General features: G+C 49.9%; 1 pseudogene across 1 annotated transcript; it reads left to right on the forward strand.

The window, feature by feature from the left end:
• Window positions 1-1,722: 1,722 nt before the first annotated feature.
• LOC309806035 lies at window positions 1,723-17,085 on the forward strand (annotated as a pseudogene). The gene is made up of 4 exons: window positions 1,723-1,794; window positions 8,195-8,698; window positions 16,726-16,780; window positions 16,975-17,085. The product of its transcript is annotated as an uncharacterized misc_RNA (transcript).
• The last annotated feature ends 55,004 nt before the right edge of the window (window positions 17,086-72,089 follow it).

Genomic DNA, 72,089 nt, shown 5'->3' on the forward strand with positions numbered 1-72,089 from the left:
ACCACCGGGCAGAGATTCCAGTTTCCTCCCTTACCCACTGGGGCAGGCACCATTCGCTGCCAACCCAATATCCATTTCCCCACATCCTAACCAACAGGACCCCAATTATGCCCAGGCAGCTAACATGCCCAGCTAAAGGTACTCGCCTCTTCAGACTCATTTGAAGCTAAGGATGGCCACATGACAGTTCTGGTGAATAAGACAGAGACAGAAATCTGCTGGGGCTTCTGAGGCATTTTTCCTTCCCTGAAACAGGGACCACCCTTCCTTCTCCCATTCCTTCCTCCTCCTTGAACCATAGATGCAATGCCTGGAGCTGCAGCAGCCATCTTGCAATCATGAAGCCATGATCTGGGAATGAAAGCCAGCATGAAGGGTGGTAGAGCAGAGACAGAAAGAGCCAGTGTCCCTGATGGCACTGTTGGGCCACTGCACAAATGCGGGGCCTACCATGTGACTTCTTCTAATGCGAGACAAAAGCATTATTCAACCTGGGTTATTTGTGGGGAGACCGTTATGTCCAGGTGAACGCTCTTAGAATGTACCTGAGTTTATACGGGAGGCTTGGTAATGCGACCAGAATTGACCTGGGTTGAAGTCAGGAGGGCAATCTGGCCAGTCACAGGTGTATTGTTGCTGATACAGACACAGCAGGCAACCACGGACAGGCTTCCTGGATAAAGGTCCACTACTGAGGCCACGTGGCCACATTCTGCCTGTCCCCAGAGCCCTACACGGTGACTGTATGGCCTGGGGTGGTCTTGGAGGCCTGTGGGATCTGCTAATGAGTCGAGCAACACAGAGGCAGAATCTCTGCTTCTCTGGACCTCAGTTTTTGTTGGTTGATTGATTGTCTTTTGTTTTTACTGTACATTAGGGTTCCTTCCTGATCCATCCTTCTCTACACCTGGCTGAGGCTGGCAAGATGGCCAGTAAATGGAGGCGGAAAGGGCAGGGAGAGATTTCACTGGAAAACCTTTTCTGACTCTGGTAAGATAACCATGTATTGTTAGAGGTGTGGGTGGAGAGGTGTTTCCACATAAAACAGAACTGCTTTTATCAGAGAAGCGTTTTGGTTTTCTTCCTGTTTGACAAGAATGCACACCAAGTATCACGGGTGTTGGTATGAACTCAGCATCCTGAACTCAAATATTTACATTCCAGGTGAATTAGTCTTGCTCCCATGTCTGCTGGGTCAGTTTGCGTACCAGCCTGCACACAGGAAAGAATGCCCTGCCCGGGATCCAGAAGGCTCGGGGCCCCAGAGGGAGGTCACATGAAGCCTCTGACCTTACTTGCTCAGCGAGAGTCCTGAGAAATCAGAGTGATCCCGTGGCCCTTGCTCTGCAAATACGCAGCTGCAGCCACAGCCAGACCCACCCGGCTGCATTCCGAGAACTGACCGCACAGCCGGATGCGGGTCTCAGGTCACATGGTGAAGCCCCCCTGGCCCCACGGCTGCATCCTTCAAGGCCGGCTGCCCAGAGAAATCCAAGCCACGTCACCAGTTCTGTAAGGCAGGGCTCTGGGGCTTCAGGGGGTGCAGCAGACACCTTTGCTGGATCCCCTGCTCTGTCTTTCCCGCCCCCCCAACCCTGGCATCCCAAATTCAGCAATGGGGGGCATGCCCATCCACCCCTCATACGTGTCATCAATAGGATTCGTGTTTCTATTACTCCTGCAGAAAATCCTGACGGCTCTCAGGACACTTGGGGGCCGGAGATGGAGGAGAGAGGCTGGGACTTACACCTCTCCAACAACAGAAACTACACTGACTCTCCCACCCTGATCCAGGTGAGCCCAGGGAAGCCAGGGCCAGGCTGTTAATTTTGTATCTCTGGCTCCAGACATGGGGCTTGCATACAGTAGGTGCTCAACGCTTGTTCCATTGAGCTATTCCTTTTTTACTTGAAATAAGGGCATGCATTTGGCTTTGAAGAAAAAGCTCTTATTTTGCTTTTGAAACTCAAAAAGAGATCTATAAGGCTATAATAATTTAGGCATCTTCATTTAGCTTGAGGCTTTCAGATAATTTCACATCACAAGGTGTTTGATGTTCACAGTGGGCCCATGTGGGGCAAAGTACTAAAGAACACACACACACACACACACACACACACATCCTAGACAGGCCATATTTTCTCAAGATGTCATCCATATAAGATGCTCCATTATTTTATGTACGTCTAAGCAAAAATAGCGGCTACCATATAAACTATGATATGCCATCATTTGGAAGATGTCTCCCCATTTCAGAGATGTTAAAATGTGGCCTTGAGTCAAGGAAGTATAGTTATTTATCTTGACTTAATGTGTGTCATCATATATATACCTGAAATAAATTTAAAAACTGAGACTGTAATTACGAGCTATGCTGTTTGGTATAGGTGACACACACCACGGGAATTCAGAGGGGAGAAGTGCCAGCTGGTGCTGAGTCAGATCGAGGAAGGATTTGAAAAGAAGGTGACGTTATCTGGGCCCTGAAGAGTGAAGCTCTAGCTGCAAGGAGAGACCAGGAAGTGACATCATGGAAAATCCTCAGAGCAAAGGCACAGGGAGAGGGTCAGGGTGGGACGGGCATAGGCAGGGGCAACGGATGCCAGGGAGCCAGTCAGACTGACTGCAGCTCAGGTGTGATGGTGAGGATGACCACGCACCTGTGCGTCGGGCTCTTCACACACCATCACATCTCACACATCATGCGCCACAGGTGAGGCAGTTTCCCTGGGAGCACACGTCGTGTTCCCAGGAAGAACTCCCAGGAGAGCCTGGTAAAGGGCTGGGACAACCAGATCAGGGACCAGAAGAAGGTCAAGCCCCAGCCTGATCTCACAGGGGCACTGAGCGTACGACACATCTCAGAGAAAGAAGCTGGGTGCGCCCCTGTCAGCCTGGTCTGGGAGCCTGGGTGGATGCAAATCCCCAGGCACTGCGGACTCACTAAGATGTGTGGCAAAGTGGCTCTTTTCAGGCAATCCTCCAAGGAGACCTGCGGATGACGGCTGTTCCAAGCAAACCCATAAGGAAGCCAGGAGGTTCGCAGGTGTGGGGAATGGGGTTGGAGAGCACCTGGGCACAGCTCCAGTGGGGTCGGCCCAGCAGACATCACTCCCCTTGTACAGGTGAGGATGACTGAGGTCTCTAAGCCGACACTACTGGGGGCTAGAAACAGGCTCTCTGACTCTGAAAAAAGCACTTATCCTTTCAAAGAGCAATTTATTTTTCACATTTTTTTTTTTTTTTTTTGCTACAGCCAACTGCTAAGCAAAGGATTTGATTGCACAGTAAAGAAACTTGAATTAGGGCTTCCCTGGTGGCGCAGTAGTTGGGAACCCGCCTGCCAATGCAGGGGACACAGGTTCAAGCCCTGGTCCGGGAAGATCCCACATGCCATGGAGCAACTAAGCCCGTGTGCCACAACTACTGAGCCTGCGCTCTAGAGCCCGTGAGCCACAACTAGTGAGCCCACGTGCCGCAACTACTGAAGCCTGCATGCCTAGAGCCCGTGCTCTGCAACAAGAGAGGCCACTGCAATGAGAAGCCCACGCACCACAACGAAGAGTAGCCCCTGCTTGCTGCAAATAGAGAAAGCCCGCGCGCAACAAGGAAGACCAAACACAGCCAATTTAATCAATAAATTTATTTAAAAAAAAAAGAAACTTGAATTAAAATGGGAAAACCAGGACCATCAGTGAGCTGTGGAATTTTTCAGCTATCTTTTTTTCCCTTTGTTCTACTTTAAAATAGAAAGATATAGATAGATGATAAATAGATAGATGCATAGAAGATAAATAGATAGATGGTAGAGTGATAAAATAATACCATAAGGAAAGTATAAGACAAAAAACAAGTCAGAAAAAATATTCACAACTTGTACCACAGGAAAGTGCTATATCACTAATATAAGAGCTGCCAAAAATCAGGGAAGAAAAAGACCAACACATCAATATTTTAAATGCGCTGGAGATATGAACAGCACCTCACAGAAAATGAAATGCAAATGGGCTTGAAAAAGATGCTCAAACTCATATTAAGAGAAAGGTAATATTTTAAAAACCACAAAAGATACTATTTCCTAGCTATCGGAATGACAACAAGTCAAAAGCCTGATGACACATGCAGTTGGAAAAACTGTACAAGATAGGCATTCTCACATCCTACTTGTGGGGGTGCAAAATGGAACTACCCAATACAGAGGGCAATTTGACAGGGTCTACCAAAATTTCATGTTGATCCAGTGATAAACAATAAATAATAAAATGCTAGAAATGTATCCCAAAGATACACTGGCAAAATTAGTAAATGATATCTATTCATGGCGGTGTTACTCAGAATAGCAAAATACAAGAGGGAAAACAATTCTCCATCAATAAACTGTGTTACTTTCATATATGGAGTGCTAGGCAGCTGTAAAGAAGAGTAAGGAAGGTCTTGAAACCCTGCTATAGAGCGCTCTCCAGGATGTATCAGTAAGAGAAAAATCAAAGTGCAGACCAGGGTGTATAACATGCTACGTTTTTGTAAGAAAGGAGAATAAACAAACAGATTGTTGGTTACATTTTTTTAAATGGAAAAATAAATCAAAACTCAATAAACCATTACCCATAGGGGGAATTCAAAAAACAGGTGGAAGGGACTGGAATGAAAGCCAGACCTCTGTGAAGGCATCTTGCAGGGAGTTATTGAAGGTGGTTCTTAGAACACAGATTCCCACGGGGAACGTGATGGCAGCCAATCAGCTTAGCGGCAGCAATCATGCTGGAGCCGTCCAGAGCTGACTTGTACCAAGTTGCAAGAGGCAAGTATTAAATATTCAGGAATTTTGCAAGCTGGTTGTTAAACTACTGATAACGTTGTACCGGACATGATCAAGGTGTGCCTGTCCGAGGACTGGCTCAGATCCAGGAGCTGGGAGAGGGACCAAACTTTCTACTGGGGTGATGGTCCTCCCGTTCCTGATCAACCAGCTTAGATTTCTGTTATTGGGGGGGTGGGGGGTATTTTGTTTTGTTTTTACAGGTTTTTGAAGAGTAGGCGAGTGATATGTTGGGAAACTAGCCTTCCAAAAAAAGGTCGTGATTTGCAGTGTTTCCCAAGTTCCTTGATGTAAATCCTCCCACTCCAGAAAGAATCTTTCGATCAAGACAAGTGCATGTAGGAATAATTATCCCAGTCCTCCCCCCACACCAGCATTTTCTCATGCAGCAATACTGGGGAAGGGGAAGGATGGTTGAGCGCAGAGTTCACTCCTGAAACATCATTATGGGCTGTCGACATGAGAAAGAGGGAAGGGAGGTCCTTAGTGGAGTCCTGGCAACATCCAGCTCAGAGCGGCTCCACTGGGCCCACAGACCAACCCGTAGGTCATTCCTGTGTCCCTGGAGGTATAATTGGAATGGATGTCCTTGGTGTTTAAAACAATTCCAACATTCATTGCCAGGCTTTGGAAGGAATTATCATATTAAGAAAGGTAAGCTTCTGAAACTGCTTTCCCCTACCCTCCCCCACCCCAAGTCAGGATAGTGATTCAAAGTCAGCATTGCAACCTGGGAGCAGTGGCAGAAGTTAGTGCTGCTTTAAAGACTAAAGGATGTGGGGGCGGTTCCTGTAATATCTCCATTCGCCAGTCGAGACCCTGCAAAAACCAACTGGATCCTGGGAAATGACAGTGGACGACTGCAAGCTCAACCAGTCGAGACCCTGCAGAAACCAGTCGGATCCTGGGAAATGACAGTGGACGACTGCAAGCTCAACCAGTCGAGACCCTGCAAAAACCAACTGGATCCTGGGAAATGACAGTGGATGACTGCAGGCTCAACCAGTCGAGACCCTGCAAAAACCAACTGGATCCTGGGAAATGACAGTGGACGACTGCAAGCTCAACCAGTCGAGACCCTGCAAAAACCAACTGGATCCTGGGAAATGACAGTGGACGACTGCAGGCTCAACCAGTCGAGACCCGGCAGAAACCAGTCGGATCCTGGGAAATGACAGTGGACGACTGCAAGCTCAACCAGTCGAGACCCTGCAAAAACCAGTCGGATCCTGGGAAATGACAGTGGACGACTGCAAGCTCAACCAGTCGAGACCCTGCAGAAACCAGTCGGATCCTGGGAAATGACAGTGGATGACTGCAAGCTCAACCAGTCGAGACCCTGCAAAAACCAACTGGATCCTGGGAAATGACAGTGGACGACTGCAGGCTCAACCAGTCGAGACCCTGCAAAAACCAACTGGATCCTGGGAAATGACAGTGGACGACTGCAGGCTCAACCAGTCGAGACCCGGCAGAAACCAGTCGGATCCTGGGAAATGACAGTGGACGACTGCAGGCTCAACCAGTCGAGACCCTGCAAAAACCAACTGGATCCTGGGAAATGACAGTGGACGACTGCAGGCTCAACCAGTCGAGACCCTGCAGAAACCAGTCGGATCCTGGGAAATGACAGTGGACGACTGCAAGCTCAACCAGTCGAGACCCTGCAGAAACCAGTCGGATCCTGGGAAATGACAGTGGACGACTGCAAGCTCAACCAGTCGAGACCCTGCAGAAACCAGTCGGATCCTGGGAAGTGACAGTGGACAACTGCAGACTCAACCAGTCGAGACCCTGCAAAAACCAACTGGATCCTGGGAAATGACAGTGGACGACTGCAGACTCAACCAGGGAGCAGCCCCAGGTGCGGCTGCTGTGACAGATGTGCTACGTTTGCTGAAGCAGCTTAACCGAGCATTCAACCTATGGATGTCATAAAATTTAAATAGATTGGATTTCATTAAAATTTAAAAAGTCTAGGGGACTTCCCTGGCGATCCAGTGGTTAGGACTCCACACTTCCAATGCAGGGGGTGTGGGTTCGAGCCCCGTTCAGGGAACTAAGACCTCACCTGCCGCGGGGCACAGCCAAAAAATATCGGGCTGGCCAAAAAGTTTTATTATGCCATCTTACAGAAAAACCTGAACAAACCTTTTGGCCAACCCCCCCCCCTCAATAAATAAATAAATTTTGAAAATACTGCTAATAAAAAGTCCATGTATCAAAGGACACTATCAAGAGAGTGAAAAGACAGCCCATAGAATGAGGGGAAATATTTGCAAATCATAGTTCTGATAAGGGCCTAGTAACCAGAATACATTAAAAACTCCTATAACTCGACAACAGAAAGACAAACAATCCAATTTAGAATGGGCAAAGCACTTTGACTGACATGTCTCGAAAGAGGATATACCAACAAGCACAAGAAAGGAAGCCCAGTATCACTGGTCATTAGGGAAATGCAAATCAAAACCACAAGGAGATGCGACTTCATGTCCACTAGGGTGGCTATAATTTAAAACAAACGAGTAACAAACCAACAGAAAAGAAATATCAATGAGCATGTGAAGACATTGGAATCCTTGTACATTACCAGTAGAAATGTAAAATGGTACAGCTGCTATGGAAAATAGTCTAGCAGTTCCTCAAAAGTTTAACACAACATTACCATAGAGCCATCAAATCTACTTCTGTTTTATTTGTAAAGACTTTAAAATTTTATATTGCAAGTATTTTCTGGTGGTTCAATATCTTCACTTGGTACACCAAAAAGATTCCTTTTGGGTTCTGATTGAAATTACATCAGCGATGGATCCATCCAGGGAGAGTGGAGATTCTACAGCCTCAAGTTTCTTGCCCACAACTCTCTCGGGTCCCGGCGGACACAGGATGTGTGTGTTCTTCGGTGAAGTTTACTATTTTGTTCACAACTTGATTTCCTAACATTCCTCTTCGGCGCTTTATAGTTTGGGCATCTTTCCCTGTCGCGTTCTCACACTGGCACAGCGGGTGTGAGGGAGGGACTACCAGTGGCTGGGAGTTTATCTCACGCCCAGCCCGTGCCTGGATGTGACTTAAGAACCGTGGCAGTCACTCAGTAGAAACTTGCGTCATATACTCCCTACAAGTTTTCTGGAGCCAAAGAACAGATGAGAAAGCAGATTCTTGCAACATACTCACAAGTTTAATGAGTGAAAGCTGACTGTAGAAAACACAGCAGCCCTAACGAGGGGCTCATGCAACCAGCTCCGAACATCAGCAAGGAAGGTCAGGCGTGGGAGCCTCCTGCTGGGGCCACACGCGCACCCTGGGGTGGGGGGTATAAAAGCGGATATCCCCAGCACCTCACACACACTCACACTCACACTCCTCCAGCCCCCCTGCCCCACTGCGGCCACGTCCACCCTGTCCGTCTGCTCCAGCGCCCTGAGCTACGGCAGCGGCTCTGCCTGCCCAGTTCCTGCACCGGCTCCTGCTGGCAGGTGGACGACTGCCCGGAGAGCTGCTGCGAGCCCCCTGTCGCGCCCCCAGTGGCTGCACCCCGGCCCCCTGCCTGACCCTTGTCTGCGCCCCAGTGAGCTGGGTGTCCAACCCCTGCTGCCAACCAGCCGGCACCAGCCCCTGCACGGCTTCGTGCTGCCAGCAGTCTAGCTGCCAGCCCCCCTGCTGCACCTGTTCCCCCTGCCAGCAGGCCTTCTGTGTGCCCGTCTGCTGCACACCTGTGTGCCGCGAGCCCGTGTGCTGTGAGGCCGCCCCCTGCTCAGCCCCCTCGTGCTGCCAGCCCACCCCCTGCCCGTCGTCCTGCCGCAGACCCTCCTCCTCCGTGTCCCTGCTCTGCCGTCCCGCGTGCTCCCGCCCCGCCTGCTGTGTCCCCACCTTGGGCACATCCTGCTGCTGACCGGCTGGATCGTCTGCCCCCAACAAGCCGCTGTCTCTCGGGAGCCCCTGCCCCTCTGCTGGTGCCGGGACCTCCCCTCTCCCCGTCGCTTGACACTCAGTGGCTGCCCAGAGGCAACCCCAGAGGGGGCTTGAACACGCCGTCCATCCCACAGACCCCTCGACCAGGGTGGACTGCGGGCCCCGGGCGCCTCCTCTGTGGGTTGGCAGCTTGAATCCCATGTGACAAAGGTCAGCTGCTGTCATCAATAAAACACTGTGTCCTCCTCAAAGACATAGTCTCGAATCCGAGTTCAAGCAGCTGAGAGACCACAGGATCTGAAAGTGGGTGCCATCTGCACGCTCTGTGTCCCTTCCTACCCCAGGACCCACCCTCCCCAAAGCCGGCAAGGGGAGGCGGGCGTGGGGGCCGAAGGCTGGGACCCTGAGCGGGCCCTGGGCTCCTCCCATGCCCACCCCCCTGCCTGTGCAGGTTAAAGGTACGTGGGGAGCAGCAGAAACCCTGTCGGGTCGGGATCTGAGAGTCCAGGACCAGCGCCGTTGGAGGGAGGTGCCCACCCAGAGGAGGCCTGCCTGCATGCTGGTCTGCACACGAGTCCCTGTGGGCCCCGAGGGCGGTGCAGGGTCGGTTCAGACATCACACGTTCTACTCAAGATGTCAAGGCCTGAGTGAGGAGGCACAGAGCAAAAAAGACACCTTGTGAGCAAACCCTCAGGACAGTCGGGGAGGACGAGCCTGTGGTCTCAGTGGACCACTAGCTCTAGAGTCAAGTGGGCAGCAGCCAGACTGATGATGTCAGCATCCGGCACCCTACTTATCCCCCAGTCACGAACAGGCTGAGGAGGTCCGGAGCAGCAGAACAGTGGAGGCCAGGCAGGAGGGACCAGGAATTGACGGCACCTCCCAAGGGGCTCCGCCCCCACCCCAGCTCAGCTCCATCCAGGGAAGAGGGAACGGAGCAAAACCCGAAGAGGATCTTTAAACAGGAAACGGCCGGATGGCAAACCTGCCGCAGTGCTTAAATCTCTTGCCCGAGTTTCTTCAAGACCTGTACCCTTTACCTGTTCATTCAAGTTTTAAGAAAATATAACCATCTCCATATGGACAATGGACAAAGGCCTTGATGGACTCTGCATAGCACAAAGAGTTAAAAAGACATAGAGAAGGTTCCACGTCACCCCAGCCCGAGAAAAGTGAAGTACAGAGGCTTTGACACACGTGGAAACCAGAACCTACAACCCACGGGGACACCAAGCCATCCATCAGCAGGATGAGCAGGGCGTCCTCGGGGTTCCTGACAGGACAGCAGTGTCGCCATGGGCAACACGAGCAGGCACACGTGGCTGCATGTGCACCAAGTGACACCAAGCAGAAAACGGGCTGACTGCTGGCGCTGTGGGTGTCCACGCCGGTCAGGCCACAGCGCAGACCCGGAAGGACAGAATCGGTTAGAGACATCCAGGTCTTTGGAGAGCTTGTTTAGAACATGTTTGTAACAAAACGACAATTCTAAATCCTCCGAGAGCCTCCAGATCTCAGGCGAGAGCCTCTGTCACCGTGACGCATCTATCGTCCATGGGACGAAGACACGGACAGTCACCACCCTCAAAGGCATCTCATGAAACAAGAGCAACCTGCAAAGCCTTTCTCCCCTGTCTGGTGGACAGCGCAGGTGACACCCTGGGGGTGTCTGGGAGGGGGTCGGAAAGGCCAGGAGGTGACATCAAATGGCCTGGCTTGGATACAGGTGAAAATAAACAGGCCTGGCAGGAAGGTTTGGTTTGAAAGCAAGGATGGTGAGAAAGTGCCGGAGTAGTGGGTGCCCTAAGAATTCCTTCTGCACTTCACACCCTCATGATCATGGGACATCACAGTGATGGAAGTTTCTAGATATGTGCCTTCCAACAGGAAGGATGCCCTGATGGCACTCCTTGGGCTATTTCTTGGTTTCCAAAGAGCTCCCCGCTGGCACCCTGCTGTGGCAACAGCTTCCTTCTCTTGGGGATGGTGCCTTCTCTGGGCATCCCCTCAACCCCCTCCCCAGGATGGCCCTTGCTCCTGAGGGGCCCGCGTTCACACCACAGGGGCTGAGCCGGCACTTTCTGGGCCATCCCACACGCAGGCCTTCACCTTCCTCCTATAATCGCCATGATTCCGGACACGAGTGGGGCCTTTGTGCACAGTGAGCTTGTCAAGTGTCAAGTGAGGCGGGATTCTCAAATTGGACTCTCCTGGTTCCTCAGGAACCAAGAGGTCAGATGCCACAGGACAAGGGAAACGGCGGCACAGCCACACGGGTGCACGAAGGAGGGGCCGGACTCGTCTTGCAGCTTTGAGCTGCCCCTCTGGTGGGTTGAATTGTGTCCCCACCCAAAGATACGTTGAAGTCCTAACTCCCAATACCTCTGAATGTGACCTTAGTTGGAAATGATGTCCTTACAGATGCGAGCATGTTAAAATGAAGCCAGTGGGGTGCTCCCTAATCCAAAGATATATGGCGGCGACTTTATCAAAAAAAAAAAAAAAGGAAACTCTGGACACAAAGGCACGAGCAGAGGGAAGATGTTATGAAGATGAAGGCAGAGATCGGGGTGATGCCTGTACGAGTCGAGGAACCCCAGAGATGCCAGCAAACAAACGCCAGGAGCCGGAAGAGGGGATGGATTCTCCCTCAACGCCCTGGGAAGGGACCAGCCCTGCCCACAACCTGATCTCCAATTCTGGCCTCCACACCAGCAGACCATACATGTGTGCTGTTTAAGCCAGTACCCTGGGGCTTCCCTGGTGGCGCAGTGGCTGAGAGTCCGCCTGCCGATGCAGGGGACACGGGTTCGTGCCCCGGTCCGGGAAGATCCCACATGCCGCGGAGCGGCTGGGCCCTTGAGCCATGGCCGCTGAGCCTGCGCGTCTGGAGGCTGTGCTCTGCAATGGGAGAGGCCACAGCAGTGAGAGGCCCACGTACCACAAAACAAACAAACAAACAAAAACAAAACAAAAAAAATTGAAGCTAAATGAAGTAAACAATCTCAAATTTTTGTCTTCATAATAAAACAAAATATGAAGCTGAGAACTGGACCACTTGGCCTTTCTCTTCTTATCTCTTCCCAGTTCAAAATGCCTGCCTCTCTTAAGAGCCAGCCTTCTCTTAGATCTGCAGTCGGGCTCAACACATTCAGGCCTCAGCACCATCTTCTTTGTAGTTTTAGCCTTTTTCCAGAAAATCGGCTTAGTGTGCCCACCTTACTCACTCTGCTTCCTGTCAGAGCGCCGCTGTCCCTGGGCATACGGAGAAGCCTGGCCCTTGTACTGCGTCTCTTTGTGGGGCTGGCGCTTGCCACTCTGACAGAAAGTCCGGTGGGTTTTAGGAACGCTCACCATGTCTGAGAGAGCACTGTCGGCACGGAAGGGAGGTAAATGTCTTTTTTTAATAGGTGAAATCACTTGCTGTTTATTTTTTGGTACAATGAGAAAATAGTGGGATATTGAATATGGGAGGTTCTGATTGTCTTGGGTGTCAGCTTAACATTCCACAGATGGGGGGTAGCTTTTATATCCTATAATACAAAGCATACTACATGGCAATTTGGAGTCAGTGGTGCATTTAAGGTCTTGAACACTTTAAATTTTGTTGTTGGTAGAATTTGTTGTTCTTGGTAGAATTGTTTCCTAAAGCAAACCACTCACCCCTTGATCTTGGCTCTCCTGGGCAGAATTTTGCACACTCTGTAACAACTTTGGTCATGGCAGTCCAGTTCTTCTAGTAACTTTGTTAATGTGCTGTGAACGATTGACAATTTGAGTGTGTAGTGTATGTGATATTAAATTGTGAAATAGTGGACCAAACGTAAAATAGGTAGCTAGTGGGAAGCAGCCACATAGCACAGGGAGATCAGCTCGGTGCTTTGTGACCACCTAGAGGGGTGGGATAAGGAGGGTGGGAGGGAGGGAGATGCAAGAGGGAAGGGATATGGGAACACATGTATATGTATAACTGATTCACTTTGTTATAAAGCAGAAACTAACAAAAATAAAAAGATAAAAAATAAATTGTGAAATAGTGGGACTTATGATGTAACGGCATATCAATATTTGAAGATATCGGTACTTGATATCCCGTCAAGGAAAATTGCCTCCAAATTTTAAGCTGGAAAGTCACTGGAATAACTTTTCAGAAAAGAATCACAGCTACATGACTTTTTAGATTTTTGGTACATACGTTAAGAACTGTCTACAAATTGAAATGTCTGTGTACTGATCCTCAAAGCAACCAGCAAAATTTAAATTATGAAAGAAAAAAAATTAAAAAAGACAGTACCCAATCTGTGTACTTTGCAGCCCTGGACGTTACCCCAGCCCCTCCCCAACTCCAGTCCCCTAGAGAGGGTGGACAAGCCAGGAGGGGGTCTGTGTGTCAGGAGTCCAGGCCTGTGCCTGCCGGGGTCAAGAGCCGTCCCTGGAGAAAGCTGTGCCATGTCCCCTCACCCTCCTGAGGAGGAGAGACTGGGAAAGTTATGTCTTCTGCAGGCAAAGGAGGGGCTCCCAGTGGGTCACCAGGAGTGTGATAGAGTCCCCTGCAGGGAGACCCACCACTGCCAAGGTGCCAAGGTGCCCAGAATCTATGCTGGATGCTCAGGGGCAGGGTGGCCTGAGAGTCCCCACATGTGGGAGAGAGGACAGGGCTGACTCAGGCCAGGGGAGACAGCCTGGAGCGGGACAGACCGGGGCAGAAACATCATCAGCTACAGCGAGAGCCAGAGAAGGGCAAGGACGCGCTGGAGGGGCTTCCTCCCCCCGGCTGGGGGCTGAGGGTCCTATTGCCCAGCAGGTAGGGTCCTATCGCCCCCGAAGAAGAATGGGCTCCAAGACCGCACAGCAGGGCGAGGGGAACTGGCTCCACAGCCCCGAGTGGTTCCCCGTCCGTCCCCGAACTCTGCCCACGGCACTGATGGTCACGGTGCAGCTGGCAGGACCGTGGAGGGAGGGTGGAAGTCCGAGGCTGTGCCGTCAAGAAGCTGGACTGTCCTGCGGCTGCCCTAACAAGTGCCAGGGACACGTGGCTGAAACAACACAAAGTGTCACCTCACAGCTGTGGAGGCCAAATCGGGAGTGAGTCTCACGGGCCACAGTCACGATGTGGGCTGCCCGCTTCTCGCCACAGGCTCCGGGCAGGGTCTGATCCTCGTGTCTTTCAGCCGGATACACCGCATCCTCGGCTCGTGGCCTAGCGTCTGGCGTCCCTCTTCCCGCGGCCTCCCTTTCTGTGGCCGAGTCTCCCCAGCCCCTCTCCCAAGTCCCACCCGGATGACTCAGGACCATCCCCTATCACAAGACCCTTACTTTACTCCCGTTGGCAAAATCGCTTTGCCGTGTGAGGGGACGCATCACAGTCCTGGGGGCGGGCCGTGGGCATCTCTGGGGGACCACGGAAGGCCCCCACGAGGCTCTTTCCCACCCATCGGGAGGCAGAGGAGCCCTGCTTGCCAGTGGAGCATCTCGTTTCCATTTAGACTCGGGGTGGCGGGACACGGGGTACCACGTATCAGCTGCTGAGCAGAAGACCTTTTCACCTAAAAGGGGTCAGTGCAGGAAGTTAGTGACTTGCCCTCAATCCACGCAGAGCAGGGTGAGGACTGACCTCATACATTTGGGGCACAGAGTGGGGTCCCTCGGGCTGAGCGTGGGGAGCTCGCCCCTCGGCCAAGAGGCCGCCTTCCCACGCTTGGTCACCCAGGGCAGGGCAGGAGGGCTGGCAGCACCCGGAGGGCTGGCAGGAGGGGGCCACACACACAACGGGCTTGCAGCTCATGGGCACACACACAGCAGGCTTGTGGCTCAAAGGCACACGGCCAGAGCCTGACAGAAGCTGGGCACACAGGAGGCCGGCTGGCAGCCCTCAGAGCAGCTGGCGTGGCACACGGTGGCACAGGGCTGGGTGCGGTCAGGGCAGAGGGCAGGGCTGGTCCGGAGGCTCCTTCCCCGGGGCAGCCTTCATACCCGGGCTGTGGCGTCCTGGCCACGCGGCACCCGGATGTCTTCCTCGAGGCGGCCAGTTGTCCTTCCTCCTCGTCCCCCTCTTGGGTCTCTTCCTGGGGTTTCCAGTGGCAGGGACTCAGTTCAGGAAGCTCCTTCTCAGCTGGAGGCGGACGGTGACCCAGTGGCCCTGTCATTTCTGGAATCGGAGCCTGGGTTGGATGGGGAAGGGCCATCAGTTGGGGACGGGGGCCCCACTTCACGATTTTTAAGGCCCTCCCCAGGTTAAACACCCTGTCCTTTGTCCACAGAAGCAGAGTCACACTCACCGCACCGGCGTCCCCCATTGCGATTTGGAAACTCAGAGATCCAGAAGGTTCTCCCTCAGGGTCGGGCGCCTCACTGGGGGCTGTGGCCATGTTATGGCCATAATCATAACGGTGGGTGATGATTCCAGCTTTGTGCCGGGGCTGAGCTAAGCATTTCACGTGGACCCTCTCGGAACTGATCCATTATCAATCCTGCCAGCATTCAAGGGGCAGGTGATACCCCATGTGCACAGATGCTCAATCAGGAAGATCTGGAAGGATTCCAGGATGTGTGCACGTCCTCACCACTGCGAACAGAGAAGCAAGCACTGAGGCGGCCCAGCCTCACTCTGGAATCCACGGTCTTCCCATTGTGCCTAACGGCGCTGGGACCTTAGGGGTGGTCTGAGATTCTTGGATCTGTAAACTGGAATATTTTAAAATCAGATTTGGGGATTTTGTCCCGTATTTCTTCAAAATATTCTTAGGCTTCAGTGTCATTCTCTTCTCCTTCTTGGGTAGAAGTTACTTGCATGTTAGCCCTTCGGATGTGGTCTCATCGGCCCTCGTCATTATTTGGTCTCATCGGCCCTCGTCATTTTTCTTAACTCTTTGCGCCTCTTCATCAGATTGGATTCTTTCTACCGATGTGTCTTCAACTCACCGAATCTTTCGTCTTCCATCCATGACCTGAGTCACCCCCTCTGCACCTGTTCCCTAGCCCCCCTTGCTGCTCCTGGAACACGCTGGTTTCTGCAGCAGCGTCCTCACAGCCCCCTGACTGCCTCTGCCTGGAGCACCGCCCCTGACCTTTCACTGCACCCAGTGCCGGCTCAGCATCACCACCTCCCCGAGGCCCCCAGACCACCCACCAGCACCCACTTCTCTCTGTCTGCTGAACCTGCTTTCCTTTCTAGGCCTCAGCACCCCATGGAATGATTCCGTGCATTCATTTTCCATTTATTCGTTGCCCTGGAAGGCTCATGAGGCCGGGCGTCTCTGTTGCCAGCCCAGAGCATAATCTGTTGCATGAACAAATCAGTTCTTGTACGATTACGTAAGGTAGAGCTGGCAAACTTTCTGTAAAGAGCAGAGGCTTTGCAGCCACACGGTCTCACTCACAACGACTCAGCGTTGTCGGGGAAAAGCAGCCTTAGACACACTAAACGCACGGACGTGTCTGTGCCCCAGAGAACTTCACACACAAGTAGCAGGACAGACTTGTCTCACAGAAGGCAGTTTGCAGTCTCCTGCTTCAATGTTTTCCTGTGCGAAATAAAAACTCAAAATACATGACGGCCTCAAAGTCTTCATTGACGGAATGAGAAAAAAAGGAGTAAAAGGGTACGGCACTCTGAGTGGATCCTGGGGTGCCCTGTGCACAGCGATGGCCTGGAGAAACACCACGAACCCCACGGGAAGGCAAACAAGAACATCCTGTTTGCAAAAGGAGGAACTGGCCTCAAAGCCAAACTAATTTATGGCAGAGAACAGCACAGGAAGGTGCGTCCCAGGATAATAAGCTGCTGGGGAAGCACGACGGCAGCAGCCACGAGGAAGTCACCAGCTGTGCTTCTGTGTCGCCGGGACGCCCACGGCCCGGGTATAAAGGCCCCAGGGAGGCAGCCTGCAGACATCACCACCCTCCTCCCAACACCAGCCCAGCCCCACGCCCCCGTGTGCCACACCAGCTGCCCCTAGGGCTGCCCGGCTGCCTGCCGCGTGCCCAGCTCCTGCCAGCCGTCCTGCTGCACGTCCAGCCCCTGCCAGGCGACCGGCATGCCCGTGAGTGCAAGCCAGTTGTGTACATGCCCGTGAGCCGCAAGCCTGCCATGTGCCTGCCCGCGAGCTACAAGCCTGTGTGCGTGGCCTCCTTCTGCCATTCCTCTGTGGTGCTGCCAGCCCTCCCGCCCCACCCTGCTCTGCAGACCCGTACCCGTAGCATCCCTTCCGGCTTCTGATCATGAGCCTCCTCCCAGCTGCTCCCAGTGCAGATGGGGTCATACCTGTACCCGTCCCAGCATGAGTCCGTGGTGGGCCTCCAGGTTCTGCACGTGGCAGATGACAAGCACACTCAGCCAACCCTCTGAACTCGGGCGAGGAGGTGGCAGGATGGTCTGGACCCTTCCGTGAGCTGACACATCCCCCTTGGGAAGCCCTGGTCCCCAGGGTCCTCCTCTGTCTCCAGCAGCAAACCACGTCCCATGTGAGCCAAATAAATCATGCTTTCTCAACGCAGCCTGTCCCCCTGGTTTAGCTTCACATATTTTTGGAGTTTCCTTCCTGAAAGTATATACAAATCACAAGCACGGAAGACCCTCCCCAAAGAGCCCTCTTCCCGATGGCTCAGCTGAAGGTGGAGGGTCCTTGGTGGGTGGAGGGTGGGGGAAGGTGTGTCCTCACGTCCACCACTCGAGACTCACATTGTGGATGGGGAAGGACTTCCCCTCCCTCTGAGTGGGGCACAGGAAACAGGCCTGTGTCCAGGGTCCCACCTGGTGCCTAAAGGAGGTCTATACAGGGAGGGCTGGAAACACACAAACCCACCACACACACAAAAGGGGGTCCGGCCACCCCAGGGAGAAGAGGAAGAAGTCTGAGAAAGCCTCACCCCCAAGCCCCAGGCACACAGGGCCTGCCAAGGCTGACCCTGGGCCAGGACCAGAGACCCTCCCCTGCCCCCTGGCTCCAGCCTGGCCAGCACAGATGCCTGAGCAGCATCGTTCTCCACCAGGGAAAGGCAGATGCGTGTAGAGGTCGCTTCTGTGCACCAGGCATGCAGGACAGCTGAAAATATAGGACAGAGTGAAACCATTCTGCTCCCCAACCCTTATCCTAAGCACAAGGCACAGGTCCCCACAAGGAATCTGAAGTTGCTGGTACCCTGAAGGTCCTCAAATAATAATAAAACCCAAACCAAGGTCAAAGCAAGTTGATTCAAACCTCCCCTCACACTGACAGAAGAAGAGACGAGACATACCCATTCCCAGAAGGAAAAATTGTTTATGTCCATTTAAATTAACACATGATATCTGATATTCAACAAAACTAATAGATATACAAAAAAGCAGGGAAAAATCAATCCATTGTCAACAGACAAAGCAGACCCAGATGTTGGAGCTGTCGGAATGAAACTTTAAAATAACTATGAGTAGTGAACTAAGTGAGACAAAGAAAGACAAATACTGTATGATCTCACTTGTATGTGGAATCTAAGGAAAAAACAAAACTCATAGATACAGAGAAGAGATTGGTGATTGTCAGAGGTGGGGAGACGGGTGGGCAAAATGGGTAAAGGGGATCAAAAGGTAAGAACGTCCAGTTATAAAACAAATAAGTCCTGGGGATGCAATGTACAGCCTGGTGACTATAAGAGGAAAAACATTTAGTTTTAATTAATTACTTTTATTTAAAGAAATAAAAGAGAGAATTATGAAAGCAGAGTGATAGTCTTAAAATAGAAGAAAGAAACAGACTTCAGGAGAAACAAATAGAACTTCTAGAAATAAAAAGTCAAGTCATGGAAATTAAAAACTCAGTTAAACAAAATATTAGACATGGCTGAAGAGAGAATTAGAAAAATTAGAAGGCAGTTGTTTGATATCGCTTATCACTTTCTGGGAGTTGCTTCAGCTGAAGGCGATAGTCTTGACCATGGTCAGACTGCCTTTTCAGGGAAACTCACATCTAATAACTGGTCCAAGATAATAAAGACCTGGGCTGGCGCCCCAGCTCAGGACAGCTCCAAAAGACCCTCCCCTCCACAGATGTTGATCCTGAGAGAGCTCCCTAATAAACCTAATATCTGGGCACCTATGTCTGCAGCAAAGGACCTGGAAGCAATGGCAGCCCTGTAGCAATGAGTGCCCCAGGATCTCAGATGTGGTTGCTAAATCTCATTTCCCACTAAAAAGGACCAGATGCTCCCTGAAAGAAAGGTAGGCTACTGGGGCAGGAAATGAGCTTAACGAGTCTGGGACACCTTGAGCCCCAAAGCAAGAAAGCTCTCAAAGACTACTGAGATTATATCAACAGGACACAGGAGCCAACCTGAAGGGGCTCCCACTGATGCCCACTGAAGAAGGAGTAATTTCATCCTCCAAAAGAATAACTCCTGGTGTAGAGTGAAACACACCAATTATATAAAAATCCTTAAGTGCATAAAATACACAAGATTTTATGCATATAAATATATACATATACATATATATATATATGAGTATATATAACATTTATAAGCATGTATGTATATAATTAGAGATCTATAGAGGTTACTAGGAAACCAAAAATTATTCTGAAAATTGATTAAAAGGACAGAATAAATCATGTATCTGGACTTTCCTGGAAAAAGAGTATTTTAGGGTAGCCAAATAGGTGTGGAAGGAAAGTTCTTTTTTTTTTTTTTTTTTTTTTGTGGTACGCGGGCCTCTCACAGTTGTGGCCTCTCCCTTTGCGGAGCACAGGCTCCGGATGCGCAGGCTCAGCGGCCATGGCTCACAGGCCCAGCCGCTCCATGGCATGTGGGATCTTCCCGGACCGGGGCACGAACCCGTGTCCCCTGCATCAGCAGGCGGACTCTCAACCACTGCGCCACCAGGGAAGCCCGGAAAGTTCTTTATAGAAGAATTCCAGGTTATAAATGTCGAAGGGGTGATAAACTTAGATAACCGCCACCTTGCAATGCCCAGTGACATGATAGATCTAAGCCCAGAGTCTCAGTGGCTGCTGAAACCGAGCTGAAAGGCTGGTGGGGAACAGGTTGACAGCAGCCATCCCAGGGATGACAGCCGCCCCCAATCCGAGGCACCCAGGCATCATCTGCCTTTTGATGTCATACACGTGGAAGCACACAACTCCTGTGAAGTATTCTCACCAAAGGAGTTGAACCTGCATTTCAGCCTACCCACAGATCTCCCATTCTACAAGAAATATAGGAGATGGAGGATTATTTTAAAGAACATCTAAAGACACAAACAACCTAATCCAGAATGTGGAAAACTCTTCAGGACAAATAACTGAGTTTCTTTAACAAACACACGTTGTAAGAATTGCTGTCAATCAGAAGGGACTTAAGAGAAGGAACACCCACGTGTTTTGTGTGAGCCTTGTTTGGATTCTGATCTGAACAAACCAGCACTTTAAATGTCTTTTTTTTTTTAGACAATCAGAATAAATTGAACAGAATAGGTATTAGTTAACCACTGTTTACAACTCAGTATTTCAAACTTATATAAATGCTCATAGTATATATATTACATAAGTCTAATAGTGTTGACTGGAAAAAATGCACAACTTGAAAGTCAAGAATTATGTTTTATTTGGTGGACATGCTGCATACTTCAAGCCTGGGACACAGCATCTCAGATCACGCTGAGGGACAGCTCCAAAGAGGCAAGGGGGGAGCCAGGATATGTAGGAGTTTTTGCAGCAAAGACCAGGTAGTTGGAACATCAAAAGATTACCATTAATTAAAGAAAATCAGACATCCCAAGTTAAGGAATTTAGCGCTTTTCTATGTATGGGGAGATGCAAGAGTCTGGGCTCACTGAATTCATTCCTTTGATCTGCACCTCAGCTCTCTGGGACCCGTCTCCTGCTTTTCTCCATCCCAAATCTCCACAGGGTGCACAGCTATGGGTGGCTTCCCTGGCTGAGAGGTGGGCAGTGGGCAACACTTTGGTCTCCATCCCGAGTTCCCTCAGGGCTCACCATCCCAGCTGCTGTAATGTGATGGCTTGATGGCTGCAACATCCTTTGTTTACTGATATGGCAGGCAAGATGATTCATTCACAGTAGACACATGTCTATCCATATACACACAGCATTTTGTAATGTACTTATACTTAATCAATTTGCTCCTCTTGGTAACATATCAAGGGCTTCTTCCCACCTCCACACACATAGATCTACCTCGTTCTTCTTAATGCCTGAGCAGTATTTCATTACACAGACACGCAGAAATAACAGCTTTCCTCTATTAATCACCTTCATCTAGTCTCCTTTTTTTGCTGTTCTTGCTATTACAGGGTGGTCATAAACACCTTCACGCATATCTCTGTGCAAGCATTTCTGTTGGGCTGATTCCTAGGAGAAAATATCCACTTTTCAAAGGAAGTGGAGAGGACCTGGAGAGACCCCTGCCCCAGGCTGCAGTCAGTGTATGCACAGCAGAGCTTGATGGAGTCCAAAACCTGGTCTGTGTCTGTCTGTCCAAAAGCGGATCACATCTTCCATCTCCTGCCCTGCCTCCTGCTCTGGGGACTCTTTTAGACGGTGCAATGAACTGACTGTAAAAACCTGGGAAGGGGGTTGCAGCAGCGTCCCACCTGGTTGACAGCCACTGCAAACGTCTGCAACCTGCAGTCAGTGAATCGGGAGATCGCCAACCTCCCCATGGCTGAGCGACATTTCTCCGTCGGAATCCAGTAAACTGATGGAGCCCGTCGCCGCCCACTCGGGCCGTCCCGGCAGTAACCAGGTGATGGCGGAGGATGAGACAGCGGGCATGGAAGAATTCCCCTCGGGATTACACTTGGTAACACACACCGGCCGCACCCAGGGGCTTCAAGTTCTCTTCCATTGAATTGAGGACGCAGGGGAAGAGGGGACAACGATGCCTCTTGAGTGGGTGGCCCCGAGAGAGGCTCCCCTGTCTTGTCCCCTTCCAGGGGGCAGTGGGGCTGACCTGGAATAAGAAGGCTTCTTTTCTGGTATCTCCCCCAACCTGTTTTGTCCATCTCCGGCGAAGGAGACGTTGCCTAGCAACTGGAGAGGGGCAATGACGTCCTTGGACTATTCTGTTCCGCTCCTGTGACACTTAACTCTGGTTGATTATTAGCACTGGGGAGGCGACAACCAGCCTTAAAGAAAAACGAGTTCTATAAAGTCACCAAGGGGCAGAAAAGGGACTTCTAGCCTGGCTTTGGGATGGGGTCTGGCCCATACGAGATTTTTCAGTTCTCAGAAAGAATCTTTCTTCCTAAACCTACAAGATTCCTTGGGCAAGAGGACAATAGGTGCTGAGAAAACTCTTTGAAATATGAGCCATTCCATTTACTTTCTAATCTGCAAAGCTGCACGGCAAATGCGATCTTTGCTGGCCTCTCTCCCTTGACAGTTATAGCCTTTATGCTTTGTAAGTATATTAAGCAACTGGAAAATAATATCGTGTAGGTAACTATGATATACCATTAATGGGCTTTCTGTGTCTTTTTGTATAAGAATGTGTTAATAATTTACATTTTAACTCAGTACTGTTGACACAGTGGTAGAAAGACTTTTCAAAGAGCCGTTTCTATCACCAGGTAAATAATCCTAGATAAGCTTTGCTTACCCTGAGACTCAGGTATCTTGGAAACTTTAAGGTATGCCCTTTGGCTGCTGTCCTCCTATAGTAAATTGGCACAAGAAAAAAAAAAAAGCCACCCACTTGTTCACACAGAGGAGATGTCAGGCGCTTTCACATAACTCATGGTTCTGGACTTGTGGACGAGGAATGTCGCCTGCCATTTCAGTAAACAAAGGAGGTTGTGGCCGTCAATCCAGCAGCCATTGCAGCCACCAGAGACTGTGCATCCCAAGGGGATTCAGGATGGAGAAAAGCAGGATACTGGCCCTAGATCGTTAAGGTGCGCATCAAAGGAATGATTTCCATGAGCCCCGACTCCTGCATCTTCCCATACAGAGAGATCATTAACTTGAGGTGTCTGTTTTTCTTTAATTGACAGTAATCTTTTGATGTTCCAACTACCTAGTTTTTGTTGCAAAAACTCCTATACATCCTGGCACCTCCTTGACCTCTTCAGATCAGTCCCCCGGAGCATCTGACAGGCTGTGTCCCTGGCTTGAAGTTCTCAGTATGTCCGCCAAATAAAACATAATTCTCAACTTTCAGGTTGTGCACTTTTTTCCATCGACAGTCTCAACGGAGGGCAAGAGTCGCGCTTGCCCAGGGCTCGGGACAAACCTCAAGGATTTCTTCAACCCGGCCAGTCAGAGTTCCTATAAAAAGGGAGGGAAAGAGCTGACTCCACCTCCGCACTCCCTACGGTGGGAACCACTGTTGAGATTTTGGTGCGTTTTTTAAAAATCCTTTTTCTGTATTGCGTGTGTATGTTGGTGGGGGTGGAGAAGAGTTTGCTGCTTCTTGTTATAAAGATGTGGCTATATTGTTGGTATAACTTTGTTTCCTGCTTTTTTCTCATACGTCTCATTTGTGACGTAGACCTATTAGCAGAATGAATTGCTATGGTGGCCATCAGCCTCCTGCTTGCAGTCCATGATGTTGTCTACATAATGCTTTGCTATTTAAAATAATATGCTGTATTGGAGTAGGGAGGACTCTGAAAAATAACAAATCAGAATTTGGATTTAGATGACAGTGGAGGGACGCTGCAAAGCCCCGTCGAAAAAGGTTTGAACTTGGGAGCAGTTCATGTCTGCTCTCCTCAAATTTCAAGCTGGTGTTTCTGATCATTTCTGTGATATTCTAATATGTTTGCAGGGTGTAAACTTTGACCCTTTTGGTCAGATGACCGAAACCCCAAGTATGCACTGGGATCCCTGCAGTAGTTTGTCTGGTTTCCTTGTTTTCTCCACTGGAGTCTTGATTCCCTTCTGGGTAAAATCCTGGCATTTCCATCAGGCCGCCTGTCGACTGAAAAAAAAATACAGAACCTGAAAGTTAAGAATTATGTTGTATTTGATGGACTTTCTGAGGACTCAAGCCCGGGAGGCAGCCTCTCAGATAGCCCTGAGAAACTACTCCAAAGAGGTCAGGGAGGAGCCAGGGTATAGAGGAGTGGGGTTTTTTTAACCTTTTTTTAAAAAAATTTTTCTTTAAATTATAGTTAATTTACAATGTTGTGTACTTTCAGGTGTACAGGTGTACAGCAAAGTGATATATATATACACATATATGTTGTTATACAGGAGATTTTGCAACAAAAACCAGGTCGTTGGAACATCAAGAGATTACTGTTAATTAAAGAAAAACCAGACATCTCAAGTTAATGAATTTAGGGTTTTTCTGTGTATGAGAAGACGCAGGAGTCTGCGCTTATGGAAATCATTCCTTTGATATGCACCTTAATGATCTGGGGCCAGGATCCTGCTTTTCTCCGTCCTGAATCCCCTCAGGATGCACAGTCTCAGGTGGCTGCAGTGGCTGACGGCCTGATGTCCACAACATCCTTTGTTTACTGATATGGCACATCTGTCCACACACCTCTTGGAGCTGATGACAGGCAGCTGTGGCCACAATAACCTACCCCCCAAACCGATGAAGAATAAACAGGAGACCCCCTCACAAAGCGCCATCAGCCAGGTGGGGCGCTGCCTGAGGCCTCACCCATGGGGGTGGTTATGGGGTGAATCACGTCCCCCAAAGGAGATGTTGCAGTCCTAACTCCTGGTACTCATGGGTGTGACCTTGTTTGGAAGTAGGGTCTTTGCAGATGTCACAAAGTTTAGACGAGGTCATGTTGGATTAGGGGAAGCCTATAACAAGTGTCCTTAAAGAAGCAAGAAACGTGGACAGACGCAGAGGGAGAAGGCCTTGGGGACATAGAGGCAGAGACTAGAGTGAAGCATCTACAAGCCGAGGACACCAGGGACTGCCAGCAGCCCCCAGACGCTGGAAGAGGCCTGGGAGGACTCTCCCTGACTGGTTTCAGGGAAACCAGGACCTACTGACACCTTGATCTTGGATTCTGGCCTCCAGAACCATGAGGCAATAAACGCCCGTTGTTTAAAATCACCCAGTTTGTGGCGCTTGGTCATAGCAGCCCCAGAACACTGGTAAAGGGGTGGTAAAGCAGGGAACTGGGGGGACAGCATCCTGTGGCTGTAGGAACCTGGGCTCCCGGGTCTCGTGGGGACAGAGAGGAGAGAAGCTCACAGGCCGGGAGTGGACCCCTCAGAGCAGTGCCTCCAGGGACCCCACTGGGGGGCGGGGCTCTCTCAGCAACCTTCCTCCAAACCACCGCCTGCGGGTTCCTGAGCCCCATGAGCTGTCCCAGCAGCAGCCGTGGGCCTGCGTCAGCAGCCAGTGACGTCACTGCCCTCTCGATCCCGTCACCAGGGCAGGCTGTGGAGCAAGAGGGCTCAGCGTGGCTGGACCTCGGGTCCTGACCCCTGTGGGTCCCTGGGAGAGTCCCCTGGAGTCGATAGTGACAGAGAAGCTTTGCTGGGACATCGATCCATAGCGTGGAGGGAGTGACCTCGGCCAGGGTGGCCAGCCTGATGGCCTGTGAGCCCTCAGAGCAGGCCCCGCCCCACGACCTCCTTCTCAGGCCCCCGCTGACCTGCATTCACGGGCTGCTGTGAGAACCACAGCCCCAGGGGACAGGATCCAGCCACGAGATGCAAAGTCCCTGAAGTCCCATTCCTGGTAGGATTCAGACTCAAACCGAGGCTCGGGGTCAGGGCAACGACCTCCGGTCGCCATGTGCGGGCCGCCAGAGTGTGGAGCACACCTCGGGCTCTGTCCCAGGAGGGACCCTGGGCCCTCCAGAGTGTGACCACAGGAGGGAAGGAGGTGGAGAGAGGACCCTCAGCCCGAGGTGCTCTCCAGTGTACCCAGCTCATCCGTGGCTCGCTTCGCCAGTCTACACCTGCTCCCTTGCAGGCATCCCTGGGCCCACCTGGAGCACAAGACAGAGGTCACAGGCACCCAGAGCCTGACTACACCACCAAGGACACCTCTCTGCCTGGCAGCCACCATCTGCAAAAGGCTGAATGATTGTCCCCCAAAGACACCCACGTGCTTCCTAATTCCTGGAACCTGTCACTCTGACCTTATACAGCAAACAGGACATTACAGATATGATTCAGTTAAAGCTCTTGAGATGAAGAGATGATCCTGGATTATCCACACGGGCCCTAAATGTCATCACAGGTGGCCTTACAAAAGGAAGGCAGAAGGAGACTTCACACACACACGCAGAAGAGGAGGAGGCCATGCGACCACACGGATGGAGACTCAAGTGATGGGGCCACAAACCAAGGATACCGGGCAGCCTGCAGCAGCTGCAGGAGACAAGGAACAGCTTCTCCCCTAGAGCCTCTGGAGGGACCACAGCCCTACTGGCACCTTGGCACACCTTGCCAGCCCAGTGATAGCGATTTTGGACTTCTGGCTTCCAGAACTGTGAGCGGACGCATTTCTGTTGTTTTAAAACCCCTCCGTTTCTTTTTTTTTTTTTTTAAATTGAAACGGAACCTAATGTTTATTTTTTTTAATTAATTTTTATTGGAGTGTAGTTGATTTACAATGCTGTGTTAGTTTCTGCTGCACAGTACAGTGAATCGGTTATACATATACATCTATCCACTCTTTTTTTAGATTCTATTCCCATATAGCTCATTACAGAGTATTGAGTGAGGTGCTTTCTTAACAGCAGCCCCAGGAAACTCATCCACCCTCACGTCTCACAGGCTCTGACTCAGGACATTTCAGCTTTACGTACAGGGAGACGCACAAGATGTACAGCCCAGGAGAAAATTCCCATTGACGTGACCTCCTTCAAGGGCACCCTCATGGCTTTCTGGCCCCAAGCACTCTCTCTTTGCTCCTGCTTATTAAACCAGAGTAAGAAAAACAGAAAGAAATCTGACTTCTAAGGGCCTCCTCTTTCATCTGCAGCATGCAGACCCCCAGCCAGAAAGACAGGCCCACGGGTGAGGAAAGGACACCTTGATCTGGCCCGTGGGCGGGTCTGGCCTTCGTAGCAGCGTCAGTTCCTGGATGAGGTGAAGCTACAGCAAGGAAGCTCTGGCCCCGCTGAGGGCCAGGTCCCTGCAGGACGGGCCGTGCTGCGGCCGAGGTCTTCCTCCCTGTCCCTGTGCAACTGTTTGTCTTGCATTTGTGGCCCAGCGAGAGGCGGGCGTCACGGCGACACCTCTGAAAGGCCCCATGTCGAGGGGACCGCTGGAGTGTGGTCACGGCAGCTGGCTTATTCTTTGGTGTTCAGTCACCTGCAAACCCAGGCTGCGGGTCACTTTGCCAAGAGTCAGCCCTGACAGGTTTCCAGAAGGTGTGAATAGAGCCAGTAGCCTGAGGACGTACCCCTGCCTCAGCTCCAAATACCCACAGGTCAAGGCAACTTAACCCTGGCACTTGGCATTTCCCCAGTGAGAACGCTCTTCATGCAAGTCATCAGGCCCAGTCCTTTTCCTCCTTCACAGCTGTGCCCAGTGCCGCCTCCTTAGAGTAAAACCCCCTCAAATTCGAGAAAGGCCAAGATCACGGCCAGCGGGAAGATTGAGCCGGTGTAGCCAGATGATCTGGGTCAGCACCAGGCTTTGTCCCTCATTAATCAACAGGGAAAGTCACTCACCTTCTCCAAGTGTCTGTGTTATCAGGGTTCAGTGACACAGGACACAGGGCAGGACATCCCAAAGTTGGAGGTAATTGACGTAAAGTGCTGAGCACAGGCCGGCACAAAATTGGTGAGTGCCGGTCAGCGCTGCTGCTTCCAGCCAGTCCACCCTGATGTGCAGTGCTGGGGCTGGTCAGGCTCCAAGACAGCCCCCAACCATGACTCTGCCTCTTGCCGTTCATGTCCTATGTGACCCCCCTAGTGACTACCTTCTAAAGAATAGAAAACAGCAGGAATGACAGGATGTCACTTCCGTGCTGAGGTCTCAAGACCGACTTCCGTCCTGCAGGGCTTCTCTCTGCTGTGCTCCCAGCTTGCACACTCCAATGAAGCAGCAGCTGTGTTAGGCTCTGGTCCACGTGGCAAGGAGCTAGGGGAGCCCCTGGCTGACAGCCAGCCTGCCGGGCACCGAGTCCTGCTAACGAGCACTGCATGCGGGCAGACCCCAGGGGAGCTTCAGATGCCTGGGGTCCCACACGGACACCTTGATTGCAAGCTTGGGAGAAGCCCCGACGAAGAGTCAACCCAGCTGTGCCTGAATCCCCGCCCCACGGAAACTGAGATGATAAATGTCGTTCTCAGCCACTACACCCTGGGTTTATTTGTTAGGCAGCGATAGCTAACTCGTACAGAGCCATGCCCTCTCTGTGCCTGCAGAGTGTATATGCCACTGTCGGAAATGTGTTTCTTCAACTCAGTCCAGGTTTATTAATAACTGCCACCTGCAAAGCACAAGAGCTGGTCCCACTCTCCAGAGATGGTAAATCTCCCAGTGTCTGTGGAAAGGGTGACGGGGCCACAGAGAACTGTGAGGCCCATGGCCTGCTTGATGGGCAGAGACGATCTCATAGACAGATGGAGCTGAGAACAGAGATGGTGGACAGCTGGACAGCTGGTAGGGCTGGGCCTCTTGTCCCTGAAATACTCCAGTCCATAGATGGCTGCGGTACAAAGGCCCCCCAAGTGCTCCCTGTGGGGACCTCCCTAAAGAGGTAAGTCCTGGACCATGGGGGTCCCTAGGGCCCTGTTCCTGCACCCCGAGTGTCCATCTGTCTATCAGTGGCCAGTGCCAGGCAGTTACAGGAAGTCAAACTCTCTCTCTCCATCTCCAGCTGGCCTGAGAATTGAATGACATAAGACATATTAACAGGAGAAAAGCAGACACATCTATTCCATGTAAGTTTATTCCATGTAAGACACAGGAGCCTTCATAGGACAGTGAGGACCCCAAGAAGTGGCAAAACCTACATGCGTTTATACCGGGTTGAACAGAGAGACGATTGTGGAAAAGTGACGAAGTACGTGGAGAGGCAAGGGGGAGGGAAGCGCTATTCTAACGAGGTCTGTTTGCACAGAACTTCCTGTCCTCCTGGTACAGGGAGGGCAACCCTCAAAGGGGACTTTAATCTCTCACTTTCAGAAGGAAAAAGGGGTCCAGAGCACCCTCCTTGCACTGGCTGTTTTTCAAGTGCCTTCAGCTAAATTTGATCCCTATGTCAACAGGGAAGTTCTGGGGTGACCTATTCTGTCCGCCCCACAGGGGAGAGTTTTTATGAAACTGTTCCTCATTAAGTGAGATGCTTGGCTGCACAAAAAGCCCTGGCTACCTTCCCCCGGCTCCACCCAGAGTCCTGTGAATGCTTTTGTCAAATAGGAGAAGACGACCCTCCTTGGGACAGGTGCAGGCCGGGCAGCCAAGCAAGACGGGGTGTGGTCTCCCCAGTGGCTATGCCTGGATTGGTCACGTGCTGGCTGCCCGGTCATGGGCCTGGCATCTCTCTGTTAGCCGGTCTGAAGTCGGCCAAGCCCTCAGAAGACTGCACAAAATAGCTGAATGTAGAAGAAAAAAACATGCTGGTTTCTACCCCAGCTCAGCCACTAGTCACTCATGAAGGTGTCTTAGGAAATTCCCTCGATTTCTGGGGCGAGTTCCTGCAGCTCTAAAATGAAGAGAATTAAGTCAGTGCTTCTCAAACTTCTCCACTGAACTGCGCGCGCCTAATGCAGGGAAGGCTCGGGGCACCTCCCGGGCATCTTTGGCCCTGAGTCGCCTCCTGGAAGTTCAAAATGTCTTCAGAGACTTATGTTTTATCTTTAAAGGCCATGAAGTATTGTCATTCTGTTACATAGACTGCCCAGGTTTTTTGTTTGTTTGTTTGTTTTGCGGTACGCTGGCCTCTCGCTGCTGTGGCCTCTCCCGCCGCGGAGCACAGGCTCCAGACGCGCAGGCTCAGCGGCCATGGCTCACGGGCCCAGCCGCTCCGCGGCATGTGGGATCTTCCCGGACCGAGGCACGAACCCGTGTCCCCTGCATCGGCAGGCGGACTCTCAACCACTGCACCACCAGGGAAGCCCCCACGTTTGTTTTAAAATAAAAGTAAAGCCTCAGCCCCATAAATTGCCCCTCTGAGATGTGTGGTTTGACCACGTGATGGTGGGGTTATCCCCCTCGCCAGCCCGACTCCACCCCAAGGCGGTCCCAGCCCCTCTGTCCCTCCCACAAGGGAGGGGAGAGTCAAGCACTCACCAAACCTCCCATCCCCCCCCCCATGCCAAGCTGAGGGGTTGAGAGGATGACTCCCTGGGTTCGAGTCCCAGCTCCATCACTACTGGCTGTGTGACCTTGAGCAAGTCACTCAACCTCTCTGTGCCTCCCTTTCCCAGCACACAAAATGGAGGTGACGGTATCTACTGGCAGGGCTGTGGTGAAGCCTCGAGGAGCTGTTCTGTGACGCTCTTAAACGACACCCAGCACATGGAAAGTGCTTCATGTGACGAGCATCTCAGCCCCTTTCACCTCGAGAGCCTCTTCCGCCTGCCGCCTCCCGTCTCATCACCTTCACCTCTGCCTTCAAGCCCAGATAAATTTATCTTCCGTTTTATTTTACCTTTCCCTGGCTTTCTTCTCCCCTTACCTCTCTCTCCCTCTTTTTTTGTTCTACTTGTGACCCTAAGATGACCTCAGGGGCTGGGGCTCAGCATCTAAAGGCTTAAGGTCACGTGCCCTTGACTGTTGCGCTTCAGGTGCAGGAACCCATCCTCCCGTGGCCACCAGCACACTTCGAACCCTGTGTCCAGCACGGGCACATCGCTGACACGAAGGGTGGCCCCCTTCACAGTGAGATGCACGGGAAGCTGCTTATGAAGCGCACAGGGCCATGCATATTGGCAAACAGAGGCGGTCAAGATGTGCCCCCGTAGAGGACCGCTAGGTAACTCATGATGCATTCACAGTGTAGAGTGCCTCGGAGGCATACCTAGGGCAGGGGTCTCCTGATACCCTAGCACTGAGAAGCTTTATTGCAAAAGTTTACATATTGCACAGTGGCCTCCAGACCAAAAGCCTAAAGCTGTTCCGCTTGCAGCAGGGCAGGGGAGCCGGAGTACCAGCCCTTCCCGTGCCCCCATGGTGGCCCCCCAGCCCCCTTGGGCTGAGACTGCAGACATCACGGTAGAGACTATGGGATGGCGCAGGGGTGTTCGTGCTGTGCTATCAAGTGAACGAAGCAGGACCCCACATCCTACAGTTTATCTCACTCTTCGGCACAGTAACTATCTCCGGCCATCCGGGCTGCCGTAACACACGCTGCAGCCTGAGCTGATAAACAAGAAGTTCACTGCTCCCAGGTCTGGAGGGTGCAGCATGGTCAGTGAGGGTCCTCTTCCGGGCCTCACGCTTCTCACTGCGTCCTCACGTGGGGAAAGGACAAGGTGCTCTCTGGGGTTTCTTTCATAAGGGAGACATTCATGAGGGCTCCCCCCGGGGGTCCTAATCACCACCCAAAGTCCCCCCCCTCCTGACATCACATGGGCCATTAGGATCTCCAGATTCGATTTTTTTTTTTTAATATAATAGTGTTTATTTTTACTTGTTGACAGTTTGCTTTATTTATTTATTTATTTTTGGCTGTGTTGGGTCTTCGTTTCTGTGCGAGGGCTTTCTCTAGTTGTGGCGAGCGGGGGCCACTCTTCATCGCGGTGCGCGGGCCTCTCACTGTCGCGGCCTCTTTTGTTGCGGAGCACAGGATCCGGACGCGCAGGCTCAGTAATTTTGGCTCACGGGCCCAGTTGCTCTGCATCATGTGGGATCTTCCCAGACCGGGGCACGAACCCGTGTCCCCTGCATCGGCAGGCAGACTCTCAACCACTGCGCCACCAGGGAAGCCCCAGATTCGAATTTTTTAAAATATTTGTTTATTTATTTATTTATTGGCTGCATCAGGTCTTAGTTGAGCACGGGGGATCTTTCGTTCTGCCTCGCGGGCTCTTCGTTGCAGTGCGGGGGCTTCTCTCTAGTTGTGACCCCCAAGCTCCAGAGCGCATGGGCTCTGTCACTGCAGCACGCGGGCTTAGTTGCCCCGTGGCAGGTGGGATCTTAGTTCCGTGACCAGGGATCAAACCAGCGTCCCCTGCATTGCAAGAATCTGTCGATTCTTAACCACTGGACCACCAGGGAAGTCCCAAGATTTGAATTTTGAGGGAACACAAACATTCAGACTATAGCTCTTACCTACAGAAAACATTGAAAAGACACCAATTTGTTACAGGCGATTTTCTCTGGATGGTGAGGTTACAGGTGGTTTAAAGCTTTTCTTTTTTCTTGAAATTTTCAAAAAAATTTAGCATAAACTTATATGACTTTTGTATTAAGAACAAGAGTCAGTAAAATTCTCTTTGGCAGCAATAGCAGCTGAAATCGATGCCCTAGCTGAGGGTGGTGTAGGATGAGAACAGCAGGGACAGTGCTGCGGGGCTTCAGACCCGGCCCTGACACTGGACCCGGCAAACTCCACCGCAGGGGCCCTGGGAGCCAGTGGGAGTTATGCCGGGAGGGATGGATGGACTGTCCCTTTGGGTATATTGTGGGGGACACATGGGGGTACTTAGAGGAACTGGATGGACGGGAGGGATGGAACGGTGGGTGGGACCAGCAGGGGGCGTGGCCTGCTTGCATTCCGTTGTGAGGGGCCTCACAAGGCCGCCCTGCAGGGATGGTCCAGGTGCACAGCCCACTCTGCGTCTCCCTTTAAGGAACCAGCAAAGCGGATGTGTCATCGACAACCCAGTGTTAAAGCACCGCCCTTGGAATTAGCTGCAGCCGCCTTGCTTTCCAGGCTCCCACGGGCAGGATGGAGAGACAGAAAGGGGGAGGGGTGAGGAAGCAGGCAGAATGGGCCAAGGTCCAGCTTGCGGAGGTGAAGCCAGCTGAGTAGTGTGGGACAAGGGTGTGACCCCCGGCTGAGTGGCCGGAGTGGGTGGGAGGTTAGGAAGAACTGAGCTTGGGGGGTGAGCAAAGTCGCTGAGGACAGCCTGGGGGGAGGGGCGGACTGGGAGGGGAGGGGTCAGTGGCGGGGTGATGGGGGAGGGGAGGGGGGTAAACAGATGGGAGCACGTGCTGTGATTAAAAAGGAGAGAGCCCTTCCCTCATGAGTCCTGATGTGGGGTGAAGTGTGTCCCCCAAAAGATGCACTGAGATCCTACCCCCCAGCACCCTTGAAAGTGACCTGATTCGGAAATAGGGTCTTTGTAGATGTAGTCAAGTTCAGATGAGGTCAGGCTGGATTAGGGTGGGCCCTGATGCAGCGACTGGTGTCCTTGTGAGAAACTGGGGACACACAGATGCACGAGGAGAAGACCGTGTGAAGACAGAGGTAGAGACTGGAGTGACGCAGCCACAAGCCAAGGGCTGCTGGCAGCCACCAGAATCTGGGAGAAGCAAGGCAGGATCCTCCCCTGGAGGCTTCAGAGAGAGCACAGCCCTGCTCACACCTCGAGTTCAGACTTCTGGCCGCCAGGCTGAGAGAGAATAGGTTTCTGCTGTTTAAGCCCCCAGACTGTGGCACTTTGTTACAGCAGCCCCAGGAAGCCAACGCTGGTCCTTGCGGACACTGCCCATCGCACGGTGCCTGCCTGGTCCCTGACAGACACACAATGAGCCTGTGAGCCAGGACCACCCCGGACCCTCAGGCAGGCCTCACTGCAGGGGACCTGCACCTGCACACACACATGCACCCCCCCCCCAGAGATGAGCATCGGGCAGAGGCGTCTGAACAAAGCAAGGTCAGCAGGGAAGGGTGCGGGAAGGGGGGATCAGATCAGGAAACGGAGCCCCTGCAAAGGGCCGTCTGCACCCCGAGAGCACATGCCGACTGGGTTGGGGGGGGCGTGAAGCCTGTCCCTCCGGCTGGGCGGCAGAGGCGCAGAAGCTTGGGGCGGGCGCGTCCACGTAAGCCTCAAGCCACCCTGCCCTTTGGGCAGCACCGGACGCCCTCCTCTTGCCACCTCCCCACCCCCAGGACAAGCCCCGGGGGCCTGGGGGACACAGCACTCCTGGATGGAGGTGTCACCGTGTCCCTCCTAGGACAGCGGCCGGGTGAAGAGGGTGGTGTGTGCAGAAGTCGCCCTGCTGGGCGGTGGGGGACAGGGGGCCTTGTGCGACTGCCCGGGTCACAGCCCGCGAGGGCAGCCTGGGCCAGGCACTTGTCCTAGAGGGACCGGGTGGTCCTCACAGGGTTTAAGGGCCAGGGCCGCCTTGGGGACTGGAGGGTCCTGCATAGCAGGTGTTAAATGAATCCAACACGGAGGCTGTTAAACAGATACGGCTCGACGGCTGCGTAAGCAAACCAAGATCTAAGCCTGCAGACGCCTCCCGGTTCTGAAATCAAACCCGAAGGACAAGCAGTCCTAACAGCTGCCTAGGCCTTCAGCTACACCCGTCAGGAATGGCCCGCTTTCCACGTCCCCGCCTCTGTCTGCGAGGGCTCCCTCGCCACTGCTGGTTTGGGCGCTGCCCCATTCCAATCACCTTTTGCTCAGATCAACTCTGAAAATGTTCACGATGCCTCCGTTTACCTTCTCACAAGGAGAGAAGCCGCACCTGTTGGCCGGAGCACACACTCACCGCCGCCCTGGTGGGGAAGCAGGTAGCGACAGGCCCCTGGAAGGGATCTGAGGCTCTTCCACTCTATATGCAAGTGAGGAAAGCAAGGCCAAGAATAAGGAAAGGTACATCATCATTAGTTGAGGGCCAGGCTCTGGGCTAGTACGCTGTGTCATTTAACCACCACAGCCCCATGGAGGGTGTTCCTAGTGGCCCATTTTACAGATGAAGCAACTGAGCCAACACAGGACCTTCCCCAAATTCTTGAGGCTGCAGAGGCGCAGCGGGGCTGAAACCTGGGATGAGGCTGGTGGCGTGGCCTCCTGCTGCCTTGACTTACCAGCGCCCCTCCCCCAAGCCGGGGCTCTAACCCACGAGGTCCTGATGCCCTTCCCCAGCGTGGAGCCAGGCAGTGGTCAGGCCAGGCTGTCCAGCCAGGATGGGAGGGCAGAGGCTCGCGGGCCAGGCCCTGAGCGCTGAGGAGGAGCTGCACAAAAGCTGCTGTACAGTGGGCGAGGCCAGCCCCAGGCCAGGTCCCTGGGACTGTGGAAGACCTGGGCACAGAGCCTGGAACTGTGGCTTGGTGGCTTCAGGGAGGAGCCCAAGGACACTGGAAGCCCAGGGCACACACCACGCTGGCAGCGGCTGAGATACTAGGCGTGTTCAAGCCTGACACGAGATACCAGGAGAAGACACCACTAGCTCGGGGCACTGTTCTTTGGACGCTTTTGATTCGGGATTTTTCTCACTGTCTCAAGTTAAGGAAGTTTGGGGCTCTGCATTCTTGAGGTTTCACAACTCTACCCCCGGAGGGGTGGCTGGGTTCTCATCCCTCCCCGTTCCCTGGGGAATCTCTCTTGTTTTTGCCCATGGCTCCAGAGGTCCTGAGCGGGTGAAGCTGATGCTATGCTTGCCTCGCTGTGTGTGGGCTTCTTTCTAACCGTGTCCCCCCAGAAAGCGATATCCAAGTCCTACCCCCCAGTACCTGTGGATGTCACCTTATTTGGAAATAGGGTCTTTACAGATGTAACCAAGGTGAGATGAGGTCAGGCCAGAGTCGGGTCCCTTAACTCCCTCCCAGCCAGGCCTTGCTTGTCTCACCCTAGGCTGTTGCCTTACTCCCCACTCCTCCCCACCCAGCCCTGACTATGGACTTGACCGTGGTCCTAAGCAGTCTGGCCCAGACCCCCTATCACCCCACCTCCTGCTACTCCTTCAGGCGAAGCCTTGTCCACCCAGATCAATGCCACCTGCCAATCCATTCCCACCTGCCCGCTTTAGCCTGCTCTCGCAGCCTGGAAACCTCCATTCATATGTCTCCTCCTCCAGGAAGGCTTCCAGGAAGGCCCCGTGTTGTGGAAGAAGCCCTCACACTGGCATTTCCCACACTGTTGGGTTAATCATCGTCCATGCATGGGTGTCCTCTGCTGGACGGCGGCTTCCCTGCTGGCAGGGACTGCAGTCATGCTCGTGGAGCCCCTGATTAGCACGGGGGCTGGTTCCCACAGGGACACCATGAAGGTCAGGGGAGCAGAGAGATGATTCGACAAGGGCGAGGGGTTAATTCACTTCCATTGTCCATGTGTTTTCCCATTTTTTGGCCCCGAGGCAGCGTCTTTTCCTTGGTCCCAGAGTTCCTGTGCGGTAGTTAATGATGGGGATTAGACTGTAATAATGAAACTCATCTGTTCATCCAGGTTCTGGCACAGAAGCCGGAGGAAAGCGGGCTGGCACCAAAGACTGAATCAAAAGGGCAAGTAGCGGGGTGAGTGGGTCAGAATCGCTGGCTGGGGACAGGCATGGGGGAGATACGGGAAGGGGAGGTCGGGGGGGAGCCAGTGAGCACTGGGTGGGTACCCCTCCCCGCTGGTCCTCTGGGGCGCAGTCTGGGGATCCGCGCCCTACAGCCAGTTTTCGACTCTGTCACAACACAGCACCTCGAGAATCTCATGTCACCATCCAGCTGCTCTAAGCTACCTGCTCCGGCTTGTTAGCTGAGAAAAGCTTGATCAAAATCTCTGTCCTAATTTTGACGTCAGCAGCGCAGGGATTGCAAACGTCCGTGAAGAATCCAAAGTCCCCCAAGCCGCTTAGACTTGAGGGGAATTGCGTGAGGATGGTGCCCCCTCACCTGTCTCAAGCGGACACTGGGAGATATGCCTGTGCTTCCAGCCCTCACAGGAGCTGCTGGCTTCCGCCTCTGGGTCCCCGATCACATGGCCTCCTCCCCAGCCACTCTCAGCTAGAGGTTCTCACCACGGTCACCACTCTGCTCTCAAAGCTTAGAAATGTTGGCTTTTTTTCTTTTCCTTTATTCTCTTTTAAGAAAATTGTGTGTGTGCGCATATGTGTGTGTATAAATATATATATGCGTATAGTTATGACTGAATTGTGTCCCCTCAAAATTCATATACTCCAGCCCTACCCCCAGCACCTCACCATGCAACCTTATTTGGAAATAGGGTCATTGCAGATGTAATTAGTTAAGATGAGCTCACACTGGAGTAGGTGGCCCCTCATCCAGTATGCCTGGTGTCCTTATAGAAAGGGGACATTTGGACAGAGGACGCAGGGAGTTGCCATGTGAAGATGAAGGCAGTGATCAAGGTGATGCTTCTACAAGCCTAGGAGTGACAAAGATTGTTAACAAACCCCCAGAAACTGGGGGAGAACCTGGGATGGATTCCCCCGCTCAGAGCCTCATAAAGAATCAGCCCTGCCGACAACTCCATCTCAGACTTCTGGCCTCCAGAAAGAACTGTGAGAGAATAAACTTCTGTTGTTTAAGCCACTCAGTTTGTGGTACATCGTTACAGCAAACCTAGCAAACTAATACCTACAGACATATACAAAATACATGCCTATTGGATAAATACGGAAAATATAAAAATCATAAAGACGAAAATGACAGCCCTAGCTCTCAGAGATAGCACACTTTTTGGTGGATGTCCTTCCATTATTTTGCCCCTTGTGTGTAGGTATCAAGTTGACTTCATACTGTGTACTTTTCCTTTAAAATATGGCTGTTTTCCTTTATTATTATTTGTTCCTTGAAATGGTTATATAATACACCATCAAATAGCTAAGCCATTTCATTTCATTATTTCCAATTGTTTGCAATTTAAAAGAAATGCAAATGAACATCCTCATGTGTAAATCACTTCCTGCATTTCTGAGCATTTGGGTGAACCTACCCAAGCTGCAGGGAAGGCCTCCACTGTTTTAACCCAACTGGGTGAGTCCATCCTCTTAGCCCAGGGGTCAGAGCGACCTTGGCCTACGGTCATCCGTGTGAGATGGGTTCAGAAATGAACCTGCAGCCTGCCTGCTGCCATTGAGGCATGGGGGACATCTGCCCTCACAGGGGTGGAGGGAACACAAGGCTCTTGACTCTTCTAAGAGGCATTTTTGAGAAACCAGCCTGCTTTTCTCCTGGATGGTGCAGTATAAAGATGTGATGCGTGGAACCACTGCAGCCTGTCTGTCACCGTGAGGGAAATCCCTTGGGGTAGAGCCTAGAGACAGAAGGCAAACAGGCCCTCGATGACACCCATTCCCAGACTTTCCAGGAGTGAAAGCCAAAGGATCTGGAATTAAAGCTGGATTGAGCCAACGTTTGTATCATAGAAAGTCGTGATGGATGCAACCTCTGACAGCTGCCACAGCGAGGAGAAAAGCTAATAAAAGCACACTGGCCCTTCCGTTCATACTTGGCCCTTCACACCCTGCTTTGTCAATACTTGTCGCACCGTCCTGTGGAACTTGAACTTGGAGATATTAATAAAAATCCCTCGGCAGACCCATTCGGACATCGGCTCACCAGACCAGGAGGCAGACCCAGGTCATCGTGGGTGTCCACGGGGTTCCATCCATGTGGGGGGACCATGGGTCAGGCCGGGCTGGTGAGGCCTGGGCAAGCACTTTTGTTCTCCAGGGCCGGAGGAAACAGGCTAGAATAAGGCTGTGTAAACAGCAAACTGTACGAATGTGGGGCAGTCCAGGCCCCTCCTCTTTTGTTTTTCTCCAGTGTAGGAATTCACTGGTGTAGTGGGTTGAATGGTGTCCCCCCCAGAATTTATGTTCATCCAGAACCTCAGAATGTGACCTCATTTGGAAACAGGGTCTTTGCAGATGTACGCGGTTAAGAACCTGGAGATGAGATCACACCGGGTTATCTGGATGGGCCCTGAAGCTAATGCCTGCTGTCCTCGTCAGAAGAGGAGCAGACACAGAGACACACAGTGATGGGAAGACAGGGCAGAGGCCGGAGTGATGCACGTATAATCCAAGGAATGCCAAGGGCTGCCAGCCACCTGCAGGAAGCTGGAAGAGGGGCCTGGATCAGATTCGTCTTCGGATACTCCAGAAGGAACCAACCTGCCCACAACCTGATTTCGGAATTCACGCCTCCAGATTGGTGACGAGAATAAACTCCTGCTGTGTTAGTCACAGAGTTTGTGGTCACTCGTTCTGGCAGCCCTAGGAACCTGACACCTGGGAATTCTGGCTCTAAATCTAAAGGCCACCCCCAGGCCCCCTGCTCAGTAAAGAACCCCTGTGATCATGAAGCGTTATCAGGCAGCGTGTCTGGAGAACTGGCCCAGCCTCACTCATCTTGTGTCCAGTGGCACCTAATGCCCCTTAAGACAGGAGGAGGCGCTCTGAGAGAAAAAGTGTCAGGTCTCATGGAGCTGGTGGCCACCTTAAGCTGCTCTAAAGCTCCCTGTTATAGGGACCTTCATATTAGCATGTCACCAGCTCTGAGATAGATGGGCTGGAGGAAACAGAAAACTTGGAGAATTTCTCCAGGCAGAGTTTCTGTTCATAGACTCTTTTCTTTCATCAAACCCTTACAAATACATCAAAGAGCCAGAACACACTGTGGGCCTCGACGCTGTCCTGCACCGTGATATACTGTCTTCCTGGTGAGAGAAGGGGACACCAGAATCCCAGGCAGATCTGAGTTAAATTCGCAGACCAAGGAAAGTCATTTATTTCTTTTTTCAGCATAGAGTTGAGCTGATGCAATGGCACGGGAGGTGGGATTTGGGGAGAGGGACGTATATATATATATGTATACACGTATGTATATACGTGCTAGGGAACTTCATAGATGTTTCTGCCCAGAACCCTGTGTTCTGCTCACCAGTTCCTCCTTACCGAGTAGCTGTTCCCAGGTCAGGAAGAGAGGATGTGGCCCAGCCCAGAACTGTGGATGCAGGGCCATCTGAGACACGGCTGGTCTGACGGAGGGTGTAAAATGCACACAGCCTACTAGAGAATGGACTTGAGGACACGGGGAGGGGGAAGGGTAAGCTGGGACGAAATGAGACGGTGGCATGGACATATATACACTACCAAACGTAAAATAGATAGCTAGTGGGAAGCAGCCGCATAGCACAGGGAGATCAGCTCAGTTGTCTGTGACCACCTAGAGGGGTGGGATAGGGAGGGTGGGAGGGAGACACAAGAGGGAGGAGATAGGGGGATATATGTATATGTATAGCTGATTCACTTTGTTATACAGCAGAAACTAACACACCATTGTAAAGCAATTATACTCTGATAAAGATGTTAATAAATAAGTAAATAAGTAAGTAAGTAAGTAAGTAAGTAAATAAATAAATAAATAAAATGCACACAGGCCTCCAAAGACTGTGTAGAGCAAGGAATGTGCAATGTCTCATCCATAACATTTTATATCATTACATATTGACATGTTACTATTTTGGATATATGGAGTTAAAGAAAATTTACTGATGAAATTAATTTCAATAATATATTTTAATTTTTAACTGTTTTTGAAGTGGCTGGTGCTACACTCCCACCAGGCAGAGCTGTGACTAGGGCTCGGGTGTCCTGACTGCCCACCTGCGGGAGGAGTGGGCCTCACCTTGGACCCTCCCAGGCTTCCCCAGAAGAAAGAGGTCAGCTTGCCCGGCCTGGGAGATTAAGGTGTAAGTTCCCAGAGGCTTCTGGTGCTCATACTTGGGGTACAGGGTCTAGATGGGGGCCGCTGGAGGAGAGGCAGGAGTGGGGAGCCTTCACCCGGCCGAGAAACAGAATCCCCACTTTTCTTCTCTTTCTACTCACTGTCCACTGACCCCACTTTATGGAGGGTGGCCTTCACGGTCCACAGAACCTTTGGTGGACGACCTTGGGAACAAGCGTGTGCTCCGCTCATTAACCCTCATCCAGTAGAAGCAAGTCTGCTGCTGCGCTTGCTGGGTGGAAGGTCATGGAGTCCTCGGCAAGTCCTTGGAGGACGCGGGCTGGATCCGATCGCTCTGGGACCCCTTCTGGCCAAGCACAGTGCTGAGCGCATGGTGGGTGGTCTCAAATGCCTGGGGGATGTGAATGAAAACTATTGCCTGCCATACCAGTAAACAGAGGAGGTGGCAGCCATCAAGCCATCACATAACAGCTGCCCAGATGGTGAGCCCTGAGGGAACTTGGGATGGAAAACAGGAGGCCCACCCTCTAGCCCTCAGCCACTGCAGCCCTCCCCCAAGCCCCCAGAGGAGACTCAGGATGAGAAAGCACAGGATACTGGCCCCAGAGAGCTGAGGTGCACAACAAAGGAATGATTTCAGTGAGCCCGGACTCCTGCATCTTCCCATACGGAGAAAAGCACTAAATTCCTTAACTGGTGACGTCTGGTTTTCTTTAATTAACAGTAATCTTTGATGTTCTCACTGCCTGGTCTTTGTTACAAAACTCCTCTATATCCTGGCTCCCCCCTGACCTCTTCAGGGCGGTCCCTCTGAGCTATCTGAGAGGCAGCCTCCTGGGCTTGAAGTCCTCAGAGAGTCCTCCAAATAAAACATGATTCTCAACTTTTAGGTTGTGCATTTTTTTTCCGTCGACAATAGAAAGCAGGGGTTGCTGCTTTTCTGCCTCACAGTCTGTGCAGCTCACTCGCCCCCCAGAAGGCCTGGGGGCGTGTGGAAGAGCCCTCTAGGGTTATAATCTAACCTTCTCTTAAGAGTAAAAGACCTTTCCTCTAGCTGCGGGGGATTGAGGCTGGCAGCCCTCTCCAGCTAACAAAAGGCAGAGCAGTTCCAGAGCAGCATGGGGGAGACCTGGTGCTCCCCGGCCAGCAGGGGGCAGTGTGGCACGTGTCTGCTCACCCAGGGCCCTGCCTCTAAAGAAGGGATTGCTTGGCGGGGTCCCCTATTAAATAGAAGATCCAGATCTGTGGCCATAATCATTTACTAAGAAAGTTCAGGCAGTGCTTGGGGGCTTTTGCTGCTGCAGGCGTTTCCAACACTGATTTGATAACTTGAAAATACACAAGCAAATCTAAATAAAAGTAAAAAGACGGACCTCAAAGAAGTTTCTGGGAGGTCCCAGCAGCAACCTGTCCTGGCAGGGGAAACGGAAGCAATCACGGGCCTTAGCACCTCTCCCCACAGGCCAGCTTCTGCCAACGGTGAATGACCCTTAGGACTTTAGTCCTTGAAGAGGTGCCCACACACGACACTAATGTATAATCTATAATTTATTGCACATACATTAATTTTCCCCCTAAAGCATGAACCCTGTTCTGGTCATTTCTCAGTGTTCCTGAGGCTGAGGGGTGTCAGCCTCAGCCAGTAGAGGCACATCTGGACCCTGTGCAGAAGGGGATTTGGGGGTCTCAGTGTGAGGCAGGAGGTGCCGCGGCCAGAGAGAGGGGCCCTTCAGCATGTCACCAGGTGTCAGCCCCTCAGAGGCAGGGATGCAGCGGGCAGCTGGGGCTGAACCGACGGCTCTTCGCCTCAAACTGGGAGGAAGCATCTCTGTGATTCCTGTTTGCTGGAACCTGGATGAACCTGAGCAGGACAGACACCTGGGTTCAGAGCTGCAGCTTCCAGACGAGGGAGCTCTCTCCCTTGCCTTGACGGGTGAGCCCCTACACTGTCCACACCTTCTGGTCTAAGCCAGCGGTGACCTGGCCCTCCCATGGCGGCCTCAGCTTCCACAAGCCCAGAAGCACAGGATGCTGGACGCAAAGCAGCATCCCCACCCGGGGAACCGCGGGGCGGGCAGTAGAAATGTTGAAGCCCACCTCCCATCCCTTCGCAAACACGTGTTCCGTATTTGGGAAGATGGCGGAGAGGGTTCCTGTCCTTGTCTGGAGCACTGCAACAACTGAAGAGGCAAGAACATTAAATATTTTTCTTTTCTTTTCTTTTTTTAGCAAAACTGGTCCCTGCTGAATGCCTTGAATTCTGTTGCTCAAGTCCCAGACTTCCTGGAGCTGCTGCCTGTGGTCGAGGCTGAGCAAAGCGAGGGCTGCCGGCTGAGCTCTCTATGGACCGCGCACTGGGGGCAGGGAGGGTCTGTCTAACTGATCTGCACCCTCCACACACGCACACACATCTGGCCCACAGCACGCCCAGGCTGTCCAGCTGGGAAGGGTCTCAACTTCGTGGAGGGCATCCATGCAGTGAGTTCAGAACGCACCCTTCCCTTAAGAAAGGCAGAGCCACCCAGATTCCTTTCCTGCCTCTCTCTGCCAAGACACACATACGTTAATTCTCCCCCAGTTTTAGGTTGAAAGGAATGTGTGTTCGCCTGCAGCGACTTTAGCCTCGGGACTTGAATGGGGCTTTGATCTGGATCCTGGAGCTCAGTGTGGGAAGCTCGCAGCTCCCAGGCCTGGGAACAAGCCCAGACATCCCCGCTCCAGGCCTCACCTCTGCCTTGTGCCCTCCCCTGTTCCCCTCCCTGCGGTGCTCCGCAGAGGGGCCACCCTGGAGAAGATTCCCGGGAGGAGGATCCAGAGGTCCGTGTGCAAACTACCTTCTGGCCTTCATGCTCCGAGAGACTGCGTGCGTCTCCCTGAGCTTACCAAGTGGAAGCTCCCTTCACGCCTCTCCGTGTCACTTATTTAAATCAGCCCATGTCCACTACTCGCTTATTCATTCACTCATCCTACAAACCTGTCCTGCGTCCCTCCCACACCGCGATGCCGGGCTTCATGCTGGGCTGGAGAATGGATCCCTCTGAGGCTCCTTCTCAATGGACACTCCAAGTCTAACTCAGAAAACATGCTAAAAATGGAGGCTGAAACAGTGAGACTTTCTAGCCTCTGTAGCTGGCAGATGGGAGAGATAGAGCATCCTAGAGAATGGCAATTTTTCTTAAAGATCTTAGTTTATAGAGCAGTTTTAGGTTTACAGTAAAATTGAGAGGTAGGTACAGAAATTCCCTCTTGACCCCATGCCCCCCACTAGCCTATCTTCCCCGCATGATCAACATCACTCCCCGAGTAGCACATTTTTAACCAAGGATCAGCCTACACTGGTACATTATAATCTCACCCGGAGTCCATAGTTTACATTAGGGTTCACTCAGTGCTTTACATTCTATGGGTTTGGACAAATGTATAATGACATGTATGCATCATCATAATATCATATAGAGGATTTTCACTACCCCAAAATTCCTCTGTGCTCTGCTTGTCATCTCTCCCCCTACCCACTCTCTGACAACCACTGATTTTTTTGATTTTTTTTTTACTGTCTCCATAGTTTTGTCTTTTCCAGCATGTTGTGTAATTGGAATCATACAGTATGCAGTCTTTTCAGATTGGCTTCCTTCACTTAGTAATCAAATGCATTTAAGGATCCTCCACGTGTTTTCATGACTCCATAGTTCATTTCCTTTTAGCACTGAATGATATTCCATCATCTGGATGGGCCACTTTATCTGTTCACCTGCTGATGGACATCTTGGTTGCTTCCAAGTTTTGGCATTTATGAATACAACTGCTATAAACATCCATGTGTAGGTTTTCACGGGGACATAAGTTTTCATCTCCTTTGGGTAAATACCAAGGAGCACAATTGTTGGGTTGTACGATGAGAGTATGTTTAGTTTCGTAAGAAACCTCCAAACAGGGCTTCCCTGGTGGCACAGTGGTTGAGAGTCCGCCTGCCTTTGCAGGGGACACAGGTTTGTGCCCCGGTCCAGGAAGATCCCACACGCTGCGGAGTGGCTGGGCCCGTGAGCCATGGCTGCTGAGCCTGCGCGTCCAGAGCCTGTGCTCCGCAGCGGGAGAGACCACAACAGTGAGAGGTCCGTGTACCACAAAAAAAAAAAGGAAACCTCCAAACTATCTTCCAAAGTGGCTCTACCATTTTGCACTCCCATCAGCAATGAATGAGAGTTCCTGTTGCTCCACATCCTCACTAGCATTTAATGATGTCAGTGTTCAGGATTTTGGCCATCTTAAGAGGTGTGTAGTGGTATCTCATTGTTGCTGTTGTATTTCTCTGGTGACATACGATGTGGGGGGGAATGGAAGTTTGATGAGCCAGCCACTCAGGTCTGCCAAAGTCATCAAACGAGTGATTCCTTCATCCAGTATATATTTACTGAAAGTCAAGTATTACTCTAGGTTCTATTTAAATAGCATATGCACGTAGGTGAAATAAATAGGCTCCTAGACACATACAAGATATATTTTTATAAACACAAAAATATAAAAACAATTAAGAAGGTTGTACCACTTCAAAAAAAAAAAAAAAACCAACAGAACTTTGCATTATCCTTTTTTTAAAGTGTGCTTTCAAAAAACTGTACCTGGATATTCCAGCGTGATTGCTTCCTCTGGAGCCTGTGGTCTAGGAAGAGAGACAGTAACCAAGGTAAGAGCTCCAGGAGCTGCAATGGGAGAGCCCACCTTGGCAGGGCAGGTGGGGAGAGACCTCCTTGATCCAAGACCTGGAGAAGCCGTGCTGCACAGAAGAGAGACCCTGAGTGGGGAGGAGTCTGGCTTGTTCCAGGCACTGAAGGACCCTGTGTGTAGGCAGAGGGATGACCCCACCCAAAGATGCCCACGTCCTAATCCACGTCACCTGTACTCCACGTTACAGCACATGTCGAAGGGAATTCAGGCTGCAGGCAGAGCTGAGACTGCTAAACCACTGACCTTAACATAGCGAGGTTTTCCTGGCTTATCCGGATGAGCCCAAGGTAACCACAAGGGTTCTTAAAAGTGGGAGGTTCTGACCCAGAGTAGCTGCCTGTGAAAATAGAGGAAGGGGCCCCAAGCCAAGGAATACAGGCAGCCCATAGAAGCAGGAAAAGATAAGAGAACAGATTCTCCCCTGGAGCCAGCAGGAACTAGCCCTGCTGACACCTTGATTTCAGCTCAGTGAGACCCGTTGCACACTTGTGACCTCCAGATGCTTAAGATGATAAATTTCTATGGGCTAATTTTTTGGTAGTTCGCTACAAGAGGCTGATAACACCTAACAAAACCACTTTTCCCTTTTCTAAGCTTTAGCACAGAACAATGAATAAATGAGGATGCTATGACCAGGGACATTCCAGAAATGGTCAGGACCTGCCGTCTGTGGGCAAGGTTGCCACAGCAGGAATGCAGCATGTGGTCACCTCCTCTCAGTGCAGGGAGGGTGAGGAGGGGCAGGTGGGTCCATGGGCAGCTGTTTCTCCAGCCAGGCGAACCCCAGGTCTCTGCTGACCAGCTGTGCAATTCAAGGTGGCTACTTAGCCTGGCTGGGTCTCAGTGTCCCCTCCGCTGCCAAATGGGCATAAGAATCTCAAATTTAGGGTCATTGGGATGATTATTGAGGGTGAGTGCAAAGCATCTCACACCATCCAGCTTTTAACAGGATCTCAAGAAAGGGATGCTCATGTTAGTTTTACACATTTATTTTTTTTTAAATAGAATGCCTGTCATCTGCCCTGAGAGGATATGAAACAGTATATAAGTCAAGACAATTGCATGAAAGTTATAAAGTGAGAACAGAAACAATTTAAAGAGCGTGTTCCAGGTGTCTGTGATGAGCTAATTCCTGCAGGTGAAAGCCGCACTTAGTTCATGCTTCCCGGGTACAGGGTGGAGAATAGGCCAGGTGTCAGGAGGCCCCTGTCGCCCACAGAACACCTGTAAGCTTTGCCTAGGGGCTGCCTTCTTTCTGCTGAGAAACTCCAAAAGATATATCACGTATGTTTATGTGTATGTGTTTTTGCAGGGAACACATTCATATGGTTTAAATATATTCATACACATACATATATTATAAAATGCATGTATACATACACATATGAACTCACCACATACTACATATACAGTGAAAGGTCCCTTCAACTCTCCCCTCCAACAGCCCCTTCCCATCCCCACCCCCTCCTTAGACAACCATGTTACTAGCTTTCTTATGTATCCTTCAAGAGTTTCTTTAAGGAAATAACAAGCAAATAAAACATAGACATTCTGGGGCTTCCCTGGTGGCACCGTGGTTAAGAATCCGCCTGCCAATGCAGGGGACACGGGTTCAATCCCTGGTCCAGGAAGATCCCACATACCACGGAGCAACTAAGCCCATGGGCCACAACTACTGAGCCTGAGCTCTAGAACCTGTGAGCCACAACTCCTGAGCCCGTGAGCCTAGAGCCTGTGCTCCGCAACAAGAGAAGCCACTGCAATGAGAAGCCTGAACACCACAACATAGAGTAGCCCCCACTCGCCGCAACTAGAGAAAGCCCACGCGCAGCAACAAAGACCCAACACAGCCAAAAATAAATAAAAATAAATAAATTAAAAAATATATAGACATTCTTATTCCCCACCTCCTCTCTTTTTATACAAAAGGCTTTACTATTACAATGCTGGCTAACATTTACACGGTGCTTATATGCCAGGCATCGTTTTAAGTTAACCTTCACAATAGCCCTGGGTGATGAATAAATTATTGACTCTGGTTTATGGATGAGGAACCCAGGCACGGGGAGGTTAAGTTACCTGCCCGACGCCATGCAGTCAGTAAATGATCCAGTGTCTGGGAGCTTCTCTTGCCCCGGATCCCGTCTCTGAAGCGCTCACCTGCCCCTGCCCTCTTCTCTTGCCTTCTCTCTCTTCCTCTTCCTTCCCTCTTTTCTTTCTTTCATTTTTTTTTAAACTGAACACTACACCATTCCTTAGTATATAGAAATACCTCCTTTTATGGTGTTTCAGTTTTTGTGCTTCATAGATATTGCATGTTTTAATGAATTGAAGGTTTTTACAAATTTTGGCACCCCTATGTCGAGCAAGTCTTTCGGAGCTGTATTTTTCAATATCATTTGATCACTTCACGTCTCTGTATCACATTTCTGTAATGATCACAATATTTCCAGCTTTTTCGTTATTCTATTTGTTAGGAATATAAAAACTTTAACATACAAGGAGTTGCATCTTATGGATGAGCAAAGACGGTGTTTCCTTGAGATGGAAACTACTGCCAGTGAAGATACTGGGAAGACTTGAAATGACAACAAAGGATTTAGACTATAACTGAAATTATAGTTAGTAAAGCAGAGGTAGGGTTTGAAAGGATTGACTCGCATTTTGAAAGAAGTTCTCCTGTGGGTAAAATGCTATCAAACAGCATTGCATGCTACCGAGAAACTGTTCGTGAAAGGAAGAGTCAATCGATGCAGAAAACTTTGCTGTCGTCTTATATTAAGAAATTAGCACGGCCACCCCAACGGTCAACAGCCACCACCCTGATCAGTCAGCAGCTGTCAACATGGAAACAAGAGTCTCCACCAGCAGAAAGTTGACGCCTTGCTGAAGGCTCAGATGATGGTTAGCATTTTTTAGAAACAAGGTATTTTTTTTAATTAATTAATTTAATTTTTAATTTTTTTATTTTTTTGCAGTATGCGAGCCGCTCACTGTTGTGGCCTCTCCCGTTGCAGAGCACAGGCTCTGGACACGCAGGCTCAGCGGCCATGGCTCACGGGCCCAGTCGCTCCGCGGCATGTGGGATCTTCCCAGACCGGGGCACGAACCCGCGTCCCTTGCATCGGCAGGTGGACTCTCAACCACTGTGCCACCAGGGAAGCCCGAAACAAGGTATTTTTAAATTAAAGTCTGTACATTTTTCTAGGCATAATGCTATTGGACATTTAATAGCATACAGTATAATGTAAACATAACTTTTATATCACTGGAAAATGAAAGAATTGGGATGACTCAATTTATTGCAATATTCACTTTATTGCGGTGGTGTAGAACTAAACCCGCAGTATCTCCGAGGCCGCCTGTGTTCATTCCCTACTGCTCTTGCAACAAATTACCAAAAACGTAATGACTTAAAACGACCCAAATTTATTATCTTATAGTTCTGGGGGTCAAGAGTTGAAAATGAGTTTCACTGGGCTACAACTCATATGTTGGCAGAGCTGCATCCCTTCTGGAAACTCCGTGGGAGAACCCATGCCCCAGCTTCCAGGGGCTGCTCACTTCCCTTGGCTCGGGGCTCTTCCTCCAACTTCAAAGCCAGCAATCACGTTATCCAGACCTCTGCTTTCCTCTTCACATCTCCTTCCTCCCCGACCCCCGCTTCTGCCTCTGCATCAGTTAATACCCTGTGATTACATGGGACCCACCTGTACGATCTGGGTTCATCTCTCCATCGCAAGGTCCTTAATTTAATCACATCCTCAAAGTCCCTTTTGTCACGTAGAGTAGCATAGTCACGAGTTCTAGGACATGGACATTTGGGGGGCCATTATTCTGCATACCGTACCTAGGGAGCCCCTTGTTTTTTGTTTTTTTTTTTACAGATAAGTAGTCTTCCACAGCAGGGAAGTTCTGTAAATGTATTCACCCACTCCTCTCTGAACGGGTGTTTGGCGTCTTTCCAATCTTTCACCATTATTGAAAAGGCTGCAGTGAACAATCCTGTACATGACATCCTTCTTCACGTGTGCAAGTAGGGATGGAGGGTAGATTCACAGAAGTAAGATTATTGGGTCAAAAGATGTATACGCCTTTGTAATGTTGTTGGAAATTGCTAGCTTTCCCAGCTTTCCCTCCAGTCTGAATTGCCCACCAGCACTGTGTTTCCCCACGCCCTTACTTTTACATCATTGCCAATCCAGAAGGAACATGTCACATAAGGCCACGTACACCTATATTTGAGAAAGCATCCTGTTTTCATCTGGCTTGGCAGGAGAGGGGGGAGTGTTCTTGTTTTGGCTCTGGAGAGAAGCCAAGGGTACTGTATTAGCTTATTACTCAGTGAAGTACTTTATTGGGGGGAAGGGCAAAGCTAAAATAGTCATTTTGTTACTTTTTGATGATTTTTTAATTTCAAGCAGTATGGAACTTGGAAAATAAAAATGGATGGTAGGGCTTTTAACAATGTCTGTTTGGTCATAGCTGTCTCAAACGTATTTTTGGCAGGAACTACAAATCAGTCAATTTAGCCCGAGAATGCTAATTCCATATTTTGTGTTGCTTATTGAAGAGAGACCAAAACGCTCCAGTTACCAGATGAGAAAATAGCCATCGGCATTCAGATATTTTCACAGAAGAGCATAGATGGCCTCATTCAAACACAGGTCACCCCTTCCCATGCACCCTGTGGGAAAGGCCAAAAGATTCCCTCAAAAGAGATTTGAATCAGCTTAAGTCCTAGGACAAGCATTTAATTAGGAGCCCAGAGTTCTGCTCCCCACTGCGTGGAGATTTTCTGGCTCTTGAAAATTTTGAGATCGCATGCTGTTTATTCGTAGTTACAGCAAATGAAACACAACCCACAAGTCCAGTGAGGGCAGGATGGCCAACGACTGCCGGCCCTGCCTCTCAGGCTTCAGGGACAAGACTCCGGTGACCCCTGCAGCATCCCCAGGACTGAGCTCTCTGGACCAAGGCAGAGAGCTTTCAGGCAGGTGGCAGTCTTCCTGCTGGTAGGCCAGGTCTCCAGTGGGCTCTTGGGTCAGCTCTGAGGGCTGGTGTGTGATGCCTGCATCACTAATCTCCTCCCTCTGACAACATTTTCTTACCCCAATACTGTGCTCTGGTCTCCTGCCTCAGTTTCCATTTATAGGTCTTCTGTGGTCTGGCAGGATAATTCCAGGATCCTGTAAAATCCTGCCCAGCTCTTGTTAGCCCCTGGTCTCTTGGACTAGATTCCCCATCTCACTGCCAACTACATTTGGGCCCCATCCTATAAGTGAAAGAAGTCCTCCAGGGGCACAACTGAACTATGACCAAGAATCTCACACCACCTGGAGCCTCCCACCAGCTCAGACAAACTTCCCACCTCTCCATCCAAGACAGACCAAGCCTACAAGTACAACATTCAGCTGGGGTTTCCCTTAAACCGGTGTTTCTTGAGCTTGTATTTACGGATCCCCTAAAAGAAAAACTGTATGAACTTCTAAGTTTTTGTTGAATCCTTCTAATGTTCTTTTTACTTATATGTGTAGCAATACTAGAATATGGGTAAATATATTACATTTATAGCTCATATGTAACTAAAACCCAAAGAGATTTATAAATGAAACGAAACAAAGCTACAATACCAATACCTGTCAAATTAACAATAGAAAATTAATGTGATGGATGATGCTGTTCTGTTAAAAATAAATCACCAAATGTTGGATATAAATTTTTCTTTTAAAATTTTCTATTTCTGTTTTATATTTTAGTTGATTCCTTTGGTTTTGAGAATAATGATCCCTCTTAGAACTATGGTTGCTGTAACTATTATTTCTCTTTTTAAACAAAAAACCATTTAACCTGCAATCCATCACTTTGATGATCCAAAAAATGTAAGAGTCCTCCCCAAAATATAATAAAAAATAACTTGTAATAATAAAGTCTACACTGGGTGTTTTTATTTTTTCCAGAAATAAACCCACACACATATTACTTGCTGTTAATGACATACTGGGAGTTTCTACAAGGAGGGACAGGATCCCCACCATTTGTTCACCCCCAGCAGGAGGATCACCCTCAGTGCTACAGTGCAGGTCGGGGTCTTGGTGGTCACCACTCCTCCTCTGGTCTGTGTCAAGGTGACCACGGCTCACTCAACTTGGTCGGCGGCAAAGCTTCACTCGTATATTTGGCCAATTGACTACGATTATAAGTCCATTATAAGTAGATAATGAGGGCTCATGGCTGCAGAAAATTTAAGGTGGTCATTCAGACGATCTAAACATGTGTGCAACACAGACACATGCACACTTGTAAAAATAAGGATGAAAGCACAAAATTAAGATGGCACTGTGATGTTGACCTGTTTCTGAAACACTGTGTTAAAAGCCTAGTAATCAAAGATTTGAAAGTCTGATAAAATTTGCTGGTGAGTATAAGAGCAGAGTCACACTCCCATACACCATTGCGGGGAATGCAAACTGGTGCAGCCTTAGGAAGATCAATTAGCAAAATCTAAGAAAATTTAGAACTTTCATACCCTCTTGACCCAGCTCCTGAAATGTGTCCATCACTTACCCCAAAGCACCAAATTATGCATGCTGGATATTTATTACCACATTGCTTAGAGAAGCCAAGTTTGAAAACAACCCACATTTCTAGCAGCAAAGGTTTTATTGGCATAGTATGGCACATCTACAGGCTGGAATAGTATACAACCATGGAAAGAATGAGGTTAATTTGTACATCCTTACAGGAAAGATGTTCAAGACACATTGCTAGGCAAGCTACAAAAATTCTAAATATAAGAAGATCTCATCATTGCTTTAAAAAATTAACATATGTTTTAAAATACAAAAGAATTTATAGCAAATTGTTAAAATGGTTAATTTGGTCTTTTTCCCAAGATTGCTTTGGCTATTCAGGATCCTTTGTAGTTCCATACAAATTGTAGGATTATTTGTTCCAGTTCCGAGGAAAGGGTCATGAGCATTTTGATAGGGATCATGTTAAATCTGTAGATTGCTTTGGGTAGTATGGACATTGTAACAATATTAATTCTTCCAATTCATGGATATGGGATATCTTCCCATTTATTTCTATTATTTTCAACTTCCTTCATCAGTGTCTTACATTTTCAGTGTACAGGTCTTTCACCTCATTGGTTATATTTATTCCTAGATATTTTATTCTTTTTGATTGGATTGTAAATAGTACTGTTTTCTTCATTTCTCTTTCTCACAGTTCATTATTAGTGTATAAAATGCCACAGATTTCTGTATACTAATCTTGTATCCTGCAACTTTACTGAATTGATTTATTAGTTCTAATAGTTTTTTCGTGAAGTCTTTAGTCTACATATAACATCACGTCATCTGCAAACAGTGACAGTTTTATTTCTTTCCTTCCGATTTGGATACTTTTTAATTCTTTTTATTGTCTGATTGCTGTGGCTAGGACTTCCAATACCATGCTAAGTAGAAATGGTGAGAGTGGGCATCCTTATCATGTTTCTGATATCCTTATCCTTATCCTTATCATGTCTTAGAGGACAACAAAGCTGGAGGTATCATGCCCCTGACTTCAGACTAGACTACCAAACTACAGTAATCAAAACAGTATGGTACTGGCACAAAAGCAGACACATAGATCAATGGAACAGAATAGAGAGCCCAGAAATAAACCCACACACATATAGTCAATTAGTCTACCACAAAGGAGGCAAGAATATACAATGGAGAAAAGACAATCTCGTCAATAAGAGGTACTGGGAAAACTAGACAGCTACTTGTAAAAGAATGAAATTGGAACATTGTCTAACACCATATACAAAAATAAACTCAAAATGGATTAAAGACTTAAATATAAGACCAGAAACCATAAAACTCCTAGAAGGAAACAAAGGTGGAACACTCTTTGACATAAATTGTAGCAATATTTCTTTAGATCTGTCTCCTAAAGCAAAGGAAATAAAAGCAAAAATAAACAAATTGGACCTAATTAAACTTAAAAGCTTTTGCACAGCAAATGCAACCATCAACAAAATGCAAAGACAGCCTCCTGAATGGCAGAAAATATTTGCAAATGATATGACTGACATGGGGTTAATACCCAAAACGTACAAACAGCTCATACAACTCAACATCAAAAAGCAACTTGATTTTAAAATGGGCAGAAGACCTGAATAGACATTTTTCTGAAAAAGACATACAGTGGGCCAACAGGCACATGAAAAGACGTTCAACATCATTAATCAACAGGGAAATGCAAATCAAAACCACAATGAGGTATCACCTTACACCTGTCAGAATGCCTATCATCAAAAAGACCACAAATAACAAATGTTGGCGAAGATGTGGAGAAAAAAGAACCCTAGTACACTGCTGGTGGGAATGTAAATTGGTGTAGCCACTGTGGTAAACAGTATGGAGTTTCCTCAAAAAATTAAAAATAGCACTACCATACAACCCAGCAATTCCATTCTGGGTATTTATCTGAAGAAACGAAAACACTAATTTGAAAAGATACATGCACCCAAATGTTCACAGCAGCATTATTTACAGTAGCCAAGATATGGAAACAACTAATTGTCCAACAACAGATGAATGGATAAAGAAGATGTGAGATATATATATATAGATATATATAGAGAGAAATAGATATAGATATAAAGGAATACTACTTGGCTTGAAAAAAAAAAGACTGAAATCTTGTCATTTGTAACAACATGGATGGACCTAGAGGGTATTATGCTTGGTGAAATAAGTCAGACAGAGAAAGACAAATACTATATATGTTTTCACTTACATGTGGATGCTAAAAATGAAAACAAACAAATATAACAAGATGGAAACAGACTCACAGGTACAGAGAACTAGTGGTTACCAGTGGGGAGAGGGAAGGGGGGAGGGGCAAGATAGGTGGTGGGGATTAAGAGGTACAAACTACTAGGTACAAAATAAATAAGTTGTTACAAGGATATAATGTACAGCATACAAAATATAGTCAATATTTTATAATAACTTAGTATGGAGTATATTCTCTAAAAAATATCAAATTACTATGTTGTACACCTGAAATCAGTACAATATGTCAACTATACCTCAATTTTTTTTAAACGGTTAATTTGCAGGGAGAAGTATGGAACTATGGGAGATTTAACTTTCTACTTCATATAGTAAGAAAGCAGAGTAACTTTTTATTTTATAATAGTGCATGCACGTGCGCCAGGCATTATTCTAGGGGCTGGTGATCCAGTGATGAATAAGCAGGATGGGTCCCTGCTCCCACGGGTAGCTATTCTACTGGAGAGACGGACGATAAGCACGTGGATACGTGAGGAGGCAGGAAATGATCTGTGCTGTCATAGAAAGCAACCAGGCACCATGCTAAGGAGGGATGAGGGTGTTAGTGCAATGGCGTGAACGTTTTCAGTCAAAATCGGTCCTCCTCCACCCTTCCCACTTGTTTTCCCCAGAGAAGATGGAGAGAGGGACATGCTCCCCTGGTGACAGGACAGGAGGCATCAGCATCGATTCCAGGCAGGAGGCAGATGAGCCGGTTCCCTTATTCTCGGGGCCCGTCTGTCCACCCCTTCCTGGGACGTGCGCTGTGGTTTGGGGTTACAGGCAAAGGGCACGTGGGACCAGGCTCATTATAAAAGATTATAAAAAGGAGGATCTTAAAATTTATTGCCCAAATCAATAGACTCTGTTGCTTCATGAGGAATCTTCCGAAAACTATCTTTTATAAAGACTGTTATGTGCCAGGTGTTTTGCTTAGATTCATTCCAAGCTTTAGAGCATCAGATAAGGCAACTATTCTTATCATAGAGTCCCAGGAGCCAGTGACTGGTGGTAGGGGGATTCGAACCCAGGTCTCATCTGGTAATTGGTCCATGCATATCACACCATCCTGCCTCTCCCCACTGGGCAGGTGACGATGAGCTGACCCTCTCCTGGTGCTCGCCTCGCATCCCTTCCACCATCGCTCACCCACCCAGGCTCCTTTCCAGGGGCCCTTCCCCCCCGCCTCGGCTGTGACTCAGAACCGTGGAAACCCCCTGTTCTTCCTCGTGGCTCAGCAGGCACGGGCAGCCCCAGCCCAAGCAGCCGTCTCCTGGCAGGTGCTGAGCCAGCCCTGCCCCCGAGTGGCGACACACACACGTATGTCACAGCTAGTGTAACACACACGTGGTCACAGGCAGAGTCGAGGGCCTGGGGGTTTGAAGACAGCCTCAAAGGAAAGAGACAGATGTTCAGACTTTGCTCACATCACTTCAGGAACTCTGACAAAGCCCCCAGCCCAGAATGTTACCTGGAAAGGTTATTGACCAACGTTGCTTAGCCTGAGTCTGACAAAGTCACAAACAGACATTCCCGGATTAACACAATGTGATTTAAGGCGCAATCTCACATGTCCATCAGGTGGACCAGCTGTGGATTCAGATCAGCTCCAATCTTTAGCAATGTTAAGGGTATACTTTCTTGAAAAGAATTACTCAGTTTCTCTAAGCCTCAGGTTCCCGATCTGCAAGATGGGCGTGTTAATTCCTCACCCATAGGGTCGCTGGGAGGATTATCCGAGGTACGGAGTAGGGCTCACCTAGCACAGCCTGGTCCGTGACATGACAGAGGGGCACTAACGGGACCCTCATCTCATTGGTCCCTTCCAACGAAGTGGACAAATCCACTGCACAGCTGACCTTTTTCCTTCACCACTAAATTCTAGAGCAGAGGGTGGCAATGCCTAAGGTTCTCCTTCGGCCCCCGTGACCTCCCTGTTTGCCAAATCTTCCTCGCAAAGTGGAAACGGTAGCTTTCCTAGCTGGCCTCTATGACGACACTTCCAAGATCCTCAGAGAAAGCAAGCTCGTGCCTGACTGGGGCTTGAGCCCTGGAAATCCTGGCACTGCCTTTGCAGAAGGAGAAATGCTCGCCTCGGGGGACTGCCTTCCGCCCGTGGAAGCGGGCAATTCGTTTTGGAGGAAGCTCCTCCAGCTAAATGATCAGTGCTGCTCTCTCCATATCTGCAGCTATTGGCGACCCTCTGCTCTGTTGGGCTCAGAGAGTGTGAAACTGAACTTGTGCGAAATCAATTTTTCAAATCCATTTTGATTCTCGTAGAAAGCCACGTGCAACAGCAAGGAGAAGCACCCAGTGTTCCCTGGGCTCACCAGCCTGTCCGAGGTGAGTAGGTGACTCATCAGCTTTCCCCTCCCTCTGACGTGAAACACCAAAATCCGTTCATGCCTCTGCACCAGGGGCTGCCAAATGACAGCCCTGGCCCCTCTGCCTATTTTTGTAAATAAAGTTTTATTGGAACACAGCTACGCTCGCTCACTTACATGATGCCCGTGGCCACGTCTGCACAATGACAGCAAATCTGAGTATTTGTGACAGAGACTGTATGGTCCTCAAAGCTGAAATTATTTTCCATCCGGCCCTTTACAGAAACAAGTTGCAATCCCTGCTCCGCTCTAAATATCCATTAACTGTTTTATTCCTCTCTCTCTTTAGGGAGTTCCCTGGCGGTCCAGTGGTTAGGATTCCACACTTCCACTGCAGGGGGCACAGGTTCGACCCCTGGTCGGGGAATGAAGACCCCGCATGCAGGAAATTAAGATCCCGCATGCGGCGCAACAAGCCCAAAAAAACACCAAAAAAACAAACAAACAAAACCCACTGTATTTTTTAGAACAGTTTTAGTTTGCAGAAAACAAAAAATGTGCAGACATACCGAGAGCCCACATCCCCTGCCCCCCAATTTGTTTCCCTGCCAGTAACATCCTCATTTATATGGGGCATTTGTTACAATTGATGAACCAATTTTATTTGACACATTTTTATTACCTAAAAAAGTTCATCATTTACATTAAGGTTCACTCGTGGTTTTGTACACTCTACAGGTTTTCACGTATTGTTTTATTTCTTCATTAAGATTTTTTTTAAATTATGAAAGTAATTACCTGTTTAACATAAGTTGGAACAATACAGATGATATAAAGAAAGCAGTGGAAGAGTCCCCCACCTGCCTTCTTCCCTTCCTGAGGGCAATACCCACACGGCCGATGTGCGTCTTCCCCGACCTGTTCCTGGGCGCACAGCAATTACACGCACAGAGGTCTGAGATTTTTCTAAACACACTGTGCTAGACATGGTATTTCCCACGACACTGTATTCCATGGATACTGTCCTCAGATTTTATAATGGCTGCTGAATGTTCTATTGAATGCATGTGTCAAGGTTTATTTATTATATTATTATTATAATATATATAATTATATAATCAGTCTTCTTGTCCACCCACCTTGAAGCAGTTTGGGGAGCATCTCTTCAGAATAGATTCCAGCCCAGCCCGAAGGTATGGGCATATTTAACTTTGATAGAAACAGAACAAAATGCCATCCAGAACGCTTGTGGCATTCACACGCCCATTCTCCCGCATGCAGCATGGGGTTGAGAGGTGAGAGGTAGATCCCAGGGCAACGGGGGCACTAGAAGGAGGGTTCCCATGGGTTAGGGCAACCCAGGGAGGCTTCCTGGAGAGGTGGGTTATGTACGGGAAGGTGAGCCGGACTCACAGCGTCTGGAGGAGTAGAAGGGGGTCCGCCGGACGAGAGCCCCCTGAGCAAGGATGAGGAGCCCTTTATGGAGCCTGAGGTCACAGGCTGCTCCTTACAAATTGCATCAAACGTACGCCTTCTGGGAGGAAAAGACTCGGTAGCCAGGGCTGGAAAGTGGGTATGAAGTGCGCCTTCACCGGGGCGGAGGGAAGAGGCACTGAGAAAGGGCACCATTGCGCGTGCGTTCGTGACGCCAGGCACAGCCTCGCTCTCGGGCCCCGGCCCAGGGGCCCAGTGTCGGGGGGGTGGGAGGAGAGGGGAAGAAAGCAAGGGAGAGAGCAAAGTGGAGAGGAGGGTGGACGGGAGAGAGGGAAGACGGAGGGGAGGGCGGAAAGCACTGGCCTCCAAGTAACCCCCGGAAGACAGGACAGAATGCTCACAGCCATTGACTCACAGTGGCCCCAAACTGCAAACAACCCCGAGGGGCATTTATGATAGGACGGACAGACCGGGGTGCGGGCGTGCACAGAGCACCACACGGGCGGGAAGGAGAGCCAGGAGCTGCTCCTCATAACAGCATGGGGGGTGAGGGCACGGGGACGGCCCTGGGGGGCGCACATGGCCCTGGCGCCTGAGCTCTCCCTTCCCCCGCCCCCTGCCTCCTTTCTACCATCCTGACCTTGGCGGTAATAGCCTCCTGGTCACGCTGTCCACCTAAGCACACCTCCCTAAATAGCAGGCTTTCATTCTCCTTCAGCCAGTGTTTCTTCTCCTCAAGGCGCTGGGAGTGGATTTCCCCCAGGACGTGCTGGGAGAGGGTCCTATGGGATTTCTCTACCTTGTGAAGTTTCATGGAGCCGGTGCTTTCCTGTTCTGGGCACGTTCTTCTATGCGTAGCCTATTTCACAATAAAAAAGGTTCTCCAACTTTAAAAGTCTGAAAACCATTGGTTTACTCCTTCTCTTTATGCTATTTCTATTATACGTGCCATATATAGTATCCTATATATATTGTGTGTGTATGTGTGTGTATATACATAGAGACAGGGACAGAGAGACAGGGATATATACTGATAATACATATATATAGTATATAGTAGATTATACAGAGGTACCCTGTATATATAGGTATATATGTATACCTATATATACACCTCTATTTATATATATATATATGCACCCAAGTATATATGCATATACATATATGTATACAGTACAGATTACAAAACAGAGGTATCCTGTATATATAGGCATATTTATGTGTATATATATATATATATATGTATGTGTATATATATATATATATATAAATACAGTACCCTGTATATACAGGTATATATGTACACCTACATATACCTCTACTTTTACGTATATACATCTAGGTGTGTATATATATCTATATATGTATAGTTATATATACAGGATACCTCTATTTATGTAATCTGTACTATATACAATAACAGAAACAACAAAACGAGAAAACGCCCCCAAACATGTGAAGATGGCGGAATCGTAGCCTTCAAGTTCTGTGCTTTCTCAGCCCGTCTGCATGGAGATGTTTCCTGAGTCAGCCCCGCAGTGGCCCGGCCGGGCAAGCACAGCCATGACTGACGCTTAATCTTCCTGGGAAGCTGGCTCAGCGTCATTCATCTTTAAAAACCCTCGAGTGACTCATCCCACGGGGCCTGCACAGGACTAGGGCTGTCAAGACCTTTATGAGGCAACGTGTTTGCCCTTACTTCCCAGGCCAACTTAAGAAAGGGTGAGCAATTCAGGCAGCTGTGATTACAAAGAAAACAAAAAAAAGTTTTCCCTCCTCCCATGCTCCTGGAGAAGCCGAGGCACGGAGGGCCGCAGGTCATGTCGATGTGATCTTAGGCAATTCCTGCCGAGAGATTTAAAGTCTTGCACAAGCATTAGCAAAAATCATGATGGTCCCGTTCACAACCACAGCTTGAGAGTCGAAATTATCAACCCGCTCAAGAGCCACGCGTGAACTGTGGATGGTCTAGATCACTCTCCCTGAATCAGTTTCCCGGAATTTTATTTCATTTTTAGAGATCCTTCCTTCCCCCCACAAGGTGTTAAATTCCTGGGGCTGCTGTAACAAAGCACCACACACTGTGGGGAGCTTAAAGGAACAGAAATGTCTTCTCTCACAGTAGCCAGAACTCTGAAATCAAGGTGTCGCCAGGCTTGGTTCCTTCTGGAGGTTCTGAGGGGAATCGTCCTTCACCGCACCCCCAGCACCCGGCGGCTGCCAGCAGGCCTGGTGTCCCTGGTTTACAGAACCATCTCTCCAATCTCTACTTCCGTCTTCACGTGGCATGTGTCTCTGTGTCCAGGTTTCCCTCTTCTTCCCAGAGACACCAGGCGTGGCACTTAGGGCCCACCCTAATTCACACCCAGCGTTATAGGACTGATGCTTATATGATTTGGGGGCCCTCGTTGAGGAAAAAACACAAAATCATTAAAGCAAAATTAGGTATAAATGTGAATTCATATTTAGAATGCAAACAAATTACAAGAGCTGCAGACATTCAGATGCCTTCCTTCCGCCATCTCTTTAGGTAATTTACCAGAAGTGGCTCTGTAGATTTTCTTCTGGCCCTGCTCCCTGCCTACAACACTCTATAGCTCCCAGAAGCCCTGCACATTCTTAGGGAACATGCAGATGAAGGCCCTGGAGCTTGAGCTCATTTATTCCCAGGTGAAGCCCCCTCTGCCTGAAAAAGGAGGTACACTTTCAGGCCAGGTGAGTAGGAAAGGAAATGGGGCCAGCATGGGTATCAGAGTCTCCACAGCAGGGGGCAGCATGCTGGCTCGGCCTGAATGTTGCCATCGCCATGGCCTGGGAGCCCGGCCCAGCTGGACAGCGGTGACCATGCTCCTCTCTCACCTCCCAGCCTTCTCCTGCTCCCCCAGGCACCCCCGCTCAGAACCAACAACCAGGAAGGGGGGCTCACTCCAGCAGCAATGTGCAATTCGTGCTCCCTGCCCCCCAGCTCTGAGAACTTCACTGGAAGCTCGTAAAGTCATTCCACAGCTTGAAAGGCACATCCTGAATTGCCCCAGATTTATGTCCCATGTAATGATAGGGATGTAATCACAGCCCTCTGCTGTGATCCAGCCAAAAGAAAGGTGTTAGTGAAAGGACAAGTGTAATTGGGCCACCTGAAGCCCCTGATGACAGGGCAGAGCCAGGCCCCAGGTTAGACTCTCCCGAGTTCCGCCAGCCTGGCTGGGGCCCGCTGGCCTGATTTGGGAGGGAAGGAGAACAGAGCTGGGTGCCGGGGGAGCAGGAAGCCACGCTGCCCCCGTCCGCAGCCATCCCCTTTCTCTCTCAGTCATTCTTCTCCCCTGCCTGCCACCTGTCTGTCCAAGCCCCACCGCTTCTCAAGGTAGAGGGTTGGCCCAAGAGTCCTGAGTGGGCTGCTTGTGTAAGGCACAGGGGGTCTTCTCCCTATATACCCCATATTTAAGCTCGGCCCTTTTAAGTATGCTATTAAATGGCTGGCTACAATGGAGATTTTGGCAGGATCCCAAATCTCTTCCTTATGTCCTAGAATTCTGTTCATTTGTCCATCCACCCATTCATCCATTCATCATTCATCTTCCATCATCCATCCATCCATCATCCATTAATCATCCATCCATCCATCCATCCATCCATTGATCCATCCATCCTTCATCCATCATCCATCATCCATCCATTGATCCATCCATTGATCCATCCATCATTCATTCATCTATCCATCCATCCATTGATCCATCCATCCATTCATCATTCACCTTCCATCATCCATCCATCATCCATCCATTCATCCATCCAGTTATCCATCCATCCATCATTCATCTATCCATCCATCCATCATCTATCATCCATCCATCCATTGATCCATCCATCTGTTATCCATCATCCATCCATTCATCCATCCATCATCCATCCATCCATTGATCCATCCATCCATCCATCCATCCATTCATCATCCATCATCCATTATCCATCCTTTCATCTCGTAGCAAAGTATTGAGCACGTGCTACTCTGCCAGGGTCTATACTTGCTTCTGAAGCTACAGAGCTTTTCAAGACCAGAGTCCTGCTGCCAGGGAGCCTTTGGTCTCTGGAGGAAGCAGACAGCATGTTTGCTGTGGGTCATCTGCGGTCACAGGGCACAAGCGGCATGGCTCAGCTGGTGAGTTGCCCCTCCACCATCACCACCTTCATTCTCTGGCTCTTGGTCCTACTTCTCAGCAGCCCTGGTTTCAAGGTAGGGAGCACCCTCCACCCGCACTGCTCCCTCCCTGCTCCAAAGCCTGGGAGTCTGGAGGAGGAGGACTCCTCACCCCAGGCAGGGGTGATTAGCAACCTCACCCTTGCCAGTCTGCACAGGACTGCCCCGGAGGCCACAGCAGCTCGAGAATGCTCTGCATTTTTCTCATTGCAATAAAGGTACAAAGCATACTTCTGGAGGAGGGAAGCCAAGAAATCGTGCCCTTTCAGGTACATTCTTGGCTGCTGTGTTGGGGATTATGTATGTATTATGCTTTTTTTATTTTTTTGCACGGGGGAGGTAATGCTTTATTTGACAGTTTATCTCTTTGACTCAGGCCTGAGGAATGTCTCCCCACCCACCTCCTGACCTCTAGACCCCTCAGCCCTGCCAGTGAAGCACAGGGGATGTGTAAGAGAAGGCTGGGAGGAGTGATGCCCATCAGAGGGGGTGGGGGGCAGCTGAGGAGCTGAGGCCGGGAGCAAGATGCTAGAGGCTCCAAGTGGAGGCAGCCGAGAAAGGAGGAGAGAGCCAGCCCTGCACATCTTCTGAGCCACAGCATCGCCTGATGTGGTGCTTTTTTCTGCCCAAAGACAAACCTTGGCCTCCCCCCCAGCCCTGAGATTCACCCTGTGCCAGTTCTAGCCTTGACACATCGAGTGACTTAGGAAGAGTCAGGGTGTCCTCTGCCTGAAATCGAGGCTGGTAACATCTGTGACCTCACAGTGTGCCCTGAGACCCAGCGACTTACTAATTCTTCGGAGCACGTGGTCAGGCGCTCTCCGAGAGCTTGGGTCAGGCAGACCACACAACTCACCTGGCCTGGGAGGTGGCTGCTAACAGAGGGACGATTTTCCTGCGTGCCCGGCTCCATCCCTCCTGAGCTGCCCATGACCTTGGCAAGGCCCTCCACTTCTGTGGGTCTCCTTGCTTATTAAACAGTGATGATGGGAATAACAGTATCTCCCTTGATGGAAGGTCGTGCAGTTTCATAGTTATCGGTAAAAGGCTTTGAGCTCCCAGGAGGACGGCACGGAGGAGCTACAAGGTGTTATTAGCAGTAACTGGGCCTGCAGCTGGGTCACCTTCAAAGCGGCCAGACTCAGTTTACTTCCCCCAGTTCTCTTCTTCCTTCTCAATCTCTCTTCTCTGTCCTGCTCGCTAATGCGTCCCCCTTTCCACTCCCCACAATCCCTTTCTCATTCTTGTCTCACCTGCAAGTTCCTCTCACACTTTCCCTCCTAGCTTAAGACTCTCCACAACAAGCATTCTGCCTCCAAAATGATGGGACACCAGACAAACAGAACATGCAAAGCCCTGGGGAGCAGCGTCTAAACCTCAAGCTAGAGAAGTAAAGGTTGTCCATCCAGCCAGCCAGCCACCCATCCAACTAACCAACTACGCATCCATCCATCCTTGTCTCCACTCACCTATGCATCAACTCACCCACACAACCAACCATCCATCTATCCAACCACCCATCCACCCATCTACCCATCCACCCGCCTAAACAATCAACCACCTATCCATTCATCTATCCATCCACCCATCCACTCATCCATCCATTCATCTATCCATCCATCCATCTATCCACCCATCTACCCACCCATCCACCTATCCATCTATCCATCCATCCATCCACCTATCCATCCATCCACCCACTCACCCATCCATCCATCCATCCACCCATCCACTCATCCATCCATCCATCCATCTATCCACCCATCCACCCACCTACCCACCCATCCACCTATCCACCTATCCATCCATCCACCCACTCACCCATGCATCCATCCATCCACCCATCTACCCATCCACCCGCCTAACCAATCAACTACCTATCCATTCATCTATCCATCCACCTATCTACCCATCCACCCATCCACCTGTCTAACCAATCAACTACCTATCCATTCATCTATCCATCCACCCATCTACCCACCCACCAACCATCCATCCATCCACCCATCCATCCTTCGAACCCCTGCCCCACACCCAAGGCTGACATTGGCAGGCCTATGGTAGGTGCTGGGACACGCAGATGAACTCAGACCTGCGTCTAGTTCCCAGTCGGGCAACAGAGCACAAGACTCACCTGGGAAGGTACATGCGTGACGGTGCCCTGCTTCTCGCAGGATCCCCTTGTCCTGCCCTACTCATCCCCCACAGGCCTTTCTTCATTCTCATCACCCCTGATCTACACTCCACCCGCTCCTCTGCAGGGGTGAGGGTGTCAGAGGACAGACACAGGGGGATGACGCTCCCCCTCTCTGACTCCCGGATTTTCTCTGCTGAGGACATCATGCAGACGGCCATATGTGGGCCCAGAAGAAAGCATCCAAAGCTGGGGGCAGTTTCCTGAGGAAAGTCGAGCCAGGAGAGAAGAAGCAGCGGATCCGGGTGGCTCCTTGCCCACCGCCCACTGTGGGCTCTGGACTATGCCCTGAGAGCCCAAGGGGTGGCCCAGGGACCATCGGCTTCAGAACCCCCAGGGGGCTTGTTTAAAATACGCACATTTCTGGGCCAGCCCTTTTGGATTAGGGTCTGGGAGAGCCCAGGCATCCGCGTGTGAACAAATTCCCAGGGATCCCTCGTGCGTGGAGTTTGAGAACCGCGGCTCTGGACATCAGAAGTGAAGTGGCTTGTCCCAAAGTCCCTAAACCTATCAGCGCCAGGCCTTGCCTGTGTGGCCGGATTGGGGGCTCTAGGAGGGCCCTTGCTCCTGGGGCTGTGGGCTTTCGCCCTCTTGCTCTCAATCCTGAACCCAGGTCCACAAGCCAGCTGTGATGCAGGAGAAGCCTTGGGTTTGCAAAGGACAGGGGAGACAGCTTCTCCCACCTTTCAGGGTTTGGGGCCCGGCCAGCCCCAGGAAAAGTCCAGGGCGGTTCAAGCCCAACTTCAGGTCTCTGACCCCCTCCAGCCCTTCCTGCTCTTCATCTGCCTCCGTCACCTCTGTTCTCACACTACTTGCCTCACTTATTAGAGAGGGAAGTCTATGGAAGAGGGAACTTTATTTTATGGGTCTTTCTATGATCTGCTGGGCAACCTGCCAGACGTTTTCTATAACAACCTGTGAAGTGAACCTGCTTTCCTTCCCTCCTTCCTCCCTCGCTCCCTCGCTCCCTCCCTCCTTCCCCCTCCCCCCTTCCTTCCTTCCTTCCTTCCTTCTTCTTTCTTTCCTCCCTAAAATACTTCCTAGCCCAGTGCCTGCAGTGTGCCAAGCACTGCTCTAGACCCCAAGAAAGGCAGCATCTCACAGAGCTCACATTCTTGTGGGAGAGACAGACACATACAAACAAGCAGTAAATCTGTCATATGTCAGGTGGAGGTAAGCCCCTTGGGAAAGAGGAAGCTGGGAGAAGGAGGGGATTGTTTGGGAGGGTGCCACAATTTTAAATTGGACATTCAGGTGCGATTTGAGCAGAGACCTATGGAGGTGAGGAGCACCCCAAGCCCCTAACTGGGGGAAGAGGAGTCCAGCCAGCAGGTGCAAAGGTCCTGAGGCAGGATCATGTTGATGGTGTTTGAGACACAGTAAAAAGGCCAGTGTTGTTGGAGGGGAGTGACTGGAGGGAACAGCCGCAGGAGCTGAGACGGGAGGGGAGCAGAGGGTGACAAATCACCGACGACTTCACAGCCGAAAGCAGCGACTGTTTTATATGTTCAGGAGTCTGCAATTTGGGCTGGGTTCAGCTTGGGTGTGTGGGGGGGTGTGGATCTTTTGCTGGTCTTGCCAGTGGTCCTGGTGTGGCTGCTTTTAGCTGGCATGTGAGACGGGGGGCTAGCCAGAACAGGGGTGCTGGGTGGCTGGGCTCCTCTCTCCATGTGGTCCCCTTTCTCTCCCTTCTGTGGACTCTCTCATTCTCTCCATGTAGCTCTCAGGCAGAGGAGCTGGCCTTCTTGTGTGGTGGCCCGGAGTACCCAGAAGTGCCAAAGTGGAGGCTGCCATGTCTTCTTAAGGCTTAGACCCACAAATGGCCACTTCTGCCACATTTTATGGGTTACAGTGGGTCACAGGGCCAGCCAGATTGAAGAGAAGGGGACCACGCGAGGTAGTGTGGTTCATGGGGGACCACAGATGTAACAGACACCACCAGGGAGAACGGATCATGGAGGGCAAGGACCAGAAGCAGCAGCATCACCTGGGGAACTTGGTAGAAATGCAGATTATCAGGCCCAACCCAGACCTACCACAACAGAATCTCTGGGGGTGGGGGGAGGGCAGGTGCCCTCAGGAATCTGGTTGCTTGCAGGCTCTCCACTTGATTTCACATGCTCAGTACCATTTGAAAATGATGGATCTACGGCTTTGTTGAAAGGACTTTGGCTTTGTTTCAAGCTGGAGGCCACTGGGGGGCTTGGAGCGGGGGGCTTGGAGCAGAGGTCTAGTAAGAGAATCATGTTAACAAAAGGGCGAAGACACATAGGAGGCCAGGATGGAGATGGGGATTAATACAATGACACGGGTGACAGAACGGTGGTGGCCCAGATGGTGCTGGAGGTGATGAGACAGGCTGAATTCTGGTTCCGGCTTAAAAATGGAACCAGCAAGATCGTCCCACTCGCGGAGAGTGGGATGTGAGTGCAGTGGGGGATCCCAAGGCAGGATTCTGGGGTCCGAGAAAGAGTGGACGGTGAAAAGGCGAGGGCCATGGCCGCGGAGTGACAGAGCCGATAAAATGGTGCTGTTTTCAGCCTCGACGTATTGGGTGTGTGGTTACGCTCTGCGTCCTCTCAGCTGGAACAGCCAGAAGAGTGGAATTGCCGTCTGTTGCGTTGGGTAAGAAACAAAGTTGAGGTGAAGTAGGTTATCAGGAGTTCAGTTTGGACCCATTAAATTTGGGATGCTCAAATAGAGCTACCATATGACCCAGCAATCCCACTACTGGGCATATACCCTGAGAAAACCATAATTCAAAAAGAGTCATGCACCAAAATGTTCATTGCAGCTCTATTTACAATAGCCAGGACATGGAAGCAACCTAAGTGTCCATCAACAGATGAATGGATAAAGAAGACGTGGTACATATATACAATGGAATATTACTCAGCCATAAAAAGAAATGAAATTGAGGTATTTGTAGTGAGGTGGATGGAGAGCAAAGTAAGTCAGAAAGAGAAAAACACCATATGCTCACACAAATATAGGGAATCTAAAAAAAATGGTTCTGAAGAACCTAGGGGCAGAACAGGAATAAAGACACAGATCTAGAGAATGGACTTGAGGGCATGGGGAGGGGGGATGGTAAGCTGGGATGAAGTGAGAGAGTGTCATGGACATATATACACTACCAAATGTAAAATAGTTAGCTAGTGGGAAACAGCCACATAGCACAGGGAGATCAGCTTAGTGCCCTGTGACCACCTAGAGGGGTGGGATAAGGAGGGTGGGAGGGAGACGCAAGAGGGAGGAGATATGGGGATATATGTATATGTATAGCTGATTTACTTTGTTATAGCGCAGAAACTAACACAACATTGTAAAGCAATTATACTCCAATAAAGATGTTAAAATAAATAAATAAATAAATAAATAAATTTGGGCTGCTCACAAGACATGAGGGCAAATATACAGGTTGAGAATTTGGGGAGAAGTCCATTCTGGAGAGAGAGAAATTTTGGAGCTGCATATAGTTCGGTCAGCTTCTAGGACTGGATGGGTCTCCTATGGGGTGAATGTGAATGGGAGGGGAAGGAAGTTGACACAAGGAGGGATACACAAGGAGATGGAAGAGGCATGGCCAGCCAGACAGAATGAGAGTGGAGAAGGATGCCTCCAGGAAGTAGACCTGCTTAACGGTCAAAGGTATGACTCATAAAAGGTGAGCATCGGTCAATGACTTATCGATCTCAATAACCAGGACAGTAAAGCTGGTTCCAAAAGAACAGAAGGAATGAAGGACTGAGGTCTGTGACAGAAGGCGTGCTGGGAGGATGCTGCTGCATCGCACAGGGCTCCATAGCACAATAATACTCTCCCACTGGGTGGTGATCTGTTGGTTGATAAACTATTAGCATCTCTACAGAACAAAATTCAACTGTGTTGTGATCAGATAGAATCATTCGCATCACTCACAGTTTTCTACAAGTTAATATGAACCTAGCAGACTTGTCCAAAAAAACCCGAATTAGAAAATAGTCCAAACAAAAGGCACCTGCCCCAGTGGGTCCCTAGTGGTCTCCAGCTTGTCATTGGACGGTCCTCGTGTGGTCTCCTGAGACCTTGCTCTACCCAAGAGACAAGAACTTGGCCGCTGGGTCCTGGCTGTGGCTGCCGCTTGTCGCAGAAGAGAAATCCAGGCTGGATTTCGGGTTTTCAGAAGCCTAAGCCTAGCTGAGATCACACGGCCAGAGAGCGACAAGTCAGACGCAGGCTCAGGTGTCTGACACTGAGGCTCCCAGGTCCTGGGTCCTGTGAGCAGCTTTCCCATGAGCTCACTCCCTCCCAGGATATGGTCCCAAGGGGAAAGCAATGTCTCACCCAAAAGGAATGATCCTCGGGCAGGGACGTGCCTGAGCTGGGGGGAAGACCTCAAATACCTTGCCTGAAAATGCAGTTTCTATCCACTCTCCTTTGTACAATTTTCATTGCACCCAAAGGGCATCTAAAGACCTACGGACTGTGATATCGCTTATATGCGGAATCTAAAAAGAAATGATACAAATGAACTTATTTACAAAACAGAAACAGACTCACAGACTTAGAGAACGAACTTACGGTTACCAGTGGGAAGGGTGGAGCGGTGGAGGGATAGTTAGGGAATTTGGAATTGACACGTACATCCTGCTATATTTAAAATGGATAACCAACAAGAATCTACTGCATAGCACAGGGAACTCTGCTCAATATTATGTAACCACCCAAATGGGAAAAGAGTTGAAAAAGAATAGATACATGTATATGGATAACTGAATCACTTTGCCGTACACCTGAAATTTTCACAACGTTGTTAATCAACTGTACTCTAATATAAAATAAAAAGTTAAAATAAAAAATAAAAAAAAATAAAGACGGACCGAAGGCCAAAGACCCCAGCCCCGCCGAGCCCCTGCAGCTCACCGGAGTGAGTTCTTTGCGTTTCCCGTGAGCAGAGCCAGGCTCATGGCTGGAGGTGCTTCTCTGGGGGATCCCCTCACTGAGGTGGGTGCTAACATTTGGGGTAACAGAGCAAGCCAGAGACTTCCACTGGATCTGTCTTTTCAGCAGAGGTAATGAAGATGCAGAAAGAAGGAAACTATCCTATGGGGGCTGCGGGAGAGGGTGGTGCAGGGAAAGCCAGAGCAAAGTGCAAAGGGGGAGCTCCAGGGGCTTCTCACAGTTTCATTGCAGGACACTGAGGCAGCCTGGGTCTTACTGGAAACCCCAAGATGAACAATAACCCCATTGATCCGCCTCCTGTGGTGACAATCGGACACTCAGCATCGAGGGAACACAGTATTCCTGTTTCCTGCCCCTCCCATCCCCCCACCCCCTTCTGAAGGCTGACTGGCGTATCTGTTGGTCACAGGGTGACAGGCAAGGCAGCATAAACGTTCATTTGAGACTGTGTTTATCGCTGTCTTTTCTTTTCGTACAAATGGAGACAGTTCCCAAGTTCTAAAAAGCGAAAGTGATAAGAGATAAAATAGCTCCAGAAAAAACACCCAAGTTAGTCATTCAGCGGTAAACTTTCCTGAGTTTTAGTAACTTCACCACCTTTACCCCTAGAAAAGACCTTCCAACAGCTAATTCCTTGGAGGTGGCAAAAGGGGCTGTCAGAGAAGTGGTCCCTTCTCTGAGCTCCAGGGGCTTAAATTCTCTCAGAAGCTCATCCATGCCTCTCAGCCTGGGATCTCCTGGGGGCAGAGTAAAGGGGCTACTGATGCTTCTCCAAGTGGCCTGAATTTCAGGTCAGGATGGGAGTGTCTGAACCAGCCAGATTCAGAGGGATAGGGTCTATTTTCTCAGAGAAGAACTGTAGAGGAATTCAACCAGGAAGCTGTATTTCCCACTCAAAACCACAGAGCAACTATCCACTGCCCATGAAATTCCCTCAGATGAGAGGTGAGACCCCAGGGATGGTAGTGCTGGCCGAGACACAGTGGAAACGGTGTGATTAGGGTGGTCCTTGGAGTCCTGTTCTGAGGGCTAAGGTCTGAGTGCAGATGGGAGAAGAGAACCGTCAGTGAGATTTTGGGTGTCCTTGTCTTTTTTTTTTTTTGGTTGCGCTGGGTCTTAGTTGCAGCAGGCAGGCTCCTTAGCTGCGGCACATGGGCTTCTTAGTTGCAGCAGGCGGGCTCCTTAGTTGTGACATGCAAACTCTTAGTTGGGGCATGCATGTGGGTTCTAGGCCCCCTGCATTGGGAGCGTGGAGTCTTAACCACTGTGCCACCAGAGAAGTCCCGATTTTGGGTGTCTTTGAAAGCAGTTTTTGTGACCAAAAAAAAAAAAAAAAAAAAGACCACTGTTTGTTTTTAATTTTAAATTAATACCAAATCAATATGATTTTAGATTAATATTGATTCACATTTTAATATCTGGCTTTCCTTAGGTTTTGTAGTTCAACCTGTATATTAAATTTTATTTGTAAATCCAGGAAATTCTAATATCACTTTCAGGAAGCTTCATTCGATTAATATTTGAACAGCTCAATTTGAACTGCTAAACTTCCGCATGTAATCAGTCACATTTACAAACCTAATAAGTCTAATTTCCTTAAACATTTTAAACTGCATTTGTAAATGTATTATTTTCTTTTAAAATTACTTCAAATGTCTCCAAGAAGCAAAAGCCCCCGAAGCACTAAACTTGTTGCACTAAATCTAACCAAGAGAGTTTGAATGGGGTGAATATCAAGTGTCCTTGACTGTCCCAAAATCTTGTACAAGTTTAGCAAAATGCTCTTACACTTTTCCACTTAAATCACACTTAAATCAATTACTCCGTGACACAACTTAAACCCAAATGGCAAGGCTAATCTGACACTTACTGTTGCCAAATTCTCTTAGTATTTCACGTTAAATACCAAACACGCCTAGTATTTTTGTTCTAAACTTAATCCTCCAATACTAATATTTGTGGTTGATTCCTCCATCGTTTTCATATTTAATTCTAGGCCTTCCTGGTATTAAAAGACTCTTGCCAAGTAAGAAAATAATTCTACCTTCCTAGGCAGACTGGGGTGCTCCTCCAAGGGACGAAGTTGTTTATTAACCTTTCAACTTGGACTCCAGATCTGACTTTTCCCTAATACACAGGCGGCCATGTTGAGCCTTTCAGGGTCACAGTGGCACCCGGCGCCTTGGGCAGAGCAGCCTTGGACCCAGGCCCCTGCATTTTCCTCAGCCCCACTTTTGTCCCTCCTGGAGCCACCCCCTCCCAGTGGCGGTTCCCTCACTGACTCCTCTTCCCTTCCTCGGTCATCATCACCCTCTACTTTCTGGCTGTACGTCCCACCATGCGGAATAAAGACGCATTCCCCCCACCTCCACTCCCTGTGACCAAAGTCTGGGCAGGGGATGTAAGTGGACATGGAATGGGCAGTGTCCACACCGTTTGGGGAGGTGGACTCAGCCTCCTTTCCTTTCCTCTTCCTACTGGCTGGAGCTGGAGCTGCCATCTTGGACCACAAGATGCAGGCCAAATGCTGGGGATGCCAGAACCAGACATCACCACTGGATCAGGCTCAACTAGTTGGCTTTCTTTCTAATTTTCCCGTCAGTTTTCAGGACCACAATGCATGTGGGTATTAACATGGCTTCCCCTGGATCCAGCACATTCTCATAGCTTTGCCTGGCTCCACATTTACGACACTAAAGTCACACTGTCAACAAGATCAATGGGTGAAAATCCAAGGTAACAGGGTGCCGATGTAAGGTGACGTGTCCATGGATGTTCCAGGCCAAAAGATGGGAAACAGCAGTACCAATGTGGGGAGCGGAAGATGTATGTTCATTATTTAAGACAACAAATAAACAGCTGAGCACAAGGAGAAAGCTGAGGAAACCAGAAAGAAAACCCCAGTGCCAAGGAGAAAGACCCCCAGTGCCAGGGCGCGTCTGCACCTCCTCTAACCAGAGTACTCCCCAGGTACAGGTGGAAGGGAGCCGTCAGGCCACAAGACCAAACCTGTATCGCAGGTACCAGAATTACTCACATATGGGACCCTTTGTTTTTATGTAATCCTATATCTAGTTTAGTTCAGCCAAAATATTGCCTTCTCTCCCAAAATTTCCTTGTTTTTCAAAAGTCCCAAGTGAAAAGACCTCATTCAGGTGTTGTTAAAATGATTTTACAATTAAAAAAAATTGTAAACAGTTGAAAACCACCACCAAGTGGATGCAGATTAAA

Source organism: Mesoplodon mirus, assembly GCF_964341445.2.
Source record: "Mesoplodon mirus genome assembly, chromosome: 6".
In the NCBI taxonomy this organism is placed as follows: Eukaryota; Metazoa; Chordata; class Mammalia; order Artiodactyla; family Ziphiidae; genus Mesoplodon; species Mesoplodon mirus.